Consider the following 60948-nt stretch of genomic DNA (forward strand, 5'->3'; position numbering starts at 1 on the left):
GGATGTTGTAATTTGAAGCTTTCAAGTTCTGTTTGCTTATTTATTTATGCATTCTTATATTGTTAGTTGTTTTTAGTCGGGGGTGTTTAAACGATCGGTTCGGTTATTAATCGAATTAAATTATTATTGATAATGCTCTAGAATAACGTGTTTTTATGTATTAATCATGTATTTATTCTGAGCTTGATCCTACTAATTTGAGCTATTTATGTCTTTTTATCTTTTAGGGACTGGTTTGGAGGCAAAAGTAAAATTAAGGGACAAAAAGTCCGAATTTGGAGACACAATGGGCTGACATGCGACACAGGAAAAAGATTTTGCCAAAAGTGAGAGCATGGAAGACACAATGACTAAAAACGCAAAAAAAAGAGATTTTATTTTATAAGACTCCATTTTATTTATATTAGGATAATTAATATTAAGATAATTATTAGGATTATTTAATTTTAGGATTTTATTTTAATTATCTTTATTTATCTTTAATTAAATGTATTTATCTTTTTAGAATTTAAGTTAAATTAGACTATCTCCTTACCACTATAAATAGGGGGTGAAGTGACTCTATTTGGGGTGGATCTTTTTCTGTAAACACTCTCCCCTAGAAAGTCTAGGCTTTTGTTTGTTCATATTTTCTTTCAATAAAATTCTCTTTTCTCTTTTTATATTTATTTACCTTTCCACCATTATCATGAGCCACTAAAACCTATCTAGTCGAAAGTTGTCAATATTCCCCAAAAAGGGTTCTTGAGGCCTAGAATCCGTACTTAGCCTTCTCGCCAAGTATTCATCGTTTCTCGGCACTACAGGATGGCGCTTCCGTCCATGGCCCTTAAGAAGTAAGCTTTTCAACATATGCAAAGGCGGCCGCTTTGTATGTTTTGGAAGGATTGCACAATCGGTTCGTTAACTTATTGCGTCAGATGTTGGTGAGCCAAAGAGACAAAATGGCGTGGGATTCGCCATTGAGAAGCGTTAATCTAGCATATATTACTGGCTAGAGTTAGGTTCCCTAAAAATTGTAAGTCTAATCTTTGGAGCTGGTGGTCGTAGGTGTCCTCTTCCACTATAACTGACTTACTTAAGTTGAGAAGGGTTACTTAAAAGCCGAGGATTGAACCTAATGCGGAATGAGACAACTAGAGGTTGGAATCTACCAATAAGAATTTCTTTTCCTTTAACTCTCTTTATTATTTTTATTATTTTCGTAATTACAATTTCAGTCAACTTTAGATTCTGTTCTTTTTATTTTTTTTCCAAATCAAATCTTTAATTTTGTTTTTTTTCCCTTCTGTCACGCAGGTTTTATTGGGCATGATCCTGCCCAGGATTTCGAGAAACAAGCATTCGTATAATTCGATCCCTGAGGATTCGACTCTACTTCCCCTTTACTGTCTTTTTAATTATTTCGTAGGGAATATGATATTTTTGGTGCTCTCAACGACGCATCAATTATTAATTGAATTATTCAAAGGTAAAAATCTTTAACTGTTAATCGAACCAAAATTGTTTCAAATACATTAACCCAACTGAAATATTTTGGTTAATTCACCAATTAACTGAATTCAATGAAATTTATATGTTTTTATCTTTTGGTTAAAATAAGTATAAAATAACATTGTTAATGTTCATTTTTTAATAGTTAAAAATGAATTATATATAATATATATTATTTATTTCGATTAATATAAAGAATAATATTTCAAAAATTCATTGCTAATATAAAAATATATTATTTATTTTGACTAATTCAGTTAATTACCTGATTTTTATCGAATTAATCGGTAATTAAAATTTTTAAAAATTATTAACAAATTTCCGATCGAATTATATTTCACCATCGACATATTGTTGATTATATCAATTAAATTGGTTGGTGTGATTTTATTTAATCTTATGGATATGAATAAGGATTGTGATTATATGTAGTGACATACTATTGGTATTGGTGTGATTCTGTTCATGTTTTAGATATGAATAATGGTAAAATTGCAGATTGGAGGGATGGCTTGGATTAAAATCTAGCAAATCATTTATATTTAATAAGACTTTGAAAAAGTTTGAGCACTATAAATAAATGGGAATGTTGTAATTATAGCAAGTTAAATAGCAAAAAAAAAAAAATAAATTACATCATAGGTCACTCAATTATGGGTTATTGTTTTGGTCACTCAACTAGAATTTTCTTTTAACTTAGTCACCCAACTAATTGAATTTTTTTTGTTCATTTTCGTTAATTGCTGTTTAAGTGTCTAATGGGGATGATGTGACAGTTTAAAAATGGTATAATAGTAAATTTAGCACTCAATTTTTACATATTATATCAATTTGGGCATAATTTTAAGTTTTAACCCTTAAAATTTACAAATGATCTCAATTGATCCTAATTCTAAAAATTGAAAAAATACATATAAAAATACATAAAATTTTTAAAAAGATAATAAATTTAGATTTTATATTAATATTAATATTAAATAAAAACAGTTATATCAAAATCCAACTCAACATTATGTCAGAAAGCATCATCATCATTTGCTACTGCCTCACCCTTAAAACCCGCTACACTTACCAGCCTCTTCGAAGTTTAGGTCTCAAATTTAGGATGGAAAAAATACATTAATCCTTTTTGAAACAATAAAACAAATCAATTGATTGGGTTAAGCACCATTATGATCATGGGCTAAATTATTCCGCCTTACTCAAATATCCGTCCGAAAAGTAAAAAGAATTAGGTAAAAATATAAGTTCAAAAAAATATTTGAACAAAAAAAGATTTGTTTACTAAACAAGTTAGGTCTCGAGTAAGTTTTTTTAGCTCGACCCAGCTCAAATTTGTAAAAAAAAAAATAAAAATCCTACTACTTTTTACTGTTGTTTTCAATATTTTGTTGTTTTGTCACTATTTTGGTGCCGTTTTGTTATTATATTGTTACTATTTTATTGTTATTGTTTGGATATTGTATAATTTTTATTTTATTATTAATTTTGCTACTATTTTAGAGACATTTGCTTACTAAGTTGCACTTATCTTAGTGTTATTTAAATATAAATAAAAATTTTAATTTATTTTCAATTTGTGGGAAACATTTATTTTAATATTTTTAGTGTATTTGATGAATTATTTTTTTAAATTTATTTTTATATAAAAATAATAATATAAATTTTTTTAATACGGACGGGTTAGATTAGGCTAGACTTGAGTTTTAGCATTTTTATCCAGGTCAGGTTGGACGAAATTCTAGGCTCATTTTTCGGGTCAGGTCGTGCACAAACCTAGAAAATGGACCTAAAATTCTATTGAAGCTCGACCCAGCCATGATCACCTCTAAGCAGAGTACAAGTTTGGGCATTATTAGTATTTATAAAATCAAAGCGCGATTAAAAACCTTTTAATTTCACTAATTTATTTAAATAAACCTTCATAGATTTTATTTATCTAAATAACCTTAAATATAGTAGGGTCTCTATATTCTTTTAAAATTTAAAATTTAATAGTTTAATTGAGGTATTGAGTTTGTGTATTTTATTTTATTTAATAATCTTGAACTCTTGGATCAATTTTGGATATAAATTTCGTATTGTTGCATCCGAATTGGAGATGATTTAAATTACATTTGTGATCGTGTCGCTTATACAGCTTATAAACTCAAAGATATAACATCACGATCACTATGCGCATTGAAAATGCAAAATTTTTCAAATTCACACGACTTATTAAAAAGTATAACAATTATATTTATAATTATAAAATGTCACTCTTAAATTTATTCGTTACACCATAAAAACATAATTTCATCTTAAAATTTTTGTTACATTCCAATAAAATTGAAATTCATATATTCTTGATTCTACATATAAAACATTAATAAATTAATAAACCTAAAATTTATATTTAGATCAAATTCATATTTTTGACCGGCCCGATCTATTGTTTTGTTTTTGTTTCGTTGTTGCTTTGTTACCATTTTACTATTATATTACTATCATTTTGTTATTATTTTTAGATATTATATAACTCTTATTTTATTGTTAATTGTGCGAGATATTTACTTGTTAAATTACATTTGTATTAGTATTATTTAAGTATAGATAATTTTTCAATTTATCGGAAACATTTATTTGAATATTTTAGTGTATTTGATGTATTATATTTTTAAATTTGTATTTATATAAAAATAATAATATAAATTTTTTAATATGGTTGGACCAGTCAAGCTTGGGCTAAATTTCAAACCCATTTTTGGGTTGATTCAGCCCAAACCTAGAAAATGAGCTTAAAATTCTATTGAAACTCGACCTAATCCATGATCACCTCTAATCACAATACAAACTTGGACAATTATTAATATTTATAAAATCAGACCACTATTAGAAACTTTTGAATTTCACCAATTTATTTAAATAAACTTTTAGAGCTTTTATTTATCTAAATAGACTTAAATATGGTAGAGGTTTCTATATTCTTTTAAAATTTAAAATTTAGTCATTATATTTTAACTGAATTTAATAATCTTGGACTCTTGGACCAATTTTGGTATCAAAATTGTTGACGTTGCAACTATAGAAGGATTTTGCTGTTGAATTGGACATGGCTACTGCATTGTGTGATAATACAAATGCCATTAACATTTCCAAGAATCTAATGTAGCATTCGAGGACTAAACATATAGATATAAGACGTGATTTTATAAAGGAATTGATTGAGAATGATGTTGTTGAGCTGAAGTTTGTGTCTACACAATATCAACTAGTTTATTTGTTCACTAAATCGTTGGACGCAACTAGGTTCGCTAGGGTGAGTATTTGATTGAGTCGAGTCGAATCGAGTCAAAAATTTCAATTAGTCGCATTGACAAGGTGTTCAAAACTTGAGATCCTCTATTGGTGTTTGTCAAGTTTGAATAACTTGAATGGGTATTGAAGGCATCCAAACGCAAAAGCTTGTCGATTCACGTTTATCTCTCCAAATCACGAGGGAGAAAAGGTGTGATGATTGTGGCGACGATCAATGGCCATTATCGATTCATATTTTCCCAAGTCATTTCTATTCGACTGCTCACATTCAGATGGCTAGGTAGAAATTACTTACGAAGGGAATTAGAAAAGGTTTAGGCATAAAAAAGTGTTGAAGGAAAAGACGCATCAAACCCTCAACCAGAAACTCAGGCTAGCTCATGTTTCTTGTCTGCACTGATCAAAGGTTGTATCTATATCATGGAACTTTTAGAAAAGTGTCATATGGCTCAGGCTCATAGAGTACCTACACCAATGGTTACCTCATGTTTCTTGTCTCCACTGATCAAAATCGATGTTCTTTCGAGGATTTGGCAGAGGAGGAAGCCCAGATTCAGAAGCTCCAATACCGAGAGCAGCCCTAAATGTCTCCATCTGCTTCTCCTTCCTTGCAGCAATTTGGTGGGTCTGTGTATCCGATACCCTAACCACCAAAACATGAATGAATCAATAAATAATAAAAGAAAAACATCAATCATTTATTATTAATCAATAAATAAACAAGAAATTACTTTTGCTGGCGAGTAGGGATTGGTATAACTTCTCCTTCTTCTTCGTCTTTCTCTTGTTGAGCATCTTCGAGAGCCTTCCTAGCTTCAACAAGCTTATCAGCGATCTCAGATTCAGTGTAACCTTGTTCAGCGAGTTTATCTTCCAAAATCACGAGCTTAAGCTCAATCTGACGCTTGCGATCATGCTCGAGGATTTCCTTGTCAGGTTTCCTGGTGGTGAGACCTGCGGTGCCTTGATCTGCCTCGAAAGGCTTGGTGAAATCGGTTAACCGATTCGTCTTGGGCTTTACAAAGAATTTGTTACTCTGTAACCATTGGTGCCTGACCCCCTAGGGGTGGTCAGTCCGATTCCGTTGTACATTTAGGGATTTCTTTTCAAAACCCTACCTCAAATCTTCTGCGATTTCCTTCTTTTCTGTTTTTTTCAATTTTACGATTAAGAAGAAAACAACAACTTCAATTGCTAGTTTTACCAATGGAAATCAGAAACAGAGAAATTCAAACGAAAAAGAAAGGAAAGGAAACGGAGAATTGTGCTTTCTTCTGCCATTAACCCTAGCCTTTATAATATATAGGTTAAATTTCGCTATTAGTCCCTGTACTTTACCCAAGTTGTGGATATAGCTCTTCTCCTTTTATTTGATCACTTTTAGTCCTATTATTTTTTAATCGGTCAATTTTATTCCCTGTAATTTTCAAAATTCAAAATATTAGTCTTGACCCAATCAGTAGCAGTTAAATCTATTTGGTTAAATTCACCTACTAGTCTTGTACTATGCATACATTTGTAGTTTTAGTCCATATTCTCCAATTGCGTCATTCTAAGTCCTTATATTTGTCGAATTTTGAAATTTCAATCTTGACACAAATAATAGTCGTCAATCTATTAAAGTGAGTAAGATGTGTAAACAATAAGCGGACATGACATTACATATATGATAATATGTTGTTTGCATCAAATTCTGGATACTAAATATTACTTTTCGGCATATTTTCCAAAATTGGCCCCTAATACGAATTTAATATTTTAAAATTAAATTAATTTTATTAAATTTGCGGGTTGCCATATTTAAACCATTTAAATAATTTTTTTACAGTAAACATGTAAATGAACCATTAGTTTATATTTCTTAAACCATTTAAATGTTATATTACATAAAATAATCCTCTCCTCTCCCCATCCCCACCGGGCCTCCCCACCATCAAATATATATATATTTATTATATTTTTTGAAATATTTATATATATTTACATATATTTATATATTTCTTTAAATTTTTAAAATTAGAATTAAATTAAAAATATTTGTAAATTTTAAGGGTTAATTTTTTAAATTATTAAATCGATATAATAAATAAAAATTGATGGTTAAATTTATTATTATACCAATTTTTAGTTGCCACATTAGCTTGTCGCTCATAAATTTAACATGATGACCAAAATAATCGAACTATGTAACATGGATGCTCAAATTGTAACGCCCAATTTTCGAGAATTTTGTGAATGTTGGCATAGGTTTAATTATGTTAGTGGGCCTCTAGAAGGCCCAAGCTTAAGATAGAACCCGGCAATTTTAGTTAATTTTTGTTCCATAAGAAAAAGGGGTTGAAATTATGAAATAGGACCTATGTGAAAATGTTTGAAAATGCTATAGGCTAATTTGTAGTGGCCAAATAAATAGGAGTGCAAAATAGGAGGATTTGCATGTCAAACCTCCCATTTTACATGTAGTGGTCGGCCATCATGTTGGTGGTAGACAATATGTGCACTTGATATCAATAATTTATGGTACAAATTGATAAAAATTGATAATGGGTTTGGTAAATGTTCCATGATGGGCATGATAAGCATTATGGGCATTTTTTTTATTGGAATTATGGCATGAGTATGGCACAAATATTAGTATATTATTTATGTGTCATAAAGTGTTGAGTGATAAGAATAACAAAAGGAAGTAAATGAAGGTTTTTGTTCATTCTTTGTTCTTCGTAGCCGAATTTGAGATAGAGCAAATAGGGGAGGAAAACCTTAAGTATTCGGTCACTAGGAGGAGGAAAATTGAAGGTAAGTTCTTGGTACTTTGCTTCTATTTTGAGGTTCATGGGTTCTTCTTGATTCTACCTTAACTCTTGAAGCATATTTTGGTTTTTCGTTGTGTTGTGAGCATTTGGTCATGAATTAAAATGAAGGAAATGGTTGTTGTTTCATGTTCTTTTGAAGAAAAATGGAAGATAGGTGAAGTTGAGCCAAACAAATGAGCATGCATGTGCTTAGATGCTAAGGGGAAAAATCGGCTAATATGTTGTGCTTTAAAATGATGAAATGAAGATTATACTTAAGTAAAATCATAGATATGTGATGATTGATTGGTGATATACATGTTTAAATAACATGCATGCAAGTTATGTGTGAAATAGTGATTTGGTAATAAATCTGCTTGGGACAGCAGCAGTAACGTGACTTTGGAAAATCACCATAAATTGTGGGAGATGAGTTAGAAGCTGAATAAATTATGTAATTAAAGCTTAATGAGTTTATTTTCAAATGAAATAAACGAGAACATATATTGAATTCTGTACAATGAGAAATTGGATTCGTAATGAAGAGTGGTCAGATTAGTCAAACAGTGAAACATGCGAAACTTTGAGAAAAATCTGGTATTGATTGGCTAAACCAAAAATTCTGAAAATTTTATGGATAGAAAATATATGAGTCTATTTTTAGGGAAAATTAACAGCACTTGATTTGGAGTTTCGTAGCTCCAATTATAAATGATTTAGTGACTGTTGTTCAGGAAGACAGCTTGCAGTGAGATTATGATTATGTGGTAAACATTGACAAAAATTTGTTAATGAGTTGCTTATTGATTTCTTATAAGCTTACTATGATCTGTAGGTGTGGTTGCCCGAATATGGTAAGGGGTTAATATGTAGTTCGTGTTTGAATAGTTAGATTAATGTGTTAGTAAGCCAATTGTAGGCAGTTCGTGTGTGGATCTCACAAGATATCGTCGCAAACAGTGTGTAACTAACACCTCTTTCTTAGTCTAGATCGGCAAAAGTCGAAAAGTGAAATGCCAAAACCGTATTTTGTAGATTTGCGAAAAGTAATGCTCGTGAGGTAAATCGATTAATGTTTTTGGTAAGCTGAAATGTTTGACCGCAAAGTCCATGATTTCGTGCCCTCGATATTTTTGGGCTTAATGGGCCAAAATTGGAATGATGGGTCAATCTGCCCAATTCGTAAGAACCCTCGACGTGATTCGTTAGTACGTGAAAGGTAGGAATATGCATGAAAAACCCTAAAATAGATAAATTACTGAAATACCTTTAAAAGTAGAAAATTTACAATTTTACCCCTAGTAGATAAATTACCAAATACCCCTAGGTTAAATTGACCTAAATGCATCTTTAACTGTTGTTATTTACTGCATGCCATGTTGTTATTATCTGATGCATGGGACTGGGATATTGACGGAGGAAGTACTAAAAGTGGCTTGTCCACGTACTGGAGGTTTTGCCTCAATTTATCGTTAACTGAGCAGCAAGGTCAAGAATCGTGGAGTGTTTGGGTGGGTTGAGCTATTCCCACATGGAGAATGTAGGCTGGTACGGGTGGAGTGTAGTGGTTAGTGGGTTGAATAGTCTCCCAAATGGGCTTGCATATGTTTATTGATGTTGCATGTATTTTGAAATGGGCCTATGGGCAACATCGTTATCTGAATAAGGGTTAAGGCCCGCTTTATTATAATCTAAAAGGGCTCACACAGCATCACTTGTTACTGAATGGGTTTAGGCCCAATGGGCTTGAGCTGACTTGGGCTTTGAATGGGTTTTCCTTACACATCGAGTTTCCAAACTCACCCCTTCTTTAACCTTGCAGGTGAGCCTTGATGTGGGTGACTTGGAGCCGGAGGGGATTCAGAGTGGCCATGGTGAATACTTTTGGGTTTGAAAAAGAGACTTGTTTTCTTAAGTTATTTTTAATTACTATTTAATTTTTGGGTTGTAATAAGGCCATTTTAACTTTATTTTTTTCTTTGATTTTCTGGGATTATATTATTTTAAACAACTTTAAATTGATGGAGAATAATTCAAATGGGCTAGACTTAGGGCGCGATTTCAAAACGATACTTGTTTTTTTTAAAATAACCCGACGTCACGAATATTCGATTTACCAAAGATAACCACTCAAAGAAATTTCAACTTGTTATAACCAAGTGTGGCAATGGATGTGGGCATGTCTAGGATTGGATCCAATCGAAGAGCTTGGTACTTAAACAGCCTTCATGGCTCACTTCCTCTGTTATGGATACCTACCTGGTGCCCAGCTTCCATTCACTTGGTTAGTTTAACAAAAGTCGGCTTTTAAAACATTAAAAAGGGAACATGGGTTTTTGACTTCAATGTGGCACGTCGGATTTGGCCATAACATCTGGGCCGAGTTTGGGGTGCTACATTTAGTGGTATCAGAGCCAGGTTACAACAACTCGGCTGTGGATCGGGTCTAAAAAGGGTTTGCAAAACTTTATGCAAAAAAGAGGGTATTTTTGGAAAAACCTGACTTTTGAAAATAAATTTTCTGTTTAAAGGAGATAATCTCCGAACTTGTTTTTTTACACAAATGTTTGGAAAATGGATTTCAAAAAGCCTAAATCTTTTGAGTTTATCTGAAAACCGATGAGGTGGCACATGAATCCCGGCACCAAAGTCCGTAAGTACTATTACGCTTTTATATCCGAATCAGCATCAGTAGTTAGTACTAAACCTTAGAGATAGTACTATAGATAATGTAGTGTAAAGGCTACGAAACTGAGACTGTAGGATAAACTAAGCCTTAGGAAACTGAGACAGTAGCTAAACTGTGGTTACGCGAGAACAACTCTGAAACCTTATCTGTTCATAAGATATTCTGTAATAAATAGTGGAAACAGTAAACTAACTGCATAAAATTCGTAATCAGATAAATCGATATGAGTATGAGAGCTACTCGGGGAAGAGGCCGTGGTTGAGGCCGAGGTAGTACTCAAGCTGGATCTTCATCTTCTGAACACATACCCACTGGAGTAGCACGACCACTACTGGTGGATGAGAATGGACCGTATGATCGGGCCGTGGGGGATGACGCTTTGTCCCAGGCCATGTTAAGAGTTTTGGAAAGGGTGTCCGGAACTAATATTAGGCCCATGAATAGGGGGTCCATTTCTGAGCGACTCCGGGCCAACAGAGAGGAAGCTTTTAGGGGTGTATCTAGAGTAGCCCCAAATGTGGCTGAGTACTGGCTGGAAGCCACGGAGTGGATTATGGATGACTTGGACTGCTCAGTGGAGCAAAAGTTAAAAGGAGCAGTATCCTTACTAAGAGACGAGGTGTATCAGTAGTGGATCACTGTGAGAGAGGGTACCCCAGCTGAAAGGGTAACTTGGGAGTTGTTTAAGCAGTCCTTCAAGGCGAAGTATGTCGGAGCTAGCTATGTGGATGTACGAAGGAAGGAATTCCTGAATCGTACCCAGGGTGGTAAGACTGTTGCTGAATATGAGGCAGAGTTTCTGCGATTGAGCCAGTATGCTAGTGGTATTGTCTCTACCAAATACGAGCGTAGTGTTCGCTTTGAGGATGGCTTCAGAGATGAGCTAAGGGTGCTCATAGCTCCGCAGAGAGAGCGCGATCTTGCTGCACTGGTAGAAAATGATAAGATAGCCGAAGAGGTGAAGCAAACTGAACGAAGGAACCGCGACAGGGATCGAAACCGGTTCAGGAGAGATGCTGGACCAGCTGGTGCTGCAAACCGAAATGTTAAGAGAGCTAGGATGGAAGAACCAGTTCGAGCGGTTCCGGTGAACACTGTTAGACCACAAGCTTGTGGACATTGTGGTAGAATGTATCTGGGGGAATGTTGGAAACGTTCTGGGGCTTGTATTCGTTGTGGATCAAAGGAACATAAGATTAGGGATTGTCCTAGGAGGCCAACTTAGGCTCAAGTGGTTGAACAAAGTACTGTGCAACCCGTGCAACCAGCGCGAGGTGGACTGCCACCGCTGAGAGGTCGTGGCCAAGGTCGCGGTGGCAATAGCCATGGACGTGGGGCACCTGGCAGGGGTACTGTTAACACTGAGGCTCGCCACCGACTTTGGTATATGTCGTCGCCACAGGAGGGTGACCTTTTGATGTCATAACTGGTATGTTTTTTATCTCTGACGTACCCTATACTGCTCTGATAGATGTGGGGTCAACTTATTCATATGTTGCATGTGATATTTCTGGGGCATTGGGTGTTCACTTTGAGGAAGCTGTGTGTGGGGTAACTGTGATAAGTCCATTAGGTCACTCAGTTAAAGTAGAGAAACTCTTTAGGGAGGTGCCTTTAGAGACTCAAGGTAGGATTTTCTGTGGAGACTTAATGGAGTTACCATTCGAAGAATTCGATTTGATCTTAGAGATGGATTGGCTGACCAAGCATAAGGCAACGCTGGATTGTGCAACTAAGAGGATGGCATTAAGGACTATTGAGGATGAGGAGGTAATGATTATTGGGGAACGAAGAGATTACTTGTCCAATGTGGTATCGGCTTTAAGGGCTAAGAAACGGATGCGTAAAGGATGCGAGATGTACTTGGCTTTTGTAAATCAAGTTGAAATTGGGGATCTGACTGTGGATACCGTCAGGACTGTTAGGGAATTCCGAGATGTTTTCCTAGAGGAGCTTCCTGAATTGCCTCCGAATCGGGAAGTAGAGTTTGGAATCAATTTGTTGCCTGGAACAGCTCCAGTATCCATTGCACCCTATAGAATGGCACCGAAGGAGTTAGTAGAACTGAAAGCTCAAATCCAAGAGTTGTTAGATAGAGGCTTCATTAGACCTAGTGTGTCTCCATGGGGAGCACCGGTTCTGTTTGTGAAGAAAAAGGACGGGACAATGCGCATGTGCATCGATTGCCGCCAGTTGAACAAACTGACGATAAAGAACAAATACCCACTGCCAAGGATTGATGATTTATTTGACCAACTTAGAGGAGCTTTGGTATTTTCCAAGATTAACCTTCGATCTGGATACCATCAGTTAAGGGTAAAGAAAGTGGATATGGTCATTACGAGTTCCTAGTTATGCCGTTTAGGTTGACGAAGGCATCTGCCGCTTTCATGGATATGATGAATCGAGTATTCCAACCTTACTTGGACCGATTCGTGGTAGTTTTCATCGATGATATTCTGGTATACTCAGAAACTGAGGAGAAACATGAGGAGCATCGTATTGACAGCCGCAAGTGTTGAGAGAGAATGAATCGTATGCAAAGTTTAGTAAGTGTGAATTTTGGTTGCAGAAGTGGCTTTTCTAGGTCATGTAGTTTCTGCTTTGAAGGAATTAGAGTGGATCCTAAAAGTTGAGGCGGTTTTGGGATGGAAGCCACCAAAATTAGTATCGAAATTGAAGTTTTACGGGTTTGGCAAAGCTATTAGCGAAGGTTAAATGAGAAGGATTTTCTCGATTGTCGCACCATTGATGAAACTGTTAAGAAAAGGGTAGCATTTGTCTAGACCGAGTCGACAAAAAGCTTTTGACCATTTGAAAAGGTATTGATCAAGCATCGGTGTTGATTCAACCGGAGTCTGGGAAGGACTTTACTGTGTACAGTGATGCGTCGCATATGAGGTTAGGATGTGTACTGATGCAAGAGGGTAAGGTGGTCGCTTATGCTTCACGGCAGCTTAAGCCTCATAAAGCGAACTACCCTACGCACGGCTTAGAGCTAGCAGCAGTGATCTTCGCGTTGAAAATCTGGAGACATTACTTATATGGAGAAAAGTGTATCATATACACGGACCATAAGGGCCTAAAGTATCTGTTAACTCAGAAGGAGTTAAACCTTAGGCAACGAAGATGGGTAGAGTTGCTTAAGGATTACGACTGTTTGATTGAGTACCACCTAGGTAAGGTTAACGTGGTGGCTGATGCGTTGAGTCGAAGGGTTGTTTCTGATTTGAGAGCCTTGTTTGCACGTTTGAGTTTGTTTAATGATGGAAGTCTGTTAGTAGAATTGCAAGTGAGGCCTATTTGGACTGAGCAGATTAAAGAAAAATAGTTGAAGGATAACTCGTTGGTTCTTCGATTTCAGCAAGTTGAGAAGGGTGAGAATGAGGATTTTGGACTGAATACTGAAGAAGTTTTATGCTTCCGAGGAAGAATTTGTGTTCCGAATGACTCTGACTTGAGACAGTCAATATTGAAGGAGGCTCATGGGGGACATTGTGCCATGCATCCTGGAGGGAATAAGTTGTATCACGACTTGCGAGAACTGTACTGGTGGCCTGGGCTTAAACGAGAAGTAACGTGAGTTCGTGGGAAATGTCGACATGCCGACAAGTGAAAGTGAACATCAATTTCTTACGGATTACTGCAACCGGTGAAAATTCCATTGTGGAAGTGGGAGAGAGTCACTATGAACTTTGTGAGTGGGCTACCTTTGACACCCACCAAGAAAGATTCTATGTGGGTAGTGGTGGATAGGTTAACAAAATCTGCCCATTTCATACCAGTTCGTACTGATTACTCCCTGCAAAAGTTAGCTAGGTTGTATGTGGTAAAGATAGTGTGACTACATGGAGTGCCAGTGTCAATTATTTCCGACCGAGACCCTAGGTTTACATCTCGGTTCTGGAAGAAGTTACAGGAGGCATTGGGTACACGTTTGGATTTCAAGATCGCTTTCACCCATGCATGGATGGACGATCGGAGAGGTTATTGATTTTGGAGGATATGTTAAGGGGTTGTATCATCGATTTTCGTGGGAGTTGGGAGGACTACTTGCCATTGGCGGTGTTTGCATACAATAACAGCTACCAAGCAAGTATTCAGATGGCTCCATATGAGGCACTTTATGGGCGAGAGATGTCGATGCGCCTACGTGTTGGGCGAGTTGGGTGAGCGACAAGTGCTTGGACCAGAGTTGGTGGCAGATACTGAAAGTAAGGTTAAATTGATAAGAGATTGATTAATGGAGGCATCTGATAGACAAAAGTCGTATGCGGATCTAAAGCGGAAAGAGATAGAGTTCGCGGTTGGGGATATAGTTTTCTAAAAAGGTTTCACCTTGGAAGAAGATCTTGAGATTCGGCAAGAAAGGAAAATTGAGTCCGCGGTTTATAGGGCCTTATCGGGTTCTTAAGCGGGTAGGGCCAGTAGCGTATCAGTTAGAGTTACCACCGAGTTAGAGCAGAATCCATGGCGTCTTTCATGTGTCTATGTTAAGACGATATCGATCAGATCCTCACATGTTGTGCGGTGGAGGAGATTGAAGTAAGGGTGATTTGACCTTTGAGGAAGAACCAATACAAATTTTAAATCGAGAGGTTAAAGTTCTAAGAAGGAAGTCGGTTCAGTTGGTAAAAAAATCTTGTGACGTATTCATGGAAGGAAGAAGCTACTTGGGAATCGAGAAGAGACTATCGTCAACAATACCTTCAACTATTTGGATCAGGTAAATTTCGAGGCCGAAATTTCTTTAAGGGGGTAGAGTTGTAACGCCTCAATTTTCGGGAACTCTGTGAATGTTGGCATAGGTTTAATTATGTTAGTGGGCCTCTAGAAGGCCCAAGCTTAAGATAGAACCCGACAATTTTAGTTAATTTTTGTTCCATAAGAAAAAGGGGGTGAAATTATGAAATAGGACCTATGTGAAAATGTTTGAAAATGCTATAGGCTAATTTGTAGTGGCCAAATAAATAGGAGTGCAAAATAGGAGGATTTGCATGTCAAACCTCCCATTTTACATGTAGTGGTCGGCCATCATGTTGGTGGTAGACAATATGTGCACTTGATATCAATAATTTATGGTACAAATTGATAAAAATTGATAATGGGTTAGGTAAATGTTCCATGATGGGCATGATAAGCATTATAGGCATTTTTTTTATTGGAATTATGGCATGAGTATGGCACAAATATTAGTATATTATTTATGTGTCATAAAGTATTGAGTGATAAGAATGAAAAAAGGAAGTAAAGGAAGGTTTTTGTTCATTCTTTGTTCTTCATAGCCGAATTTGAGAGAGAGCAAATAGGGGAGGAAAACCTTGAGTATTCGGTCACTAGGAGGAGGAAAATTGAAGGTAAGTTCTTGGTACTTTGCTTCTATTTTGAGGTTCATGAGTTTTTCTTGATTCTACCTTAACTCTTGAAGCATATTTTGGTTTTTGGTTGTGTTGTGAGCATTTGGTCATGAATTAAAATGAAGGAAATGGTTGTTGTTTCATGTTCTTTTGATGAAAAATGAAAGATAGGTGAAGTTGAGCCAAACAAATAAGCATGCATGTGCTTAGATGCTAAGGGGAAAAATCGGCTAATATGTTGTGCTTTAAAATGATGAAATGGAGATTATACTTAAGTAAAATTACATATGTGATGATTGATTGGTGATATACATGTTTAAATAACATGCATGCAAGTTAAGTGTGAAAAAGTGATTTGGTAATAAATCTACTTGGGACAGCAGCAGTAACGTAACTTTGGAAAATCACCATAAATTGTGGGAGATGAGTTAGAAGTCGAATAAATTATTTAATTAAAGCTTAATGAGTCTATTTTCAAATGAAATAAACGAGAACATATATTGAATTCTTTACAATGAGAAATTGGATTCGTAATGAAGAGCGGTCAGATTAGTTAAACAGTGAAACATGTGAAACTTTGAGAAAAATCTGGTATTGATTGGCTAAACCAAAAATTCTGAAAATTTTATGGATAGAAGATATATGTCTATTTTCAGAAAATTTAACTTGATTTGGATAGCTCCATTTATAAATGATTTCAATGCTTATTGATTTTTATAAGCTTTGTTATTATGGCATTTAACCTTGTATTTTTAATTTATTGTAAAAGCTAGTTTTACGATGCCATGTTGTTATTACTCGAAGAATCGATATTAGGCATCGAAAGAAGAAGGTTGCAATTCCATTTCAAAGACGCGGGACAAGCCACTTTATCAATATCCCAAATTCCATGCATCGATAATAACAACATGGCATGCAAGAAATAACAACAACCAAATATGCATTTAGGTCAATTTAACCCTGTGGGTATTTTTAATTTATCTACTAGGTAAAACTATAAATTTTCCACTTTAAAGGTATTTCAAAGATTTTATCTATTTTAGGTTTTTCATGCATATTCTTACCTTTCACGCATTCAATGTAATCACGAACGAGGGTTCTTATTTAATTGGGCCTGCTATTCATCATTTCAATTTTGGCCCATTAAGCCAAAAATATCGGGCAGAATCATGCACTTTGCAAATTCAAACATTGCGCTACTAAAACATTAATTGATTTACCTCACGAGCATTCGCACACTCTAAATCTCTACAAATAATGGTTTTCAGATTTCATTTTTCAACTTTTGCCGATCTAGACTAAGAAAGAGGGTGTTAGTTACACACTGCTTACATTTATATGTCGATTTAGATCTACACACCTAACCGCCTTTAATTGGATTACTAACACGTTAATCTAACTATTCAAACATTTAACTACATATTAACCCCTTACCATATTCGGGCAACCACACCTATGCATCATAGTAAGCTTATAAGAAATCAATAAGCAACTCATTAACAAATTTTTGTCAATGTTTACCACATAATCATAATCTCACCGCAAGCTGTCTTCCTAACAACAGTACTAAATCATTTAAAACTGAGCTACGAAACTCCAAATCAAGTGTCGTTAATTTTCCTGAAAATAGACTCATATATCTTCTATCCATAAAATTTTCAGAATTTTGGTTTAGCCAATCAATACCAGATTTTTCTCAAAGTTTTGCATGTTTCACTGCTTGACTAATCTGACCACTCTTCATTACGAATCCAATTTCTCATTGTACAGAATTCAATATATGTTCTCGTTTATTTCATTTGAAAATAGACTCATTAACCTTTAATTACATAATTTATTCAGCTTCTACCTTATCTCCCACAATTTATGGTGATTTTCCAAAGTCATGTTATCGCATCGTCCCAAGTGATTTATTACCAAATCACTTTTCACACATAACTTGCATGCAAGTTATTTAAACATGTATATCACTAATCAATCATCACATATCTATGATTTTACTTAAGTATAATCTCCATTTCGTCATTTTAAAGCATAACATATTAGCCGATTTTTCCCCTTAGCATCTAAGCACATGCATGCTCATTTGTTTGGCTCAACTTCACCTATCTTTCATTTTTCATCAAAAGAACATGAAACAACAACCATTTCCTTCATTTTAATTCATGACCAAATGCTCACAACACAACGAAAAACCAAAATATGCTTCAAGAGTTAAGGTAGAATCAAGAAGAACCCATGAACCTCAAAATAGAAGCAAAGTACCAAGAACTTACCTTCAATTTTCCTCCTCCTAGTGACCGAATACTCAAGGTTTTCCTCCTCTATTTGCTCTCTCTCAAATTCGACTATGGAGAACAAAGATTGAACAAAAACCTTCCTTTACTTCCTTTTGTTATTCTTATCACTCAACACTTTATGACACATAAATGATATACTAATATTTGTGCCATACTCATGCCATAATTCCAATAAAAAAAAATGCCCATAATGCTTATCATGCCCATCATGGAACATTTACCTAACCCATTATCAATTTTTATCAATTTGTACCATAAATTATTAATATCAAATGCACATATTGTCTACCACCAGCATGATGGCTGACCACTACATGTAAAATGGGAGGTTTGACATGCAAATCCTCCTATTTTGCACTCCTATTTATTTGTCCACTACAAATTAGCCTATAGCATTTTTAAATATTTTCACATAGGTCCTATTTCATAATTTCACCCTCTTTTTCTTATGGAACAAAAATTAACTAAAATTGCCGGGTTCTATCTTAAGCTTGGGCCTTCTAGAGGCTCACTAACATAATTAAACCTATGCCAACATTCACGTAATTCCCTAAAATTGGGTGTTACAACTCTACCTCTTTAAAGAAATTTCGCCTCAAATTTACCCGATCCAAATAGTTGAGGGTATTGTTGACGATAGTCTCTCTCGATTCCCAAGTAGCTTCTTCACTTCCATGAATACGCCACAAGATTTTTACCAACTGAACCGACTTCCTTCTTAGAAATTTAACCTCTCGATCTAAAATTTGTATGGGTTCTTCCTCAAAGGTTAAATCAGCCCTTACTTCAATCTCCTCCACGGCACAACATGTGAGGGATCCGATCGATATCGCCTTAACATAGACACATGAAAGACGCTATGGATTCTCGTCTAACTCGTGGTAACTCTAATCGACACGCGATCGCCCTACCCGCTTAAGAACCCGATAAGGCCCTATAAACCGCGGACTCAATTTGCCTTTTCTTGTCAATCACAAGATCTTTTTCCAAGGTGAAACCTTTAAGAAAACCATATCCCTAATCGCTAACTCTATCTCTTTGCACTTTAGATCTCAGATACGACTTCGCTCATCGATGCCTTCTTTAATCGATCTCTTATCAACTTAACCTTACTTTCAAGATTCCGCCACCAACTCCGATCCAAGCACTTGTCATTCACCCAACTCGTCCAACACGAGGCGCATTTACATCTCCGCCCATAAAGTGCCTCATATGGAGCCATCTGAATACTTGCTGTTCCAATGGATATTGGAGCTGTTCCAAGCAACAAATCGATTCCAAACTCTACTTCCCGATTAGGAGGCAATCCAGGAAGCTCCTTTGGGAAAACATCTCAGAATTCCCTAACAGTTCTGACGGTATCCACAGTCAGATCCTCAGTTTCAACTTGATTTACAAAAGCCAAGTACGCCTCGCATCCCTTACGCATCAGTTTCTCAGCCCTGAAAGCCGATACCACATTGGACAAGTAATCTCTTCGTTCCCCAATAATCATTACCTCCTCATCCTCAATAGTCTTTAACGCCATCCTCTTAATTGCACAATCCAACGTTGCCCTATGCTTGGTCAGCCAATCCATCCCTAAGATCAAATCGAATTCTTCGAATGGTAACCCCATTAAGTCTCCACAGAAAATCCTACCTTGAGTCTTTAAAGGCACCTCCCTAAAGAGTTTCTCTACTTTAACTGAGTGACCTAACGGACTTATTACAGTTACCCCACACACAGTTTCCTCAAAGTGAACACCCAATGCCCAAGAAATATCACATGCAACATATGAATAAGTTGACCCTACATCTATCAGAGTAGTATAGGGTACGTTAGAGATAAAAAAACGTACCAGTTATTACATCATGTGTGTCACCCTCCTCGCGGCGATGAGCAGCATATACCAAAGCTGGTTGATGAGCCTCACTGTTAACAGTACCCATGCCAGGTGCCCCACATCCATGGCCATTGCTACCGCGACCTCTCGACGGCGGCGGTCCACCTCGCACTGGTTGCACGGGTTGCACAGCCCTTTGTTCAACCACTTGAGCCTGAGCTGGCCTCCTAGAACAATTCCTGATCTTATTTTCCTTTGATCCACAACGAAGACAAGCCCCAGAACGTTTCTAACATTCCCCCAGATGCATTCTACCACAATCTCCACAAGCTTGTGGTCTAACAGTGTTCACTGGAACCGCTGGAACTGGTTCCTCCATCCTCGCTTTCTTAACATTCCGGTTTGTAGCACCAGCTGGTCCAACATCTCTCTTGAACCGGTTTCGATCCCTGTCACAGTTCCTTCATTCAGCTTGCTTCACCTCTTTGGCTATCTTATCCTTTTCTACTAGTGCAGCAAGATCGCGCTCTCTCTGCGAAGCTATGAGCACCTTTAGCTCATCCCTGAGGCCATCATCAAAATGAACACTGCGCTCGTATTCGGTAGAGACAATACCACTAGCATACCGGCTCAATCGCAGAAACTCTGCCTCATATTCAAGAACGATCTTACCACCACGGTCAGTTCAGAATTCCTTCCTTCACAAGATCTACATAGCTAGCTCGACATACTTCGCCTTGAAGGATCGCTTAAACAACTCCCAAGTTACCCTTTCAACTGGGTACCTCTCTCACAAATGATCCACCACCGACACGCCTCGCCTCGTAGTAAGGATCTCGCTCCTTTTAACTTTTGCTCCACCGAGTACCAAGTCATCCATAATCCGCTTCATGGCTTCTAGCCAAGATTACCACATTTGGGGCTACTCCAATACACCCTAAAACTTCCGCTCCGCTGGTCTTAATCGCTCGTAAATGGACCCCTATTCATGGGCCGATATTAGTTCCGCCACCCTTTTCAAAACTCTTAACATGGCTCGGGACAGAGCGTCATCCCCATGCCCGATCATACGGCCCATTCTCTTCCACCGGTGGTGGTCGTACTCTTAGTGGGTATGTGTTCGTAAGACGAAGATCCAGCTTGAGTACTACCTCGGCCTCGACCACGGCCTCTTCCCGAGTAGCTCTTTTACTCATATCGATTTATCGACACGAATTTTATGTAGTTAGTTTATCGTTTCCATTGTTTATTACTGTAATATCTTATGAGCAGATAAGGTTTCGAGTTGTTCTCACAGAACCACAATTTAGCTCTGTCCGGTTTCCTAGGGCTTAGTTTACCCTACGGCCTCGGGCCAGAGCCTTTACGCCTACCAGACGTTATGGCCGAATCCGACGTGCCACATTGAAGTCAAAAACCCGTGTTCCCTTTTTAGTGTTTTAAAAGCTGACTTTTGTTAAACTAACCAAGTGAATGGAAGCTGAGCACCAGGTAGGTATCCATAACAGAGAAGGTGAGCCATGAAGGCTACTTAAGTACCAAGCTCTTCGATTGGATCGAGTCCTAGACATGCCCACATCCATTGCCACACTTGGTTATAACAAGTTGAAATTTCTTTGTGTGGTTATCTTTGGTAAATCGAATATTCGTGACGTCAGGTTATTTTAAAAAAAACAAGTATCGTTTTGAAATCGCGCCCTAAGTCTAGCCCATTTGAATTATTGTCCATCAATTTAAAGTTGTTTAAAATAATATAATCCCAGAAAATCAAAAAAGAAAATAAAGTTAAAATGACCTTATTACAACCCAAAAATTAAATAGTAATTAAAAATAACTTAAGAAAACCAGTCTCTTTTTCAAACCCAAAAGTATTCACCATGGCCACTCTGAATCCCTCCGCTCCAAGTCACCCACATCAAGGCTCACCGCAAGGTTAAAGAAGGGTGAGTTTGGAAACTCAGTGTGTAAGGAAAACCCATTTAAAGCCCAAGTCACCAAGCCCATTGGGCCTAAGCCCATTCAGTAATAAGAGTATCGGGCCGAGCCCTTTTCAGACATAATAAACCGGGCCTTAGCCCTTATTCAGATAATAAGATGGCCCATAGGCCCATTTCAAAATACATGCAACATCAATCAACATATGCAAGCCCATTTAGGAGACTACTCAACCCACCAACCACTACACTCCACCCGCACCAGCCCTATACTCCATGTGGGGAATAGATTAACCCACCCAAATTTAATACTCCACAACCTTAACCTTTGCGCTTCGATTATCGAAGAATTGAGGCAAAGCCTCTAGTACGTGGATAAGCCACATTCAAGCTTCCTCCGTCAATATCCGTGTCCCATGCATCGATAATAACAACATGGCATGCAATAAATAACAACTATCAAACATGCATTTAGGTCAATTTAACCCTGGGGTATTTGGTAATTTACCTACAAGGGGTAAACTGTAAATTTTCCATTTTTAAAGGTATTTCAGTATTTTATCTATTTTAGGGTTTTTCATGCATATTCCTACCTTTCACGTACTAATGTAATTACGCATCGAGGGTTCTTACCGAATTGGGCCCGCTATCTAACGCTCCAATTTTGGCCCATTAAGCCCAAAAATATCGAGGGCACGTAAATCATGCACTTTGCAGTCCAAACATTGCACTACCAAAAACATTAATCGATTTACCTCACGAGCATTCGTGACACTCGCAAATCTACAAAATACCGGTTTTCGACATTTTGGCTTTTCAACTTTTACCGATCTAGACTAAGAAAGAGGGTGTTGGTTACACACCTGTTTGCGACAATATGTTGACGAGATCCACACACGAACTGCCTTCAATTTTCCTCCTCCTAGTAACCGAATACTCAAGGTTTTCCTCCCCTATTTGCTCTCTCTCAAATTCGGCTATGAAGAACCAAGAATGAACAAAAACCTTCTACGAAATAGGATCTATGTGAAAATGTTTGAAAATGCTATAGGCTAATTTGTAGTGGCCAAATAAATAGGAGTGCAAAATAGGAGGATTTGTATGTCAAACCTCCCATTTTACATGTAGTGGTCGGCCATCATGTTGGTGGTAGACAATATGTGCACTTGATATTAATAATTTATGGTACAAATTGCAAAAAAAAATTGATTCCATGATGGGCATGATGAGCATGGAAAATGTTCCATGATGGGCATGATAAGCATTACGGGCATTTTTTATTGGAATTATGGCATGAGTATGGCACAAATATTAGTATATCATTTATGTGTCATAAAATGTTGAGTGATAAGAATAACAAAAGGAAGTAAATGAAGGTTTTTGTTCATTCTTTGTTCTTCATAGCCGAATTTGAGAGAGAGAGCAAATAGGGGAGGAAACCCTTGTGTATTCGGTCACTAGGAGGAGGAAAATTGAAGGTAAGTTCTTGGTACTTTGCTTCTATTTTGAGGTTCATGAGTTCTTCTTAATTCTACCTTAACTCTTGAAGCATATTTTGGTTTTTGGTTGTGTTGTGAGCATTTGGTCATGAATTAAAATGAAGGAAATGGTTGTTGTTTCATGTTCTTTTGATGAAAAATGGAAGATAGGTGAAGTTGAGCCAAACAAATGAGCATCAATGTGCCTTAGATGCTAAGGGGAAAAATAGGCAAACATGTTGTGCTTTAAAATGATGAAATAAAGATTATAGTTAAGTAAAATCATAGATATGTAATGATTGATTGGTGATATACATGTTTAAATAACATGCATGCAAGTTATGTGTGAAAGAGTGAATTTGGTAATAAATCTGCTTGGGACAGCAGCAGTATTATGACTTTGGAAAATCACCATAAATTGTGGGAGATGAGTTAGAAGCTGAATAAATTATGCAATTAAATATTAATGAGTCTGGTTTCAAATGAAATAAACGAGAACATATTTTGAATTCTTTACAATGAGAAATTTTATTTGTAATGAAGAGTGGTCAGATTAGTCAAATAGTGAAACATGAGAAACTTTGAGAAAAATCTGGTATTGATTGGCTAAACCAAAAATTTTTAAAATTTTATGAATAGAAGATATATGAGTCTATTTTCAGGGAAAATTAACAGTACTTGATTTGGACTTTTGTAGCTCCATTTATAAATGATGTAGTGACTGTTGCTCAGGAAGACAGCTTGCTGTGAAATTATGATTATGTGGTAAACATGGACAAATTTGTTAATGAGTTGCTTATTGGTTTCTTATAAGCTTACTATGATCTGTAAGTGTGAAATTTGAATATTTATATATATTATATTTTGAAAGTGATGCTTGAATAGTCGAATAATGACTAGTTTAAAATTTTTGAATTTAAGCTCAAGAGTAATAGGGTTTTAAGTATGGTTGGCCGAATATGGTAAGGGGTTAATATATAGTTCGTGTTTGAATAGTCAGATTAACGTGTTAATAATCCAATTGTAGGCAGTTTGTGTGTGGATCTCGTCAGCATATCGTCGCAAACAGGTGTGTAACTAACACCCTCTTATAGACTAGATCGGCAAAAGCCGAAAAGCCGGTATTTTGAGATCTTGCGAGTGTGCTAATGCTCATAAGATTAATAGTTTGATGTATATAGTAAATTAAAGTGATAAGACTGTAGAGTGCGCGATTCCGTGCATTTCGATATTTTTGGGCTTAATGGGCCAACGGGCCTAAGTCGGTAAGAAAACGTGGTAAGTGTTTCTGATCGTACGTAAATGGCTATGTTATGTATAAAAACCTTAAGAATAGTGAAATTACTTGAACACCCCTATGTATGGAAAATTACTGTTATAGCCCTAGGTGCAAAATTACCATTATACCCCTAGAGTTACTTTTGACTGAAAAGCATGATGATCTGATTCTGTATGATGTATGCCATGATTGTATATCTGTTGCAATGGGGACATGGGTTATATTATGGAGGAAGCGTTCTGGTGGCTCTGCCACGATTATCTGATCTGGCGGCTCTGCCACATATATCTGTTCTGGTGGCTCTATCACATTATCTGTTCTGGCAGCCATGCTGAAAATTCTGTGGTGTGTAGCGGTTAGGTGGGTCGAGTTGTCTCCCCACATGGTGTAAGGCTGGTACGGGGGTGTTATAGATGGCTCTGGGTTGGGATTTCTGCATTCATGTAATATTTGTTCTGATCTGTTATGGGCCTATGGTCTTTATTTTGAATTTCTGTTCTGGGCTAAGGCCAACTTATTCTATATCTGTGGTTTGAGCTGATATAGGCTATGGTTGGGTTAATTTACATCGAGTTTCCCAAACTCACCCATTTTATTTTCATCCACGCAGTAATCCCCAACCATGGTGGGCTTGGAGTCGTGAGGAATTTGAGTGGCCACCCGCTCGAAAGTTTGATTTTCTTCCGTGAACTGGACATCCTTTTATTTACGTTTGAGGTTTTGGGCTTTTAAATGTAATAAGGCCGCTTATTTATTTTGATGGTTTTTATAAGTTTTATTAAGATAGGTAATATTTATATTTAACTGTTGAAATTGGATAGCTTTAGGGCACGTTTTCAAAAAATAGTAATTGATTTCAAAATAGCACGAAAACCAGTAAAGCCTCCGCAATGAAGATGTTTTCCAAGATTAATCATTTTCCTAAAATAGACTTAATCAAATTGGTTGCCAGAAAATATACATGACGTTACGGTGTGGCGATGGCGGTGCATATGTCTAGGATTGGATCCGAAGGGAGCTTGGTACTTAAGCAGTCCGATGGACTCACCTCCTCTTTTCCGGTTATCTACCTGGTGCACAGCTTCCATTCACTTTAACCTATAATGAAATTATCTTTTAAAACACTAAGTTTTTTTGGATCAACAATATAAAATGTTTTGAACGCTTCGATGTGGCATGTCGGATTCGGCCATAACGTCTGGGCCGGGTTTGAGGTGTTACATTTAGTGGTATCAGAGCCACTCGTAGAAGAGGTCGTGGACGTGGCCGAGGAAGGGCTCGAGCGGGATCTTCATCTTCGGGACATATGCTGATGGTGGATGCACCGATACCACTGGTAACAGAGGTAGAGTCTCATGACCGCAGTACCGGGGAAGATGCCCTGTCACAGGCAATGCTTCGTGTTCTATGTTGCATGTGCCATATCTAGGTCGTTGGGTGTGCACTCTGAGGAGATTGTGAGTGTGGTATCTGTACTAAGCCCTTTGGGTCACTCGATTAGGGTAGACAAACTATATAGGGATGTACCCTTAGAAACTCAAGGTAGGATTTTCCCTAGAGATCTGATGGAGTTACCGTTCGGAGAGTTTGATCTCATTTTGGGAATGGACTGGCTTGTTAAGCATAAGGCGACTCTGGATTATGTTGCTAAACGAATGGTGTTAAAGACCACAAAGGATGAGGAGGTTATGGTGATAGGTGAGCGAATGGATATTTGTCTAATGTGGTGTCAGCATTAAGAGCCGAAAAGTTGATTCGGAAAGGTTGTGAGGCCTATTTGGCATTTGTAAGTTAGTCGGAAGAGGAGGGACTGACAGTGGATAAGGTTAGGACCGTAAAGGAGTTCCAAGATGATTTTCCGGAGGAGCTTCCATGATTGCCTCTGAACCGAGAAGTTGAGTTGGAATAGATTTGTTGCCTGAAACGGCGCCCGTGTCTATCGCACCGTATAGGATGGCACCGAAGGAGTTAGTGGAGTTAAAGGCTCAAATTCAAGAGTTGTTGGATAGGGGCTTCATTAGGCCAAGCGTGTCTCCATGGGGAGCACCGATCTATTCGTGAAAAAGAAGGATGGTATGATACAGATGTGCATTGATTATCGCTAGTTGAACAAATTGATGATTAAGAATAAGTATCCACTGCCAAGGATTGACGATCTGTTCAACCAGCTTAGAGGAGCTTCTGTATTTTCCAAGATCGACCTTCGATCTGGATATCATCAGTTAAGGGTCAAGGAGGCAGATATCCATAAGACGACATTCAGACGAGTTTTTGGTTATGCCATTTGGGCTGATGAACGCTCCTGCAACATTTATGGATCTAATGAATCGTGTGTTCCAACCATTTTTGGATCAGCTCGTAGTCGTCTTTATTGACGATATCTTGGTATATTCTGAAATTGAAGTGAAACATGATGAGCATCTCCGTATAGTGCTGCAAGTGTTAAGGGAGAAGGAACTCTTTGCGAAATTCAGCAAGTGTGAATTTTGGTTGAGGGAGGTAACCTTCTTAGCACATGTGGTCTCTGCTGAGGGGATTAAGGTGGACCCTCAGAAAATTGAAGCGATTTTGGAGTGGAAGCTGCCTAAGTCAGTGTCGGAAATACGGAGTTTCCTAGGACTGACAGGATACTACAAAAGGTTTGTGGAAGGTTTTTCTGTGTTGGCTGCACCTCTGATAAGGAAATGAGTATCGTTTGTATGGACTGAGAAGCAGCAGGAAGCTTTTGAGAAGTTGAAGAAAGTTATGACTGAAGCACCTATGTTAATTCAGCTAGAGTCTGGGAAGGATTTTACTGTGTACAGTAACACATCACATGTAGGCTTGGGCTGCGTGTTAATGTAAGAGGGTAAGGTGGTTGCATATGCATCACGATAGCTTAAGCCTCACGAGGGGAACTATCCTACTCATGATTTGGAGTTGCAGGCAGTGATATTTGCATTTAAGATTTGGAGACATTACTTGTACGGGGAGAGGTGTATTATATACATAGACCACAAGAGTCTTAAGTATTTGTTGACTCAGAAGGAGCTGAACCTTAGGCAAAGGAGATGGATTGAGTTGCTTAAGGATTATGATTGTTTGATCGAGTATCACCCAGGCAAGGCTAATGTGGTAGCCGATGCTTTGAGTCGTAGAACCGTGTCTGATCTGAAAGTAATGTTTGCTCATTTGAGTCTGTATGATGATGGCAGTTTGTTGGCTGAATTGTAAGTAAGGCCAACTTGGGTGGACCAGATTAAGAAAAAGCAGTTGGAAGATGAGTCTTTGGTCACTCGTTTTCAACAAGTTAAGGAAGGGGAAACTTCTGAGTTCAGTTTAAATGGTGATGGATTTCTGTGTTTCCGAGGAAGAATTTGTGTTCCGAAGGACTCTGATTTAAGGCAGATAATATTGAAGAAAGCTCATGGGGGACTATGTGCCATACATCCTGGAGGGAATAAGTTGTATCATGACTTGCGAGGATTATACTGGTGGCCTGGGCTTAAACGAGAAATAACAGAGGTTGTAGGGAAATGTTTGACATGCCAGCAAGTGAAAGCTGAGCATCAACTGCCTTCTGGACTGTTGCAGCCAGTGAAGATACCACTTTGGAAGTGGAAGAGGGTAACCATGGACTTTGTGAGTGGGCTGCCCTTGACACCATCGAAAAAAGACTCGGCGTGGGTGATTGTGGATAGGTTGACAAAATCGGCCCATTTCATACCTGTTCGTACTGACTTTTCACTTCAAAAGTTAGCCAAGTTGTATATGACGGAGATTGTGCAACTTCATGGAGTCCCAGTTTCAATTATTTCTGATCAGGATCCCAGATTTACATCTCGGTTTTGGCAAAAGTTGCATGAGGCGTTGGGGACGCGATTGAATTTTAGTACGGCTTTCCATCCCCAGACTGATGGTCAATCGGAAAGGGTTATTCAGATTCTGAAGGACATGTTGAGGGGATGCGTGATTGACTTTCGAGGTAGTTGGGAGGATTACTTGCCGTTGGCAGAATTTGCATACAATAACAAAGAACAAAGCGTAGTATTCGAATGGCACCGTATGAAGCATTGTATGGACGAAGGTGTCGTACACCTAGTTGTTGGACTGAACTAGGAGAGCGACAAGTTCTTGGACCAGAGTTGGTAGCTGATACTGAGGATAAGGTCAGAATAATTAGGGATCGATTAAAAGAAGCATCTGATAGGCAAAAGTCGTATGCAGATTTGAACCGTAAGGAGATTGAGTACTCAATAGGTGATATGGTCTTCTTAAAGGTTTCTCCTTGGAAGAAAATATTAAGGTTTGGTAAGAAGGGCAAGTTGAGTCCGCGGTTCATTGGGCCTTATCGGGTTTTGAAGCGAGTAGGCCCAGTGGCTTATCAATTGGAATTGCCTCCAGAGTTAGACAGGATTCACGATGTTTTTCACGTCTCCATGTTAAGGTGTTATCGTTTTGACCCTGCTCATGTCGTACCAGTTGCAAAAATTGAAGTTCAGACTGATTTGACCTTTGAGGAGGAGCCTGTGCAAATATTGGCTCGAGATGTTAAGGTTCTCAAAAGGAAGTCTGTCCCGTTAGTGAAAGTGCTTTGGCGTAATCATGGCAGAGAGGAAGCCACTTGGGAGCCAGAAGAGGCGATGCAACAGCAATACCTTCATCTGTTTGGATCAGGTAAATTTCGAGGACGAAATTTCTTTAAGGAGGGTAGAGTTGTAACGCCCCAATTTTCGGGAATTCTGTGAATGTTGGCATAGGTTTAATTATGTTAGTGGGCCTCTAGAAGGCCCAAGCTTAAGATAGAACCCGACAATTTTAGTTAATTTTTGTTCTATAAGAAAAAGGGGGTGAAATTATGAAATAAGACCTATGTGAAAATGTTTGAAAATGCCATAGGCTAATTTGTAGTGGCCAAATAAATAAGAGTGCAAAATAGGAGGATTTGCATGTCAAACCTCCCATTTTACATGTAGTGGTCGGCCATCATGTTGGTGGTAGACAATATGTGCACTTGATATTAATAATTTATGGTACAAATTGCAAAAAAAAATTGATTCCATGATGGGCATGATGAGCATGGAAAATGTTCCATGATGGGCATGATAAGCATTACGGGCATTTTTTATTGGAATTATGGCATGAGTATGGCACAAATATTAGTATATCATTTATGTGTCATAAAATGTTGAGTGATAAGAATAACAAAAGGAAGTAAATGAAGGTTTTTGTTCATTCTTTGTTCTTCATAGCTGAATTTGAGAGAGAGAGCAAATAGGGGAGGAAACCCTTGAGTATTCGGTCACTAGGAGGAGGAAAATTGAAGGCAAGTTCTTGGTACTTTGCTTCTATTTTGAGGTTCATGAGTTCTTCTTAATTCTACCTTAACTCTTGAAGCATATTTTGGTTTTTGGTTGTGTTGTGAGCATTTGGTCATGAATTAAACTGAAGGAAATGGTTGTTGTTTCATGTTCTTTTGATGAAAAATGGAAGATAGGTGAAGTTGAGCCAAACAAATGAGCATGCATGTGCCTTAGATGCTAAGGGGAAAAATGGGCAAACATGTTGTGCTTTAAAATGATGAAATGGAGATTATAGTTAAGTAAAATCATAGATATGTGATGATTGATTGGTGATATACATGTTTAAATAACATGCATGCAAGTTATGTGTGAAAGAGTGAATTTGGTAATAAACTGCTTGGGACAAAGAAGAGATCGTGACTTTGGAAAATCACCATAAATTGTGGGAGATGAGTTAGAAGCTGAATAAATTATGTAATTAAATCTTAATGAGTCTAGTTTCAAATTAAATAAACGAGAACATAGTTTGAATTCTGTACAATGAGAAATTTGATTCGTAATGAAGAGTGGTCAGATTAGTCAAATAGTGAAACATGAGAAATTTTGAGAAAAATCTGGTATTGGTTGGCTAAACAAAAAATTCTGAAATTTTATGGGTAGAATATATATGAGTCTATTTTCAGGGAAAATTAACGGCACTTGATTTGGAGTTTCGTAGCTCCAGTTATAAATGATTTAGTGACTGTTGCTCAGGAAGACAGCTTGCAGTGAAATTATGATTATGTGGTAAACATTGACAAATTTGTTAATGAGTTGCTTATCGATTTCTTATAAGCTTACTATGATCTGTAAGTTTGAAATTTGAATATTTATATATATTATATTTTGAAAGTGATGCTTGAATAGTCGAATAATGACTAGTTTAAAATTTTTGAATTTAAGCTCAAGAGCAATAGGGTTTTAAGTATGGTTGGCTGAATATGGTAAGGGGTTAATATGTAGTTCGTGCTTGAATATTCAGATTAACGTGTTAGTAATCCAATTGTAGGCAGTTCGTGTGTGGATCTCACAAGATATCGTCGCAAAGCAGTGTGTAACTAACACCCTCTTATAGACTAGATCGGCAAAAGCGAAAAAAGGTGTATTTTGAGATCTTGCGAGTGTGCTAATGCTCATAAGATTAATAGTTTGATGTATATAGTAAATTAAAGTGATAAGACTGTAGAGTGCGCGATTCCGTGCATTTCGATATTTTTGGGCTTAATGGGCCAACGGGCCTAAGTCGGTAAGAAAACGTGGTAAGTGTTTCTGATCGTACGTAAATGGCTATGTTATGTATAAAAACCTTAAGAATAGTGAAATTACTTGAACACCCCTATGTATGGAAAATTACTGTTATACCCTTAGGTGCAAAATTACCATTATACCCCTAGAGTTACTTTTGACTGAAAAGCATGATGATCTGATTCTATATGATGTATGCCATGATTGTATATCTGTTGCAATGGGGACATGGTTATATTATGGAGGAAGCGTTCTGGTGGCTCTGCCACGATTATCTGATCTGGTGGCTCTGCCACATATATCTGCTTCCGTAGCTCGCCACGATTATTCAGATCCGTGACTCTGTCACATTATTCTGCTGCGACCATGCTGCAAATTCTGTGGTGTGTAGCGGTTGGTTAGGTCGAGTTGTCTCCCCACATGGTGTAAGGCTGGTACGGGGGTGTTATGGATGGCTCTGGGTTGCGATTTCTGCATTCATGTAATATTTGTTCTGATCTGTTATGGGCCTATGGGCTTTATTCTGAATTTCTGTTCTGGGTTAAGGCCAACTTATTCTATTTCTGTGGTTTGAGTTGATATAGGCTATGGTTGGGTTAATTTACACACTGAGTTTCCCCAAACTCACCCATTTTATTTTCATCCACGCAGGTAATCCCCAACCATAGTGAGCTTGGAGCTGTGAGGGAATTCGGAGTGGCCACCCGTTCTGAAAGTTTGATTTTCTTCTGGTGAACTGGACATCCTTTTATTTACGTTTGAGGTTTTGGGGCTTTTAAATGTAACAAGGCCGCTTATTTATTTTGATGGTTTTTATATGTTTTATTAAGATAGGTAATATTTATATTTAACTGTTGAAATTGGATAGCTTTAGGGCGCGTTTTCAAAAAACAGTAATTGATTTCAAAATAACACGAAAACCAGTAAAGCCTCCGCAATGAAGATGTTTTCCAAAATTAATCATTTTCCTAAAATGGACTTAATCAAATTGGTTGCCAGAAAATATACATGACGTTAAGGTGTGGCGATGGCGGTGTACATGTCTAGGATTGGATCCAAAGGGAGCTTGGTACTTAAGCAATCCGATGGACTCACCTCCTCTTTTCCGGTTTCCTACCTGGTGCACAACTTCCATTCACTTTAACCTATAATGAAATTATCTTTTAAAACACTAAGTTTTTCTGGATCAACAATATAAAATGTTTTGAACGCTTCGATGTGGCATGTCGGATCCGACCATAATGTCTGGGCCGAGTTTGAGGTGTTACACAAATTATGACTTTTTATTATTATTTTGGATGCCTAAAATAAAAATTTTGAATTATTTGATGACTATCTATATGATTTAACTTAAAATTAAATTTTATTTGAATATTATAATGTGAATAAAATTCTAATTAAATATGAATCTATTAAATATTTTGTTTAAAATCGATTTTATTTAATTTAAAATTAATAAATTAAATATAAATAATTTAGTTTTATAGTCGGATGAAGGAATTTAATTAACTATATTTTCAAATTTAAATTATAAATCATTTGAATTTAATGTTTATGTTTCTATCGATTTGGATGAAGGAAGCCTGAATTTTTCTATTTGCATGTAATTATTGTGACAAATTTATGTGGGTACAAAATAACCTTCTATCCTTTAATTTTTACCCACATTGAATCCTCAAACCTTCAATTTGTATTGAAATAAGCTCTTTAAGTGCTTATATTTGGATATAGAACTTGGTCGCAACAAACTACATTTGCAAATATAGAAAGGAGACTAGCATGTGTGGGTGAGGTAGAAATTTCAAAAACAGAGCAGCATGGCAATAAAATGGCAGAAACATTAGCGACAACAAGTATTAGTCTCATGGTTATGTTTAAGACGTGGCAGTGAATGTTAGATTGTGATGAGAATGCTTGGTTTTCATGTTATAATAGTTTTTGTGACAATTTTATTTGTTAACTAAAACTATTGTTATGTTGCTTTTAAACAAAATAGTTTGAATGAAGCAAAAAAAAAAAAAAAAACGATCAAGGACTTATTTGAGAATAATATAAGGGCTTACCTAATCAAAATTATGAAGTTTAGTGCTTTTCTAGTGTATGATCATTTATAAACTAAAATTAAGTATATTCATATCTGATACTTATGCTCGAATCTAAATATGGTGTTATTATTAAAGTTCAAACAATTGACGTTCACATCGTGTTTAATAAGCTAAAAGATGATCATCTAGCTCATAAAAACTTACATTGTTTCGTAACTGATAAAACTGAGCGTCGATAATTGTAATATAGAAAGATCACAAAATAATAAGAAGGGAAAAATAAAACACAGATTTCTTAACAGGAATTTGGATCACACAACTCTAACAGTAACATTTGCTCTATTGCATATTTTGGTTATTAAAATTCGTTTCTTTCTTAGAGTTTTGTTTTATTTTGGTGATATATATGTTTGGTTTAATGGTGTTTTGAATAGTTTCAGTTTAGTAAAATTATAACAAATTTACTTATTAATATTAGATGTAGTGATAAAATATGTTGCCTCCATATAAGAATGTATTTACAAATCTGAAAACTTGAATTCATGGAAAACGATTAGGATACAGCTCCTAAATTACAACAACATGGGTTCATCAATGAGTGATGGTGCCATCTTTTGATATGTTGTAGCTATAATACAATGTGTTGTCCGTAATTCTTAGCATCAATTACAGGGTTTTAACTTTTCAGCTTTGGTATGATCAGGATTCAGCAATTCTTGTTTGCGAAAACAGGCCGAGATGGGGTTCGATAGATGAGAGTACACTTATTCATTGATCATTGTTCAGGGATTTGAGCTTATTTCCTAGCATCATTCACCAAGTTTTCAACTTTTGAGCCTCGTAGGATCATGCAAGATAGAGATGTTCATCGATCGTTGGAAGGGGTTTCGATTTCTGCACTGCTCCACATTTTACGTTCTCCATAATAAATTCGAAGCATTTCAATTTCCAGTTTTCTAGAGGAAGACGTGACTGCAAAAGATTGAAGAAGAAAACTTCGCAAATTCCTTGAAATTCAACAGCATAGAGATCAACCTTAAAATGTAAGCCTTCTTCATTTCCTTTTGCTCCCCACCCCCTAAAAGAAACCCCTAAATTTTATTTGGATTTGATGATTTGTTTGGATTAGTTCTTGAAACCCATTCCTTTAGTTCAATTTTTTCCGCTCTTTATAAAAATGACTTAAACTTTTGATTATTTATAAAATAGCCTACTTTAAAAGTTATACATAAATAATCTGTTTTGAACAGTAAATGTCGATGACGCCATTGTGATTAACGTTACCATCTCCACTCATTAGTTAGTTTAAAAATTAATACTTTTTTTTGGGTGGATTGAAATATAATTACATAAAATGTTTAGGGACTTGATAAAGTAATTATCCTTTTTAAATCGGATAAAAAAAGGTGACACCAATCCTTTTAGCGGCACCAATTAAATACTTTTAAACTTTTGATCTATTTGTATGTTAAAGTTTATCCCATTTTAAAATTAAATTTAAATAGCTCTTAAAAATATAAGATTAACAAAATAACCCTTTTAAATTTTATTATTTGTTAAAATAATAAACTTAAAAATTATATAAATTTTTATTTAAATTACTAAATATATCCCTCAAAATTTTCTTTTAAATAAGAATTTTAGCAATTTTAGGTAAATTGATAATTCATATATTAGTGTTCGATTGACAAGAACTGCATCTTTGGGTGATAAGAATGTACTTTGAACATGTATGCTTCTAAAATTTTTATAGAAACTGTGCAAGAATAGGAAATTGTTTATAAAAGGTTTCTTTGATGCTTAGTGAACCATTTTTCATGGAAGAAATTGTGTCCTTCAGTGATGAGAATGTACCTTGAGCAAGATGAAGTTGGATGGATAGTAGGTGTAGTGTGGTACGGTGTGATTAATTTTTTATTTCTACCACAATATTTAATTTTATTATCATTATTGTTGTTATACTAATCGCAATAATAGCAAATAATCATATTGGATATACCCTAAACCCTAATCACAGTTATGTACACCGCTCATCGATGTTGTTTCCAGGATTTGGCAGAGGAGGAAGCCCAGATTCAGAAGCTCCAATCCCGAGAGCAGCACTAAAGGTCTCCATCTGCTACTCCTTCCTTGCCGCAATTTGGTGGTTCTGTGTATCCGAAACCCTAACCACCAAATCATGAATGAATCAATAAATAATAAAAGAACATAAATCATCCATTATTAATCAAAGTAATTTAAGAAAAAAACTAATGATCCACTTGGTGAGCCTGCGTAACCGAAAATCAAAACCTCCAAAACATGAATTAATCAATAAATAAACAAGAAATTACTTTTGCTGGCGAGTAGGGATTGGTATAACTTCTTCTTCTTCGTCTTTCTCTTGTTGAGCATCTTCGAGAGCCTTCCTAGCTTCGACGAGCTTATCAGCGATCTCAGATTCAGTGTAACCTTGTTCGGCGAGTTTATCTTCCAAAATCACGAGCTTGAGCTCAATCTGACGCTTGCGATCATGCTCGAGGATTTCCTTGTTAGGTTTCCTGGTGGTGAGACCTGCGCTGCCTTGATCTGCCTCGAAAGGCTTGGTGGAATCGGTTACCCGATTCGTCTTCGGCTTTACAAAGAATTTGTTGCTCTGAATGTAACCATTGGTGCCTGACCCCCTAGGGGTGTTCAGTCCGATTCCGTTGTCCATTTTAGGGATTTTTTTTCAAAACCCTATCTCAAATATTCTGCCAATGCCTTTTTTCAATTTTACGATTAAGAAAAGAAAAGAACTTGCAATTGCTAGTTTGACCAATGGACATCAGAAACAGAAAATTTCAAATGAAAAAAAGGGAACTCACCGATTTATAATCTATCATGTAGGTTAAATTTCGCTATTAGTCCCTGTATTTTATGGTATAGCGTATTTAGCTCTAATCCTTTTATTTGATCACTTTTAGTCCTATACTTTTTGAATTAGTCAATTTTAGTCCCTTTACTTCTCAAAATTTGAAATATTAGTCTTAACCCAAACAATAATAGTTATATTCGTTTGGTTAACTTCAATTACTAGTCTTGTATTATACGTGCAGTTGTAGTTTTAGTTCATATTCTCTAGTTACATCATTCTAAGTCCTTATACTTATCGAATTTTGAAATTTCAATCTTGACACAAATGATGGTCATTAATCCATTAACTGAATTTTTAATGAGTAAGATGTGGAAATAATAAGTTGATATGACATTACACATATGATAATATATTTGGAGCATCAAATTTTGAAAATAATAAAACTTTACGCAATGAATTTTACGGTTATTATTTTGGTGATGAGTGAAATTTCAAAAAGTGAAAAGTACATGACTAAAGTCTAAAAATGATCAAATAAAAGTACATGGATTAAATTCATAACTTTTGAAGTAAAGTGACTAATAGCAGAATTTTGGTCACTGAACATGAAATCCTAACAAATTTATCACCCAATTTTTAGGGCACTTTTATTTTAGTCACCTAGGCATTAAATCTCTAATAGCACATTATGTTTACACTTTCATTTTGGTCATTGAACTTCTAGGTCAGTTTCATTTTGATCACCCAAAAAGTTATCTTTTTAAGTATTGATCGGGTAAAAAATATTAAGAATTAAAGTGAAACAAAGGTAGAAACTAAAAAAAATGCATTAAAATTTTTGACAAATTGTACTTGTTTAGCCCTTGCCGAAAGTTGTAATTTTTTCAATAAAATTTTTATTACTTGATACTCTCAACTGATTTATTAATATAGTATTGAAATTAATTAAATTATTTAATTTAATCTCTATCTAAAATTTAAAATTTCATTTTAGACTTAATTTAATTTTTTTTGAATTAAATGATAAAATAGGACTCAACAAATGAAATTTTTTTTATTTGATTCGATAAATATTTATACCTAATAGTGGATTAGCTTCCACCACTGGCTCATAATCCATATCACTCCCGGTCATATTGGACACCTATCCCTTGAATGGCCACACCTGCCACGACTAAAATAAATCGTTGGCAAATGCATGACTCATATTCAACTCATTGGTTATGACCTTTTATTTTAATTTTGGAGATTAAAGGATGACTTAGATCAATATTAACAATCGTCCGTCCTCTAAAATCATTGTTACTTTTATATTCAATTTTAATAATCTTTATAGTTATAATACTAGAGTTGTTCATTGATCGTGTTCTAATAAAATTTTAGAGCTATATATTCAAATACTGGAAAAGCAGAAATTGTATTTGGTATGTCTCTAGTCATTCGTTTACCATTGCTCCTAAGATTATTGTATTGAGCAAATGTATTTTGCCATTCTATGTTATTCTGATTCGGGGATGAGTGTTAGATATGTGTAAATAAAACTCAAATTTGTTGTTATTGTAGAAGCCCAAATTGCCCGGGCCCGATTACATCAAAACCCAACCAAATCTCTAAACCCACTAAAACCCTTAACCCATGACCCATTTACATCTACCCAAACCCATTACAAAACCCAAATATTAAACCCAATTCAAAAGCCCATTAAGCCCCCTCAAAAAAAACCTAACCCCCCCCCCAAAAAAAACCAAGAAACCCTATCCACCTAGCCACTTTTCCACTTGCCCCATTTCTCCTCCCATTTTTGATATCCATTGTCTACCACCATCACCTACAAAATAGAAAAAGAAATAATAGAAAATCATATAAAAGATGGCTATAAAAAGCCATTCAAAAATCATGTAAGGGGGGATTTTTACAAAGATTGAAAAAGGAGACAAACACAAAAATCCTTTCAAATTTTGAACACAAAAGAAACATCAATAAAAAGGTTGCATCTTTTTTCCTCTTCTTCGAATCTTTTTCTTTCTTTTTTGTGTGTTTTTTTCTTTCTTTATGTATACATATATTGTTAAGAAAATTTTTTTATTTTTTCGCCACCCATGTGTGGCGGTGGCAGTGGTGTCAATGGCGACAGGCGATGGTGACGATCGACGATTGACTCCCCCTGGCCGATTCCCCTCCCCTCCCTCTCTCTTCCCTCTCTCTTCTTTTCATTTATTTTTCAGATTTACCTTGGATTTCATATTATTTTGCTATTTAATTTAGCTTTAAATATTAATCATGTTATATATGTAATATTGTTATCACTATTATTTTTATATATTGTTATTATTATATTATATTTAGCTATATATATATATATTTTCTTTATGTTCCGTTTCTTACTATTATATGCATATATATCTATTATTATATTTATTATTAATATTGTTAGCATTAGTACTTTTACTTAATGTGTATGTAGATATACATGTACATATTAATAGTTTTTATCATATGTGTATATTGTATATATTATATTTATATTATATATATATATTCTTAATGTTATTAGTTGTATACTTCTTGTATATTTCCATGTATATATTTTATATTGTCTCATGTACATACTCAAATACTATTATATATATATACGTATTTTTAATACCATATTGAGTATATATTATTGTATTTATTTTATTCGATTATACTTATTATTAATGTTAGTACATATATTTCACCATAAGTGTATATATACCTTTTGTGTATATAATATTATTTTGTATATTTAATTATTATTCTAAAAAGGGTTATAATATGTACATATTTATGAAGTATTATTAATAGTATTATTTTAAACATCATTGTTATTTCTAATATATATATTATGTACACTTTTTATTTCTATTTTATTTTTTATTTGTCAATATTAATTATTATTATTCTAATATTTTGATATTTTAATATTTTATATTATTCACATCACTATTCGCATTTTTACAATAATATTCTTAGATTTTTTACTATCATTTTAGAAACTTTTTACATTTTAATTTTAAGAATAAGGCAATGTACCGATTTTAACATTAAGTCATTGATTTCATCGCTATGTTGGGTGAAGTTAGTCGGCTCGTGTTAAAAACGGGATATCCTTCTAAAAAACCAGAAACTTACAACTTCTCATTTCCTTCAATCGGATCACACTTAAATGTCAAATTGAATTCATATTTTTGAAAATTAAGACAACACTGTTTAATAAGATACCAATTTTGGGCGTCGCGAGGGTGCTAATACCTTCCTCGCGCGTAACCGACTCCCGAACCCAACTTTACTTTGGCTTTTGACGTAGACCTAAATTCGACCTTCATTTTTGTGCAAGAATAAGTTTTCTTTTCTAAAAAAGGATGATTTATTAGGTGTCCGGTCACACCTAGAAAAAAGATCGGTGGCGACTCCTTTTTTTAATAAAATCGAAAGTCGATTTTTAAATTTTCAAATAATCGCCTCAATTAGCGACCGAAAGAGAATTTTTTACGTCGCTACAATTATATGTATGATAGATATTGTTTTTCATCAACTTTCCTACCGACGTCTAATCCATATGCCTTATTGTAAAATCCTGCTTAAGGCAGGTGGCCCATCGGAGCGTCTAGTGAACCATTAGAATTGCTTGTTTAAGAGGCCAACGGAGCATGAATGCGTGCATCTCCATGAGGTAACAAAAGCTGCCAAAACCGAAGAACCAGAAACAAATGCCGAGTATAAAAATGCTTTCAAGTAAGCCATTAGAGGAGTGTAAGATGCTGTGACTGCCATTAATGAACATTTAGAAGAAGTGAGATGTGAAATTGCAGCCTTGAAATAGAGTAAGTTCACTATAACATAACCCAAAGTGTTAAGTCACTCAAATTATATATGTCGAAACCATTTTTTGAATGTCGACTTTTTATTTTAAAAAACAAAAATGAAGTCGCCACCAATCTTTTTTTTTTTGAGTTGTGATCGGATCACCTCGTAATTTAATCGTTTTAATAAAATGTTTGATTTAAAACAATGATTTTTGGTCTACAGAGTTTAGGAAACAGGTTCGGGAGTCGGTTACGCATGAGGAAGGGTTAGCACCCTCGTTACGCCCAAAATTGGTACCTAATTAATTACTTGATGTCTTTAGTGTCGAAAATTGAAAATTTGAAAGGAGTTAAAAACACAATCCTTCTTTATATTAATGTATATATTTTTAGTAAAATCTCTTAAATAGATCAAAACGTATGTAAAAGGCTTTCTTATCTCGAGGTAACAAAAGGTTGTATCCCATAAGTTAGGACACGACGTCTCGAATTCTCGAGAATAAGTTTACCTTTTATTTTTTATATAAATCTCACATATTTTAATTTTAAAAGGATATTTGATTATTTAAGTTCAACAAGAAAATCGAAACCCCGTAAGTTAGGGTACAATTTCTCGAATCTCCCAAATATGAAACATTGTCTTATTTTGAACATTTTCTTTTTGCGTATTTGGGTAAGAATTAATGTCATATTAAAAATGATCCTAAACCCTAAACCCTAATATTAAAAATGATAAATGAATAAAATTTTACGCTAATGAATGACAACAATATAAATGTACTAATAAGCAATTCATAATACATATAATGGCAATAATCATATAATACATATCACTTTAATACCAATATTAAAAATTAAAGAAAAATAAAATAAATAATAAAATAAATAATAACAATGATAACAATAATAGTGACAAAACAGTGCATAAAAAAGAAAACACCAATTTTAAATATAATAAGGACAATGGAATAAATACATAAATAAACATTGAGAAAAATAATTTGTAAAATGTTGAAAATAGAGGACCAAATTAAAACGTGAAAGGAATTAAGGGTGCAATTCATAATAAAAGGCATAAATAATAATAATAGTAGTGAGTAAAGAAGAAATGACGCAATAAACAAAAATAAAAGATAAATGAGTAAATATATGAACAAATAAATAAGTACAAAAGAAAATAAAATGCAAAAGATTGAAAGTAAAAGACTAAATCAAAATATAAACAAAATTTAAAGTAAAAATCATAATAAAATAAACAAATTAAGCAATAAAATGGGTTAAAGGATTAAAACCGAATGCGCAAAGGAAGGACAGGGACCAATTAGGCAATAATCCCCTTGTCCATATGCACACCGTTTCACAGAGGACTGAAATGAAATAATGCAAAAATTATAGGGTAAAATTAAAAAGCAAAAAAAAGGAACGGGATTAAATTGAAAATGGGCGAAAAAGCAGGACCTACCGTATAAATATCCCTCTAGGGAAAAACACGCAGATCCTAACTTAAAATTGAGTCGTGTTTCGGGTCTTAAGCAAAACGGCGTCATTTTGGAAACTAATGCTTAAGTCCAAAACGGCGTCATATGGATCCCTATATAAATAGTAAAAATTAAAAAAAAAAAGAGCTTCCCCCCATCATTTTTTTTCAAAAATTTCTAAGAACTCTTTCAGACTCTCTTTCGCTTTCCCTTTCTCCGGTCTTGGCTCTGGCCGTCAGCTACCGTGGGCGACAGAGGTTGGAAAGCGAAAATGGCCATTTTTCTTGGCCTTTCGACTTCCCCAAATCCAAATCTAGGTTTTTTTTAAAAGAAAACATCACAATAACAAAAATCTTTAGAGAACCCTTCGATTTTCTGGGTTTTAAAGACTCCTTCATCCGAAAAATGTCATCTTTCATCAAAGATGACGGTCCTTAGCCACTCGCGGTAGTAGATTGGGAAGAACAGGTGGGTTTTCTGTAACGCCCCAATTTTCGAGAATTCTGTGAATGTTGACAAAATTTCATGCTTTGATTTTGTCATTTGTGAGTGAAATTATGAAATAGGACCTATGTGAAAATGTTTGAAAATGCTATAGGCTAAACTGAAGTGGCCAAATAAATAGGAGTGCAAAATAGGAGGATTTGCATGATAAACCTCCCATTTTACATGAAGTGGCCAACCATCATGTTGTTGTAGATAAAATGTACACTTGATATCCATAATTTATGGTACAAATTGATACAAATTGATAATAGGCTAGGTAAATGTTCCATGATAATAGGTTAGGTAAATGTTTCATGATAATAGGTTAGGTAAATGTTCCATGATAATGGGTTAGGTAAATGTTTCATGATAATGGGTTAGGTAAATGTTTCATGATAAGAATATCATGTCTTTTGTATTAAAGAATTAAATGGATGAAATATGAAGTTTTATTAAAAGAAAAGGGTGAAAAGAACAAAGTTTTGTCCATCTTTGTTCATCATAGCTGAAAGTTAGAGAAGAGAAAGGAGAGGAGAAAGCTCTTGAGTATTAGGTCATTAGGAGGAGGAAAATTGAAGGTAAGTTCTTGGTACCTTGCTTCTATTTTGAGGTTCATGAGTTCTTCTTGATTCTACCTTAACTCTTGAAGTATATTTTGATTTTTAGTTGTGTTGTGAGCATTTGGTCATGAATTAAAATGAAGGAAATGGTTGTTGTTTCATGTTCTTTTGATGAAAAATGGAAGATATGTGAAGTTGAGCCAAACAAATGAGCATGCATGTGCCTTAGATGCTAACGGGAAAAATCGGCTAACATGTTGTGCTTTAAAATGATGAAATAGAGATTATGCTTAAGTAAAAAATCATAGATATGTGATGATTGATTGGTGATATACATGTTTAAATAACATGCATGCAAGATAGGTGTATGAAAGAGTGATTTGGTAATAAATCTGCTTGGGACAGCAGCAGTAACGTGACTTTGGAAAATCACCATAAATTGTGGGAGATGAATTAGAAGCTGAATAAATTATGTAATTAAAGCTTATTGAGTCTAGTTTCTAATGAAATAAACAAGAACATATTTTGAATTCTGTACAATGAGAAATTTGATTCGTAATGAAGAGTGGTCAGATTAGTCAAACAGTGAAACATGGGAAACTTTGAGAAAAATCTGGTATTGATTGGATAAACCAAAACTTCTGAAAATTTTATGGATAAAAGATATATGAGTCTATTTTCAGGGAAAATTAACGGAACTTGATTTGGAGTTTCGTAGCTCCAGTTATAAATGATTTAGTGACTGTTGCTCAGGAAGACAGCTTGCAGTGAAATTATGATTATGTGGTAAACATTGACAAAAATTTGTTAATGAGTTGCTTATTGATGTCTTATAAGCTTACTATGATCTGTAGGTGTGGTTGGCCGAATATGGTATGGGGTTAATATGTAGTTCGTGTTTGAATAGTTAGATTAACGTGTTAGTAATCCAATTGTAGGCAGTTCGTGTGTGTGGATCTCGTCAGCATATCGTTGCAAACAAGTGTGTAACTAACACCCTCTTTCTTAGTCTGGATCGGCAAAAGTCGAAAAGCCAAAATGCCAAAAACTGGTATTTTGTAGATTTTATGAAAGCGAATGCTCGTGAGGTAAATCGATTAATGTTTTTGGTAAGCTGCAAAATTTGGACCGCAAAGTGCATGATTTCGTGCCCTCGATATTTTTGGGCTTAATAGGCCAAAATTGGAATGATGGGCCAACGGCCCAATTCGTAAGAACCCTCGGTACGTGATTCTGTTAGTACGTGAAAGGTAGGAATATGCATGAAAAACCCTAAAATAGATAAATTACTGAAATACCTTTAAAAGTGGAAAATTTACGCTTTACCCCTAGGAGATAAATTACCAAATACCTCTAGGTTAAATTGACCTAAATGCATGTTTGATGTTGTTATTTATCGCATGCCATGTTGTTATTATCGATGCATGGGATGGGATATTGACGGAGGAAGTATGAAAGTGGCTTGTCCACGTCATGGAGGCTTTGCCTCAATTTATCGATAATCGAGCAAAGCAAGGTCAGAATCGTGGAGTGTTAATGGGTGGGTTGAGCTATTCCCACATGGAGTGTATGGCTGGTACGGGTGGAGTGTAGTGGTTGGTGGGTTGAGTAGTCTCCCAAATGGGTTTGCATATGTTTACCGATGTTGCATGTATTTTGAAATAGGCCTATGGGCCATATCATTATCTGAATAAGGGCTAAGGCCCGCTTTATTGTAATCTGAAAAGGGCTCGCCCAAGACCATCTTATTACTGAATGGGCTTAGCCCAATAGGCTTGAGTGACTTGGGCTTTGAATGGGTTTTCCTTACACACCGAGTTTCCCCAAACTTACCTTTTATTTTCATCCACGCAGAAATCCCCAACCATAGTGGGCTTGGAGTCGTGAGGGAATTCGGAGTGGCCACCCGCTCGAAAGTTTGATTTTCTTCCGTGAACTGGACATCCTTTTAATTACGTTTGAGGTTTTGGGCTTTTAATTGTAATAAGGCCGCTTATTTATTTTGATGGTTTTAATATGTATTACTAAGATAGGTATTACTTATTTTAACTGTTGAAACCGAATAGCTTTAGGCTGCGTTTTCAAAAACAACAGCTTGATTTCAAAATAACACGACAACAAGCAAAGCTTCCGCAATGAAAGTATTTTCCAAAATTAATCACTTTTCCTAAAAATGACTTAATCAAATCGGTTTCTAGAAATATCCATGACGTTAAGGTGTGGCAATGGCAAGATGCATGTCAGGATTGGATCCGAAGGAGCTTGGTACTTAAGCAATCAGATGGACTCACCACCTCTTTTCCGGTTTCCTACCGGTGCATGACTTCCATTCACTTTAACCCTTAATGAATTAATCTTTTGAACATTAAGTACGATTTTCCGGACTTAGAATGGATTTTTTAACGCTTTTGATGTGGCATCTTGGATCCGCCATAACTTCGGGCCGGGTTTGGGGTCTACATTTAGTGGTATCGAGCCTAGTTATAACAACTCTACTGTGGAATGGGTTTACAAAATTTAGATCTTCAAAAAATTTATAAAGATTGTGAAAATGCGATTTTCAAAATTTAGATCTTTAGAAGGTGGCATTCGAATCTCCGGCCAAGCTCGTAAGTATTACTCGAACTCTTCGAATATTTTTCTAAATTATCTGTCTGATGAAACCCTACTAGGACACTCTAGATAGGATGATCTGAAACCATAGGAAAATCGATAAGAGATTGAAATCTGTAGCTAGACTTGATTCTGCGAAAACAAACTCTCAACTACCGTCGATTCATAAAACATCTGTAATAAACATTGGAATATTAATTGATGCATAAAAATTTAGAATTAAGATAATACGATATGAGTACAAGAGGTCGTGGGGCTGAGCCGAGGAAGTGCTCGAGCGAGATCTTCGTCTTGAGACATATGTTGCGGTGAATGCACCGTACCATCGACAACAGAGGTAGAGTCTCATGATCATGGTGCGGGATGATGCCCCGTCATGTAATGCTTCGTGTTCGAAAGGGTTGCCGAGACAAGTTCGGGCAACGAAATTCGAGGATCGATTTCTGAATGACTTCGAGCTAACGGAGCGGAGACCTTTAGGGGCGTGTCTGGTATAGCCCCGAATGTAGCGGAATATTGGTTGGAGGCCACAGAACGGATTATGGACAACTTGGACTGCTCTGAGGAGATTGTGAGTGGGGTATCTGTACTAAGTCCCTTGGGTCACTCGGTTAGGGTAGACAAACTGTATAGGGATGTACCCTTAAAAACTCAAGGTAGGATTTTCCCTAGAGATCTGCTGGAGTTACCATTCGGAGAGTTTGATCTCATTTTGAGAATGGACTAGCTTGTTAAGCATAAGGCGACCCTGGATTGTACTGCTAAACGTATGGTGTTAAGGACCACAAAGGATGAGGAGGTTATGGTGATAGGTGAGCGAAGGGATTATTTGTCCAATGTGGTGTCGGCATTAAGGGCCGAAAAGTGGATTCGGAAAGGTTGTGAGGTCTATTTGGTATTTGTAAGTCAGTCGGAAGAGGAGGGACTGACAGTGGATAAGGTTAGGACCGTAAAGGAGTTCTAAGATGTTTTTCCGGAGGAGCTTCCAAGATTGCCTCCGAATCGAGAAGTTGAGTTTGGAATAGACTTGTTGCTCGGAATGGCGCTCGTGTCTATCGTGACCGTATAGGATGGCACCAAGGAGTTAGTAGAGTTAAATGCTCAAATTCAAGAGTTGTTGGATAGGGGCTTTATTAGGCCAAGCGTGTCTCCATGGGGAGCACCAGTGCTATTCGTGAAAAAGAAGGATGGTACAATGCGGATGTGCATTGATTATCGCCAGTTGAACAAACTAATAATTAAGAATAAGTATCCACTGCCAAGGATTGACGATCTATTTGACCAGCTTAGAGGAGCTTTTGTATGTTCCAAGATCGACCTTCGATCTGGATATCATCAGTTAAGGGTCAAGGAGGCGATATCCAAAAGACGACATTCGGACTCGGTATGGTCATTACGAGTTTCGGTTATGCCATTTGACCGACGAACGCTCCCGCAAGATTTATGGATCGATGAATCGTGTGTTCCAACCATTTTAGATCGGTTCAGAGTCGTCTTTATTGACGATATCCTGGTATATTCTGAAACTAAAACGAAACATGATGAGCATCTCCGTATAGTGCTGTAAGTATTAAGGGAGAAAGAACTCTTTGCGAAGTTCAGCAAGTGTGAATTTTGGTTGAGGGAGGTAACTTTCTTAGGACATGTGGTCTCTGCTGAGGGGATTAAGGTGGACCCTCGGAAAATTGAAGCGATTTTGGAGTGGACGCAGCCTAGGTTAGTGTCAGAAATACGGAGTTTTCTAGGACTGGCAGGATATTACAGAAGGTTTGTGGAAGGTTTTTCTGTGATGACAGCACCTTTGACAAAACTCATAAGGAAATAAGTACCGTTTGTATGGACTGAGAAGCAGTAGGAAGCTTTTGAGAAGTTGAAGAAAGTTCTGACTGAAGCACCTGTGTTAATTCAGCCAGAGTCTGGGAAGGATTTTAATGTGTACAGTAACGCATCACACGTGGGTTTGGGCTGTGTGTTAATGCAAGAGGGTAAGGTGGTTGCATATGCATCACGACAGCTTAAGCCTTATGAGGGGAACTATCTGACTCATGATTTAGAGTTGGTAGCAGTGATATTTACACTTAAGATTTGGAGACATTACTTGTACGGAGAAAGGTGTATTATATACACTGACCATAAGAGTCTTAAGTATTTGTTGACTCAGAACGAGCTGAACCTTAGGCAAAGGAGATTGATTGAGTTACTTAAGGATTATGACTGTTCGATCGAGTATCACCTAAGCAAGGCTAATGTGGTAGCCGATGCTCTAAGTCGAGAGTCAGATCTCGATCCGAGAGTAATGTTTGCTCGTCTCGAGTCAGATGATGATGGAAGTCTGTTGGCTGAGTTGCAAGTGAGGCCAACCTGGGTGGATCATATTAAGGAAAAAAAAAACAGTTGAACAATGAGTCTTTGGTCGCTCGTTTTCAACAAGTTAAGGAAGGAAACTTCGAGTTTGGGAGCCGAAGAGACGATGCAACAAGCAATACCCTCATCTGTTTGATTAGGTAAATTTCGAGGACGAAATTTCTTTAAGGAGGGTAGAGTTGTAACGCCTAATTTTCGGAATTTCGTGAATGTTGACAAAATTTCATGCTTTGATTTTGTCATTTGTGAGTGAAATTATGAAATAGGACCTATGTGAAAATGTTTGAAAATGCTATAGGCTAAATTGAAGTGGCCAAATAAATAGGAGTGCAAAATAGGAGGATTTGCATGATAAACCTCCCATTTTACATGAAGTGGCCAACCATCATGTTGTTGTAGACAAAATGTACACTTGATATCCATAATTTATGGTACAAATTGATACAAATTGATAATAGGCTAGGTAAATGTTCCATGATAATGGGTTAGGTAAATGTTTCATGATAATAGGTTAGGTAAATGTTCCATGATAATGGGTTAGGTAAATGTTTCATGATAATGGGTTAGGTAAATGTTTCATGATAAGAATATCATGTCTTTTGTATTAAAGAATTAAATGGATGAAATATGAAGTTTTATTAAAAAGAAAAAGGGGTGAAAAGAACAAAGTTTTGTCCATCTTTGTTCATCATAGCTGAAAGTTAGAGAAGAGAAAGGAGAGGAGAAAGCTCTTGAGTATTAGGTCATTAGGAGGAGGAAAATTGAAGGTAAGTTCTTGGTACCTTGCTTCTATTTTGAGGTTCATGAGTTCTTCTTGATTCTACCTTAACTCTTGAAGTATATTTTGATTTTTAGCTGTGTTGTGAGCATTTGGTCATGAATTAAAATGAAGGAAATGGTTGTTGTTTCATGTTCTTTTGATGAAAATGGAAGATATGTGAAGTTGAGCCAAACAAATGAGCATGCATGTGCCTTAGATGCTAACGGAAAAATCGGCTAACATGTTGTGCTTTAAAATGATGAAATAGAGATTATGCTTAAGTAAAAATCATAGATATGTGATGATTGATTGGTGATATACATGTTTAAATAACATGCATGCAAGATAGGTGTATGAAAGAGTGATTTGGTAATAAATCTGCTTGGGACAGCAGCAGTAAAGTGAATTTGGAAAATCACCATAAATTGTGGGAGATGAATTAGAAGCTGAATAAATTATGTAATTAAAGCTTATTGAGTCTAGTTTCTAATGAAATAAACAAGAACATATTTTGAATTCTTTACAATGAGAAATTTGATTCGTAATGAAGAGTGGTCAGATTAGTCAAACAGTGAAACATGGGAAACTTTGAGAAAAATCTGGTATTGATTGGATAAACCAAAACTTCTGAAAATTTTATGGATAGAAGATATATGAGTCTATTTTCAGGGAAAATTAACGGAACTTGATTTGGAGTTTCGTAGCTCCAGTTATAAATGATTTAGTGACTGTTGCTCAGGAAGACAGCTTGCAGTGAAATTATGATTATGTGGTAAACATTGACAAAAATTTGTTAATGAGTTGCTTATTGATTTCTTATAAGCTTACTATGATCTGTAGGTGTGGTTGGCCGAATATGGTATGGGGTTAATATGTAGTTCGTGTTTGAATAGTTAGATTAACGTGTTAGTAATCCAATTGTAGGCGTTCGTGTGTGTGGATCTCACAAGATATCGTTGCAAACAAGTGTGTAACTAACACCCTCTTTTTAGTCTGGATCGGCAAAAGTCGAAAAGCCAAAATGCCAAAACTGGTATTTTGTAGATTTATGAAAAGCGAATGCTCGTGAGGTAAATCGATTAATGTTTTTGGTAAGCTGCAAAATTTGGACTGCAAAGTGCATGATTTACGTGCCCTCGATATTTTTGGGCTTAATAGGCCAAAATTGGAATGATGGGCCAACGGGCCCAATTCGTAAGAACCCTCGATGACGTGATTCATTAGTACGTGAAAGGTAGGAATATGCATGAAAAACCCTAAAATAGATAAATTACTGAAATACCTTTAAAAGTGGAAAATTTACGCTTTACCCTAGGAGATAAATTACCAAATACCTCTAGGGTTAAATTGACCTAAATGCATGTTTGATGTTGTTATTTATCGCATGCCATGTTGTTATTATCGATGCATGGATGGGATATTGACGAGGAAGTCTTGAAAGTGGCTTGTCCATGTCTTGGAGGCTTTGCCTCAATTTATTGATAATCGAGCAAAGCAAGGCAAGAAATGTGGAGTGTTAATTTGGGTGGGTTGAGCTATTCCCACATGGAGTGTATGGCTGGTACGGTGGAGTGTAGTGGTTGGTGGGTTGAGTAGTCTCCCAAATGGGTTTGCATATGTTTCTTGATGTTGCATGTATTTTGAAATGGGCCTATAGGCCATACTATTATCTGAATAAGGGCTAAGGCCCGGTTTATTGTAATCTGAAAAGGGCTCGCCCATACCACTCATTACTGAATGGGCTTAGGCCCAATAGGCTTGAGCTGACTTGGGCTTTGAATGGGTTTTCCTTACACATCGAGTTTCCCAAACTCACCCTTTTATTTTCATCCACGCAGAAATCCCCAACCATAGTGGGCTTGGAGTCGTGAGGGAATTTGAGTGGCCACCCGCTCAAAGTTTGATTTTCTTCCGTGAACTGGACATCCTTTTAATTACGTTTGAGGTTTTGGGCTTTTAAATGTAATAAGGCCGCTTATTTATTTTTGATGGTTTTAATATGTATTACTAAGATAGGTATTACTTATTTTAACTGTTGAAACTGGATAGCTTTAGGGCGCGTTTTCAAAAACAACAGTTGATTTCAAAATAACACGACAACAAGCAAAGCTTCCGCAATGAAAGTATTTTCCAAAATTAATCACTTTTCCTAAAAATGACTTAATCAAATCGGTTTCCTAGAAATATCCATGACGTTAAGGTGTGGCAATGGCAGTATGCATGTCTAGGATTGGATCCGAAGGGAGCTTGGTACTTAAGCAGTCCGATGGACTCACCACCTCTTTTCCGGTTTCCTACCTGGTGCACAGCTTCCATTCACTTTAACCCTTAATGAATTAATCTTTTGAACATTAAGTACGATTTTCTGGACTTAGAATGGATTTTTTTTAACGTTTTTGATGTGGCATGCCGGATCTGGCCATAACTTCTGGGCCGAGTTTGGGGTGCTACATTTTCAACCTTTTTTATTTTTATTTTATACTTTTTATTATGAAATATATTCGTAAAAAAATAATAAATAAAAAATAAAAGAAAGAATCACCTTCTGAATTTTTAAACTTTGTTTTTTTGATTACTTTTTTCGTGTCTAAACAATTACAATTGGTTTCTATGGCTTTATAGTTGATTTCATTACAATATTTTATATTTTTTGCTACTGTTTGCTTTCGTTTCTACTACTGTTTCTGTGTTCTTTTCTCATCATTTTTGCAGGCGTTGGCAAGGTCAACAGAGGTGGATTTTTCCATTTTGGTGCAAGGGAAGCAGACCTCGAGCGGTGAGCACGCTGACGCGGCATGTAGAGCAGTGGCGCGACTGAAAGGGGTTAGGGTTTCTTTTGTTTTACTGAAGATGTTTAGGTTTTTGGGCCATTAAGGTTTTTTATTTATTTGGGTCATTGGGTCATATTGTAAATGGAATGTTTTCTGACTTGGACTTTATTTTTTGGTTTAATTTTTGCTTTATTTGGGCTCGGGTAAAATTAGGCCATTACAATATACTCCGCAAGGATTACAAGAAAAGAGTTTAGACGGTTGGGTCAAATTTAGCTTAAATTTTTTGTGTTTGATACATTAAGTTTAATTGATGAAATGTAAGAGTTTAATTTTTTTTTAATTTCAATATAGAAATAACTTTTTTTTAAATTTCAATATAAAAATAGTTATATTATGGCCTGGTATTCTTTTAAGTTTCAAATTGCTTGGTTGAAAATTGATTTTAATTGGATAATTAGATAATTGATTAGTTCAGTTATTTATTTTATGAACTGTTATTGAACAGTTTAAATCATTTAAATCCCAAGTAAATGATTGAGGTCAGTTTTAAACTTTTGATTGGACGAATATTTTTATCATATGTTTAAAATTAATGGATATTTAATTTAAATTGAGACCTAATTAATGTAGTATAAATTTGATAAATTTCAAAGGATGAATGAGATTATTTGTAAGTAAAATAACACAAGCCATAATAAGGTTGTAGATCTAACAAGAATTCTCCGCTTCATGTAATAGTCGTTGTATGACAAGAATTCTGTAATGAATATAAGTGTTGAAACGATATTAATTCTTAATAAATAATAACACTAAAAATATTGATCATGTTAAAATTTTAAACTTATATTAAATAAACAAATAATCTTTATCTTTGATAAATAATCAAAATTCTACAAGAATTTAAATAAGTTTGCTTATATATTAGTATATGAAGTGTTCATATGAAAACAAATATTTTAGGGCAATTCATAAAATTAAAAAAATAAAGAATTACTTTAAAACCATTAATAAAATTATGATTGGTCCTCCAAATATGGTGTTCAACCCTAGTGCTGCGGAAATACTTTTTATCTACCTTCTTATGTTGATTGCCAACGATAGCCATGTGAGGGATGTTTTAGGCCATCAATATAGTGAGTTAATAAGGTTTTGATTCTTACTCATGCAAGCCTTGCTTTTTCTTTTTGAATTCAAATAATGACTTGTATCAAAGAAATAAACAGGTTGTGTTTGGCCCCGAGAGAAGATTGCTCAAAACAAGAGTGATAGGATAAGACCTAAAAGAGTTGTGCAGAGCGACAATGGTGGGTTTTGGAAATCTTCTATAGGGATAGACCTATTTTAGATGATGATAGTTAAGAGATAAGACTTTTGAAAATGCTAAATTTTTAGAAATACAGTAATAATAAACATAGAAAATATAATATTATATAGCAAGGTGGCTTATGTACTAGTATCAACCCAAGTTGAATAGGAGAATTAGCTTGAAGTAAGGATTATTTATAAGATAAAAATACTTTATGATGAATGGATGCAAAGATTAATCTCAATTAATGGAGTTGAAAGAAGACTGTCATGTTCTTGAAAGTGATATATTTAAGGCTGGTTCGTTAAATATCAATTTTTATTAGAACAAACTACAAAAGAAAAAAAATATTATTAAACGTTTGGATTATCTTATATGCATGGAATTTATACATGCAAACAATCACAGTTATATTTTGGAAGAAATGATAGGAAATTACATTATTTAAAGAGTCTTCCTATTTATAGCTCAAGTTCTTCAAAATTAACAGTTAAGATCAACTCAATCTGACGGTATACATCACATATCTAGAATATTCTCACCTAACAATATTTAATGTTATATACAAGCGGGTGTTTCTAGATCTTTTGAAACCTTCTACCCTATTCCACAAGGGTCCAGCTCTTTCCATAACCTTTCAAAATGTTCCGGGCCTTCTAGACTTCTCCAACGAGTACTAGTGTTGGAAACGTAATAATAAAAAACTCAAATACTAATTTTTATCACACACAAATAAACACAATACAAAATACAATACAAACTCTCTTTGTAGAGGCCCAATTTTGCCCGGGGCCTAATAAACCTTAAAACCCAAAACAAAAACCTAAAGCCCAAACTATAACCCAAACACAAGCCTGATCACCTAAACCCTAATGGCCCAATTAACCTAAAACATATTAGCTAAACAGAAACCCTAAGTGCCTTCCAGCGCCGCACCCTCTGGCCACCCCATGTGCCTCCGCAGCATGCACCCTGCCCGATGTCTGCCCCCTCTCGCACCAAAACGGAAAAAAGCTGAAACATTCGCCTTTGACTTCACCGATCCTGCAAAAAAGGACAAAGAAGAAAAGCCAAAACGAGACGCAACAGTAGGCAACACAACACGCAAATAGTATGCAGGAACAGTAGAAAACAAACAGTGACAACCACTTCTTGTAATCGGCTATAAAGCCACGAATGAAATATTGTAAAGGGGGATTTTCAAAAAAAATAAAATACAGAGAAGAAAAACAAAAACAAAGTTCAAAGCGTAGGTCTTTTTTTATTTTTATTTTTTCTCTTTATTTTCCTTTCTTTCGAAATTGTTTGTGTATACACATATTTCTTAAATTTTTTAAAAACTGTTTATATACGTGTATATATATATATATATATATATATATATATATATATATATAAGAGTAAAAAAAAAATTACCTTCTAGCAGCCAGATCTGGTGGTATTGGCCGATCGGTGGCGGTCCACTGGAGTCTGGCCGGCACCTCATACCTTCAGAGAGAACAAAAGAGGGGGGGTTGTTTTTCTTTTGTGAAAGGAGAGAAAATGAATTTTTTTTAAAAAAATTGGCTTTTATAAGGGTTAGAAACGATGCCGTTTTGGTCCATTGCCTGCAGCGCCAAAACGACGTCGTTTTGGAATGGATCAAATCGACCCAACCCGCTCCAAGAGGAAGATCCACGTGTTTTTTACGAAAGGGCTAATTGCACTTTTAGCCCTTCCGCTATTTTATAGTATTTCGATTAAGTTTCTGTTATTTTTAATTTAGCCCTGGAATTTTGCTTTGATTTCATTTCAGTCCCGTGTAAAGTGCTGTGTTTTGGAGGGTGGGGATATTTTCCTCTTTAGTCCCTCCTTGTTATTCGCGTACTCAAATTGGTCCTTTACTCTTATTTTTTATTTCGAATTTGCCTCGAATTTTGGTTTTAAATTCAATTTGGTCCATTTTTTAGTTATTTTCTATTTTATTATTAAAATTGATTAATTTTATTTTATTGTTAATTCTATTATTATTGCTATTATTATTATTACTTTTATTCTTTTATTACTATTATTGTTGCTATTTCTCTTGTTATTTTTATTATTATTTATATTATTGTTAGTATTATTATTATTCCTTAGTTTATTATTATTATTATTTTATCATTATTTTCTATTATTGTTATTATTAATATACTATTATTATACTTATTAATGTATTATTATTATTATTATTATTATTATTTTCTACTTTATTATTATATTATTAGTATTGCTATCATCATATTATTAAACTAATTAATTTTATATTGATTTTGCCACATTATATATTTTCTTTTGTATTTATTTACATTATTATTATTATTATTATTATTATTATTTTTGAACATATCATATATTTTATATTATTATCAATTTTAAATATTTTACATATGTTATTTCTTTTAAACTATTATCGTATTATTTATTTTGAAATCTTTATATACATCTTTTATTTTAAATTATTATATATATATATACATATATATTATATATCTTAAATTTCCTATATATTATTTAGTTATATCGTTTTATATGATAACGTGTTAAATTCTTTTTATTATTTATTATAAATCTTTCTACTACTATTAATTTTAAAATTTCATATGTTGTTTATATTAAACTTTTGTACATATCTTCTATATGTTAATTATTTTAAATTATTTTTACAATATTATTTATTCTAAATTTTATATGCAATTTTAAATTATTTTTTATTTATTATTTTAGGTTATTCTATTTATATTATTTTGTTATCTTATATATTAATGATTTTAAATTGTTTAATATCATTTAGTTTAACTCATTTTCCATAGTATCTATTTCAAGCTTGTTTTTCCTACATGTTATTCGTCTAGAATCGCCTTATTACTTATCTTTAATTGTCCGTATTATTCATTTTATTTCTCTTTAATTATTAATATTTAAATAATGTATGTTGAGTGATTATTGTCATTGTGTGTACTATAATTCATTCACTTGTATTTTCATATTATTGTTGTACATTTGTGTGATGTTATTCATGTATATTTGCTCCATGCTCATTGCTATATTTTTATATCATCGCATTGTGAATTAAGCTCCAATATTTTTATCCAATATAGATCGCTTTATTTTACTCCAAATAAATAAATGCACATCGTTTCGATTTTACAATCGCTATTACTCAAAAATTTAAAAAACAAGACAATATTCCGTGTTTGGAGATTCTAGAGATTGTGCCCTACGTGCTGGGTTTCGATTTCTTCGTTTGACCCAAATGACTGAATAACCTTTTAAAATTTAAACACGTGAGTTTTGAAAATCAAAAGACCAACTTATTCTCGAGGGTCTGAAATGTTGTGTCCTAACGTACTGGATGTGACATTTTATTACTTCGGGACAAGAAAGTCATTAGAATCCATTTCGATTTACTCAAGCAAATTCTTCGTATAGATCAACATAAAAAAAAAGATCGTATTCTAAATTCTTTTCGAGTTTTTAATTTTGACATTAAGACACTAATTAATCAATTAAGTACCAATTTTGGGCGTTACGAGGGTGTTAATCCTTCCTCGTACGTAACCGACTCCCAAACCCGTTTTCTCAAATTTCGTAGACCAAAATCGTTGTTTTAGTAAACCAAAATGTTTTATTAAAATGACCAAATATTTAGGTGATCCGATCACACCTAAACAAAAAAGATTGGTGGCGACTCCCAATTTTCGTTTATCATTTTCAAAACCAAAGTCGACCCCGTTTTTCAAAAAAATGGCTTCGACACTCTTTATTTTTTTTCTCACTATACTAGCTGCTGCTAGTTTTTCTTTCTATACTCACAACACTTTTTTTTTTCTCTCAAACTCTAGCTAATTTTTTTCTCAGCACACACACATGAACTATACATATATATATATAGACATAGTCTAGCTACCTTAATGATTACTTATCCCTTAAGTATATCATAAATGATAATGCTTATCCATTGTACATGCCTTGCCTTGTAGGACTTTTCAATGTTGCTACCATCTTGATTTTTCATGAAGTTTCCAACATGATAAGCTTTATACAATTTGCAAAGTTGTATTCAATTTGAAAACCAAGTTGGATGAGGTAGAAGCCAATTTGGGTACAAACTCTTTAGTTGTAATTTTTGATTTTGAAAAGTTGGTTTGATTTCTAACACTCCCCCTCAAACCGAATTTTTCATTCCAAGCTTTTCTTTGAGTTTATGGAATATGTCCGCTTTCAATGGCTTCGTAAAAATGCCCGCCAGTTGATCTTCTGTTCTGCAGTAAACTAACTCCACATTTTTATTTTTCACTTGCTCTCGAATAAAATGATACTTTGTATTGATATGTTTGCTTCGACTATGAGACACTGGATTCTTTGCAAGAGATATTGTGGACTTGTTGTCAACATAAATTGTAATTGGACCTTCTTGTATAATAGATAATTCACCCAAAATATTCTTCAACCAAATTGGCTTCTACCTCATACAACTTTGCAAATTGGATAAAGCTTATCATGTTGGAAACTTGATGAAAAATCAAGATGGTAGCAACATTAAAAAGTCCTACAAGACAAGGCATGTACAATGGATAAGCATTATCATTTATGATATACTTAAGGGATAAGTAATCATTAAGGTAGCTAGACTATGTCTATATATATGTATGTATAGTTCATGTGTGTGTGCTGAGAAAAAAAATTAGCTAGAGTTTGAGAGAAAAAAAAAGTGTTGTGAGTATAGAAATAAAAACTAGCAGTAGCTAGTATAGTGAGAAAAAAAATAAAGAGAGTTTGTATTGTACTTTGTATTGTGTTTATTTGTGTGTAATAAAAATTAGTATTTCAGTTTTTTATTATTACGCTTCCAACAAGTGGTATCCGAGCTAGGTTCGTGTTGACGTCATAATGGCAAACATGATTCAACCGCAGATCCCGAAATTAACAAAGACAAATTATGGCAACTGGAGCATCCAGATGAGGGCTTTGCATGGTTCTCAAGATTATTGGGACGTTGTCGAAGAAGGATATGTCGAGCCCGAAAATGCAGTTGCCGAAGCGACTTTGACAAATTAAGAAAAAAGAGTATTGAAAGAAGCTCGTAGAAAGGATAAGAGGGCGTTGTTTTTTATTTTTGAAGGTGTTGATGAACCAACCTTTGAAAAAATTTCAGATGCGAAGACAGCAAACGAAGCATGGGGAATTTTGCAAAAATCCCTTCAAGGAGTGGAAAAGGCCAAAAAGGTACGCTTACAAACCCTTAGAGCCAAATTTGAGACGTTGAAAATGAAACCTTCAGAAAACGTTGATGATTATGTCATCCGAGTGAAAGCGGTGGTAAATGAAATGAAAAGGAATGGAGAAACACTTGATGATGTTAGAGTAATGGAAAAAATTTTGCGGTCATTGACACACAAATTTGATTATGTGGTGGTTGCCATTGAAGAGTCAAAAGATTTATCACAAATATCAGTCGACGAACTTGTGGGTTCCCTCCAAGCCCATGAGCATAAAATGAAGCTAAATGATGATACTGGAAATTCGGACCAAGTCTTGCAAAGCAAGTTGTCCTTCAACGAAAGTGGAGCTAGGGATAATTTTGGACAAGGTACGAGCAATCGTGGAAGATACCGTGGAGGATATAGAGGCAAAAATAGAGGTGGAAGAGGAACACGTGGATGAGGAAATCAATCATATGGTAAAGTCCAAACAAGTGACGAATATCAAACATCAAGTCGTGGACAAGGTTCTCGAGGCCAAGGTCGAGGCAGAGGTAGATTTCAACAAGGAAATAAATCTCAGCTACAATGTTATAATTGCAATAAATATGGCCATTATAGTTACGAGTGTAGATCAAATCCCAAGATGGAAGAGAGAAATCATGTAGCAGCAGCTAAAGAAGAAGAAAACGTGGAATCTAGTGTATTCCTCACTTATAAAGAAAGTGAAAATTCAAGAAAAAACTCAAATACTAATTTTTATTACACACAAATAAACACAATACAAAATACAATACAAACTCTCTTTATTTTTTTTCTCACTATACTAGTTGCTGCTAGTTTTTCTTTCTATACTCACAACACTTTTTTTTTTCTCTCAAACTCTAGCTAATTTTTTTTCTAAGCACATACACATGAACTATACATACATATATATATACATAGTCTAGCTACCTTAATGATTACTTATCCCTTAAGTATATCAATGCTTATCCATTGTACATGCCTTGCCTTGTAGGACTTTTCAATGTTGCCACCATCTTGATTTTTCATGAAGTTTCCAACATGATAAGCTTTATCCAATTTGAAAAGTTGTATTCAATTTGAAAACTAAGTTGTATGAGGTAGAAGCCAATTTGGATACAAACTCTTTAGTTGTAATTTTTGACTTTGAAAAGTTGGTTTGATTTCTAACAACTAGAAGTGTCTGCCACAATCTGGGACATTCCGAACTCTTCCATCTCAATTCTGCACCCTTCCAGGCATGATGTGCCTCGAGCGGTTCGCTCTGCACCATGGAGTGTGCTGCTCTTTGGTGGACGGTGACCATTACAGGTGGTTTGCCATTCTCTCTTCTCTTGTATGACTTTTTTTTTTTCGTCAATGAGACCCTAACTTAATGGTAAGATTGAAGCCTTAAAATTTGAGATTTATGTTCGATTCTCATCTTGTATAAATTTGTAGGTTGTCCTCCATCTTTATTTTGGCTAGTTAGTTAATTAGAGTTAAATTAATTATTGAGAATTCAGTGCTTACAATAACTTAAAAAAAATATTGCTGACTTTTCCCTAACCAAAATACTATATTTGTTTAAAGTTGAATGTAGGAGTATGAACACATTATTTTAGTGTGCATCTGCTATCAACAATTTGGCTGTATTCTACTTCAACAACATTACAATGGTAGAGGCACCCACTTCATCTGCTGCTGTTAAACTTGCCCACCATATTGTAGACTGGCCCGCCCTAGTTTGTTTCCGCAAATGAGTGACGAACTTACTGACTTATTATGTTATATATAGTGTACATGGAACAAATTTTATTATTATTATTTTCAATACGTAAAGTTGTTTCCATGATTTTAACTTTGTATATTCTTTTGTTGCATCATTTTGACAAGCTTATGAGGGATGTCACTCGAAGCTTAGATTTGAACAAAAATACGTTAACCTAGGGTGGAGTGAGAAAATTTTTTATAGTTTCAAATTAAATTATAATTTTATAATAGTAAAAATATAATTTTATCATTTTAATAGCTTATATTTTTGTAATTTTTAAAAGGCTAAATCAAAGTTTTATTATTTTAGGGCTAACGTGTAATTTTACATTTATTAATTTATATTTTAAAAATTTTAAAATATTTAATTAAAAAAATTTTCATTTTAAGGGGAGCCAGGCTCGTGACACCCCATAGCTACGCCCTTAAATTCACCCAGAATCTAACCACATTCAAACACGAATTTTATGTGCATTAGCTCAATTATTTGCCTATAGTATCTTTTATAGTATGAGTTGATGAGATACAGTATATGAATATAGTAGTACCCATGTACATAAACACGCAGCTAGTCTAATAATCAGTGTGCATTGTAATGATTGATTTTTGTTGTAAATATTCAGATGTATTACTTGTAATTATAATTATAATTTCAATCAAAGAAAAAAAAACTCTTTATTTTTACACTAACAATTACTCGGACATGGTTATGGGATACAATTATCCAAATGTATCAGAAAATATAGAAAAGTGAAGCCGAAGTCGTTATGTGGACTCAAACAGCTATGAATCCATGGAGAACGCTTAGGATACGGCTTCTAAAGTAGAACAATGTGTGATGGCCTTTTGCTTGCCATCTTTTCATATGTTGTAGCTATCATGCAGTGTGTTGCCATCTTTTCAAATAGTACAACAATATGGGTTCAACAATGTGTGATGGTGCCATCTTTGCATATGTTGTAGCTATAATACTATGTGTTGACCCTTGTAGCGACGTAAAAAAAATTTAATTCGGTCGATAATTGTGGCGATTTATTGAAAGTTTGAAACTGGAATCTCGGCTTTATAAAAGGGGGAGTCGCCACCGATCCTTTTTCCTAGGTGTGATCGGACACCTAGTAAATTTATTTTTTAAAACAAAAGAAGGCTGAGTCTGGGTTAAAGTCCAGAGAAAAGGAAGAGTTCGGGAGTCGGTTACGCGCGAGGAAGGTATTAGCGCCCTCGCGACGCCCAAAATTGGTATCTTATAAACAGGTATTGTCTTGATTTTCAAAAATACAAGTTTAATATAAGATTTGATCGTGATCCGATTGAAACACAAGAATTTTTAATTTTATTGATTTTTGAGAAGGATATGCCGTTTTAACACGAGTCAATTGATATTCACCCAACATAGCGATGAAATCAATGACTTAAATGTTAAATCGGTACGTTGCCTCGCTTATTGAAAATTAATTGGAAAAAGATTTTCGTTTAAACGTAAAGCAAATTGACGTGAAATAAAGATAAATAAATGACAGATATAGAAGTGTATTGAAACAAATGTAAGTGTAACGATAGTATTATAAACAATAAAGATATAATGTAATACTAAAATTAAATATGAGATGGAAACAATGAATGTATACATAACAATGACATTAAGAATATGTACATAAAATAGGAATACTATGGGTACATAAAAATATATATACATAACATACTTAAAATGAACATATCGATAAACATATATAACAGACTTACGCTAATAATAATAGCAAAAAATAGTAACAATAAAAGATATGTGTACACCAAATAACATATAATAATATTGAAATAAAATAGTAAGTGGAAATAATAAGTAGAATAATATATGAAAATAAAACCATATATATAGAATATGTGTACAAG

The 60948-nt window shown here is 35.1% G+C and overlaps 1 protein-coding gene and 3 long non-coding RNA genes across 4 annotated transcripts; 1 reads left to right on the top strand and 3 right to left on the bottom strand.

The window, feature by feature from the left end:
* Positions 1-5174: 5174 nt before the first annotated feature.
* LOC128294135 (uncharacterized) lies at positions 5175-6125 on the bottom strand. Its single transcript, XR_008284400.1, has 2 exons — positions 5523-6125; positions 5175-5434 (listed from the first exon to the last, which is right to left on the bottom strand). It is a non-coding gene; the product is annotated as an uncharacterized LOC128294135 (long non-coding RNA).
* Positions 6126-34966: 28841 nt separating this feature from the next.
* LOC108486009 (pre-mRNA-splicing factor CWC21-like) lies at positions 34967-35874 on the bottom strand. Its single transcript, XM_017789839.2, has 2 exons — positions 35390-35874; positions 34967-35221 (listed from the first exon to the last, which is right to left on the bottom strand). The coding sequence occupies exons 1-2, from the start codon at positions 35749-35751 to the stop codon at positions 35176-35178; spliced, it is 408 nt and encodes a 135-aa protein (XP_017645328.1). The 5' UTR covers positions 35752-35874; the 3' UTR covers positions 34967-35175.
* Positions 35875-55163: 19289 nt separating this feature from the next.
* Positions 55164-57004, bottom strand: LOC128294139 (uncharacterized). The gene is made up of 2 exons (XR_008284403.1): positions 56927-57004; positions 55164-56630 (listed from the first exon to the last, which is right to left on the bottom strand). It is a non-coding gene; the product is annotated as an uncharacterized LOC128294139 (long non-coding RNA).
* A 1411-nt stretch (positions 57005-58415) lies between these two features.
* On the top strand, positions 58416-59127 carry LOC128294137 (uncharacterized). The gene is made up of 2 exons (XR_008284401.1): positions 58416-58617; positions 58879-59127. It is a non-coding gene; the product is annotated as an uncharacterized LOC128294137 (long non-coding RNA).
* Positions 59128-60948: the final 1821 nt, after the last annotated feature.

This window comes from Gossypium arboreum, chromosome 6, assembly GCF_025698485.1.
Source record: "Gossypium arboreum isolate Shixiya-1 chromosome 6, ASM2569848v2, whole genome shotgun sequence".
Lineage (NCBI taxonomy): Eukaryota > Viridiplantae > Streptophyta > Magnoliopsida > Malvales > Malvaceae > Gossypium > Gossypium arboreum.

What these genes read in the sequence shown, in the direction of transcription:
- LOC108486009 (XM_017789839.2), bottom strand. Translation starts at nt 35,751, where the DNA reads ATGGACAACGGAATCGGACTGAACACCCCTAGGGGGTCAGGCACCAAT. An exon ending in ATCCCTACTCGCCAGCAAAA is followed by an intron (nt 35,222 to 35,389) that starts GTAATTTCTTGT and finishes TTTGGTGGTTAG; the next exon opens with GGTTTCGGATACACAGAACC.